Source organism: Arabidopsis lyrata (genome assembly GCF_000004255.2).
Source record: "Arabidopsis lyrata subsp. lyrata unplaced genomic scaffold ARALYscaffold_4, whole genome shotgun sequence".
NCBI classification, from domain to species: domain Eukaryota; kingdom Viridiplantae; phylum Streptophyta; class Magnoliopsida; order Brassicales; family Brassicaceae; genus Arabidopsis; species Arabidopsis lyrata.
This window is the reverse complement of record NW_003302552.1, coordinates 19,379,152-19,444,429: the sequence shown is the minus strand read 5'-3', so window position 1 is coordinate 19,444,429 and position 65,278 is coordinate 19,379,152. Positions and strand designations below refer to the sequence as shown.

At 35.1% G+C, this 65,278-nt stretch overlaps 15 protein-coding genes, 1 long non-coding RNA gene and 1 other non-coding gene across 23 annotated transcripts; 9 read left to right on the top strand and 8 right to left on the bottom strand.

Moving 5' to 3' along the window:
• The first annotated feature begins 5,845 nt into the window (after positions 1-5,845).
• On the top strand, positions 5,846-7,512 carry LOC9315902 (uncharacterized acetyltransferase At3g50280). The gene has a single exon (XM_002881642.2). It carries the CDS (start codon positions 5,930-5,932, stop codon positions 7,376-7,378), a length of 1,449 nt encoding a protein of 482 aa, XP_002881688.1. The 5' UTR covers positions 5,846-5,929; the 3' UTR covers positions 7,379-7,512.
• Positions 7,513-7,609: 97 nt separating this feature from the next.
• Positions 7,610-8,126, bottom strand: LOC9317754. The gene has a single exon (XM_002879788.2). It carries the CDS (start codon positions 8,084-8,086, stop codon positions 7,676-7,678), a length of 411 nt encoding a protein of 136 aa, XP_002879834.2. The 5' UTR covers positions 8,087-8,126; the 3' UTR covers positions 7,610-7,675.
• A 697-nt stretch (positions 8,127-8,823) lies between these two features.
• Positions 8,824-11,764, top strand: LOC9317753 (peroxisomal nicotinamide adenine dinucleotide carrier). 2 transcript variants are annotated; one of them, XM_021029415.1, is made up of 11 exons: positions 8,824-9,114; positions 9,191-9,276; positions 9,368-9,445; positions 9,588-9,662; positions 9,802-9,932; positions 10,346-10,400; positions 10,576-10,683; positions 10,813-10,881; positions 10,973-11,074; positions 11,158-11,281; positions 11,380-11,764. In XM_021029415.1, the coding sequence occupies exons 2-11, from the start codon at positions 9,196-9,198 to the stop codon at positions 11,550-11,552; spliced, it is 996 nt and encodes a 331-aa protein (XP_020885074.1). In that variant the 5' UTR covers positions 8,824-9,114; positions 9,191-9,195; the 3' UTR covers positions 11,553-11,764. The 2 variants fall into 2 exon arrangements, with proteins under 2 accessions (XP_020885074.1, XP_020885075.1); XM_021029416.1 differs by having other exon boundaries at positions 8,954-9,114; positions 9,187-9,276.
• Positions 11,765-11,903: 139 nt separating this feature from the next.
• Positions 11,904-14,099, top strand: LOC9317752 (probable signal peptidase complex subunit 2). The gene is made up of 5 exons (XM_002881640.2): positions 11,904-12,223; positions 12,308-12,459; positions 12,654-12,735; positions 13,579-13,721; positions 13,813-14,099. The coding sequence occupies exons 1-5, from the start codon at positions 12,122-12,124 to the stop codon at positions 13,910-13,912; spliced, it is 579 nt and encodes a 192-aa protein (XP_002881686.1). The 5' UTR covers positions 11,904-12,121; the 3' UTR covers positions 13,913-14,099.
• A 941-nt stretch (positions 14,100-15,040) lies between these two features.
• On the top strand, positions 15,041-19,082 carry LOC9317751. 3 transcript variants are annotated; one of them, XM_021028338.1, is made up of 5 exons: positions 15,790-15,883; positions 16,278-16,334; positions 16,492-16,540; positions 17,318-17,561; positions 17,648-19,082. In XM_021028338.1, the coding sequence occupies exons 4-5, from the start codon at positions 17,334-17,336 to the stop codon at positions 18,851-18,853; spliced, it is 1,434 nt and encodes a 477-aa protein (XP_020883997.1). In that variant the 5' UTR covers positions 15,790-15,883; positions 16,278-16,334; positions 16,492-16,540; positions 17,318-17,333; the 3' UTR covers positions 18,854-19,082. The 3 variants fall into 3 exon arrangements, with proteins under 3 accessions (XP_020883995.1, XP_020883997.1, XP_020883996.1); XM_021028336.1 differs by lacking the exons at positions 16,278-16,334; positions 16,492-16,540 and adding an exon at positions 15,041-15,692 and having other exon boundaries at positions 15,768-15,883; XM_021028337.1 differs by lacking the exon at positions 16,278-16,334 and having other exon boundaries at positions 15,798-15,883.
• A 1,404-nt stretch (positions 19,083-20,486) lies between these two features.
• LOC9315901 (coronatine-insensitive protein 1) lies at positions 20,487-23,815 on the top strand. Its single transcript, XM_021027482.1, has 3 exons — positions 20,487-21,314; positions 22,015-22,495; positions 22,772-23,815. The coding sequence occupies exons 1-3, from the start codon at positions 20,824-20,826 to the stop codon at positions 23,576-23,578; spliced, it is 1,779 nt and encodes a 592-aa protein (XP_020883141.1). The 5' UTR covers positions 20,487-20,823; the 3' UTR covers positions 23,579-23,815.
• A 131-nt stretch (positions 23,816-23,946) lies between these two features.
• LOC9317750 (isoamylase 1, chloroplastic) lies at positions 23,947-30,604 on the bottom strand. Its single transcript, XM_002879787.2, has 18 exons — positions 30,057-30,604; positions 29,791-29,973; positions 29,596-29,688; positions 29,366-29,518; positions 28,768-28,859; positions 28,263-28,404; positions 28,080-28,187; positions 27,569-27,654; positions 27,401-27,472; positions 27,192-27,318; positions 26,718-26,804; positions 26,267-26,359; positions 25,986-26,141; positions 25,404-25,487; positions 25,016-25,096; positions 24,847-24,929; positions 24,548-24,665; positions 23,947-24,447 (listed from the first exon to the last, which is right to left on the bottom strand). Exons 1-18 carry the CDS (start codon positions 30,384-30,386, stop codon positions 24,184-24,186), a joined length of 2,352 nt encoding a protein of 783 aa, XP_002879833.1. The 5' UTR covers positions 30,387-30,604; the 3' UTR covers positions 23,947-24,183.
• A 1,352-nt stretch (positions 30,605-31,956) lies between these two features.
• On the top strand, positions 31,957-33,646 carry LOC9315900 (uncharacterized protein At2g39920). Of its 2 annotated transcripts, XM_021028522.1 has the most exons (5): positions 31,957-32,263; positions 32,347-32,435; positions 32,540-32,954; positions 33,029-33,232; positions 33,322-33,646. In XM_021028522.1, exons 2-5 carry the CDS (start codon positions 32,372-32,374, stop codon positions 33,485-33,487), a joined length of 849 nt encoding a protein of 282 aa, XP_020884181.1. In that variant the 5' UTR covers positions 31,957-32,263; positions 32,347-32,371; the 3' UTR covers positions 33,488-33,646. The 2 variants fall into 2 exon arrangements, with proteins under 2 accessions (XP_020884181.1, XP_020884180.1); XM_021028521.1 differs by having other exon boundaries at positions 31,957-32,435.
• Positions 33,647-33,688: 42 nt separating this feature from the next.
• Positions 33,689-36,001, bottom strand: LOC9315899 (uncharacterized protein At2g39910). Its single transcript, XM_021028520.1, has 8 exons — positions 35,803-36,001; positions 35,203-35,698; positions 35,027-35,113; positions 34,686-34,876; positions 34,399-34,594; positions 34,224-34,288; positions 34,019-34,120; positions 33,689-33,929 (listed from the first exon to the last, which is right to left on the bottom strand). The coding sequence occupies exons 1-8, from the start codon at positions 35,841-35,843 to the stop codon at positions 33,833-33,835; spliced, it is 1,275 nt and encodes a 424-aa protein (XP_020884179.1). The 5' UTR covers positions 35,844-36,001; the 3' UTR covers positions 33,689-33,832.
• A 63-nt stretch (positions 36,002-36,064) lies between these two features.
• Positions 36,065-38,055, bottom strand: LOC9315898 (LIM domain-containing protein WLIM2a). The gene is made up of 6 exons (XM_021028523.1): positions 37,837-38,055; positions 37,401-37,587; positions 36,957-37,056; positions 36,830-36,867; positions 36,649-36,738; positions 36,065-36,496 (listed from the first exon to the last, which is right to left on the bottom strand). The coding sequence occupies exons 2-6, from the start codon at positions 37,533-37,535 to the stop codon at positions 36,257-36,259; spliced, it is 603 nt and encodes a 200-aa protein (XP_020884182.1). The 5' UTR covers positions 37,536-37,587; positions 37,837-38,055; the 3' UTR covers positions 36,065-36,256.
• Positions 38,056-40,072: 2,017 nt separating this feature from the next.
• On the bottom strand, positions 40,073-42,825 carry LOC9317749 (proline transporter 1). The gene is made up of 8 exons (XM_002879784.2): positions 42,712-42,825; positions 42,306-42,596; positions 41,584-41,808; positions 41,400-41,494; positions 41,131-41,320; positions 40,912-41,036; positions 40,590-40,805; positions 40,073-40,509 (listed from the first exon to the last, which is right to left on the bottom strand). Exons 2-8 carry the CDS (start codon positions 42,403-42,405, stop codon positions 40,132-40,134), a joined length of 1,329 nt encoding a protein of 442 aa, XP_002879830.1. The 5' UTR covers positions 42,406-42,596; positions 42,712-42,825; the 3' UTR covers positions 40,073-40,131.
• Positions 42,826-46,988: 4,163 nt separating this feature from the next.
• Positions 46,989-48,452, bottom strand: LOC110229351. The gene is made up of 2 exons (XR_002332748.1): positions 48,023-48,452; positions 46,989-47,126 (listed from the first exon to the last, which is right to left on the bottom strand). It is a non-coding gene; the product is annotated as an uncharacterized LOC110229351 (long non-coding RNA).
• A 2,733-nt stretch (positions 48,453-51,185) lies between these two features.
• Positions 51,186-52,994, top strand: LOC9315897 (transcription factor MYB25). Of its 2 annotated transcripts, XM_021030187.1 has the most exons (3): positions 51,186-51,606; positions 52,004-52,068; positions 52,099-52,994. In XM_021030187.1, the coding sequence occupies exons 1-3, from the start codon at positions 51,279-51,281 to the stop codon at positions 52,822-52,824; spliced, it is 1,119 nt and encodes a 372-aa protein (XP_020885846.1). In that variant the 5' UTR covers positions 51,186-51,278; the 3' UTR covers positions 52,825-52,994. The 2 variants fall into 2 exon arrangements, with proteins under 2 accessions (XP_020885846.1, XP_002881682.1); XM_002881636.2 differs by having other exon boundaries at positions 51,187-51,606; positions 52,004-52,994.
• A 2,892-nt stretch (positions 52,995-55,886) lies between these two features.
• LOC9315896 lies at positions 55,887-57,912 on the bottom strand. Its single transcript, XM_021029768.1, has 4 exons — positions 57,330-57,912; positions 56,721-57,246; positions 56,532-56,633; positions 55,887-56,440 (listed from the first exon to the last, which is right to left on the bottom strand). The coding sequence occupies exons 1-4, from the start codon at positions 57,612-57,614 to the stop codon at positions 56,325-56,327; spliced, it is 1,029 nt and encodes a 342-aa protein (XP_020885427.1). The 5' UTR covers positions 57,615-57,912; the 3' UTR covers positions 55,887-56,324.
• A 1,784-nt stretch (positions 57,913-59,696) lies between these two features.
• On the top strand, positions 59,697-60,195 carry LOC110229313. The gene is given in 1 exon segment (XM_021029097.1): positions 59,697-60,195. A coding segment is annotated over 1 exon segment (189 nt). The 3' UTR covers positions 59,886-60,195.
• Positions 60,196-61,789: 1,594 nt separating this feature from the next.
• On the top strand, positions 61,790-61,860 carry TRNAD-GUC. The gene has a single exon. It is a non-coding gene; the product is annotated as a tRNA-Asp (tRNA).
• Positions 61,861-62,152: 292 nt separating this feature from the next.
• On the bottom strand, positions 62,153-64,442 carry LOC9315895 (uncharacterized protein DDB_G0271670). 2 transcript variants are annotated; one of them, XM_021029553.1, is made up of 5 exons: positions 63,736-64,442; positions 63,572-63,641; positions 63,280-63,419; positions 62,795-63,017; positions 62,153-62,574 (listed from the first exon to the last, which is right to left on the bottom strand). In XM_021029553.1, exons 1-4 carry the CDS (start codon positions 63,874-63,876, stop codon positions 62,913-62,915), a joined length of 456 nt encoding a protein of 151 aa, XP_020885212.1. In that variant the 5' UTR covers positions 63,877-64,442; the 3' UTR covers positions 62,153-62,574; positions 62,795-62,912. The 2 variants fall into 2 exon arrangements, with proteins under 2 accessions (XP_020885212.1, XP_020885211.1); XM_021029552.1 differs by lacking the exon at positions 63,736-64,442 and having other exon boundaries at positions 62,371-62,574; positions 62,795-62,858; positions 62,957-63,017; positions 63,572-63,713.
• Between the last annotated feature and the right edge of the window lie 836 nt (positions 64,443-65,278).

Here is a 65,278-nt window from a genome sequence, read left to right as displayed (position 1 = left end):
TCTCCAAAAGATCGAATCCAGATCTAAACCTTAACTTAAACCAAACACACCAATTGATTATCCGGCGCCGCCGTCTCCAGAACACGCCTGAAGCCGGAGACATCACAAAAGAACTCATCACTAATCCGAGGTCAACAACATCGCTTTTCACCGATCAAGCGACAACCCATCACCAATAACCAACAATGGAAAGTGATCTTCTTCGATGCCGAGGCTCCGAAAGCCAGAGAAAAACCGAAGACGATGAACTCTCTTTTCTCTCTCTCCAATTCTGGTTTTTGTCGAAAATAATTGTTTTTGTTTTTTAATCGTAAATCACAGAGTTATATGAACAAGGCAAAATCGTCATTTTGATTAACTAGAAATGGCAAATTTGAAATGCCTCGTGAGAAATGGCTAGATGTACAAAGACCATCGAAAAAAGTCCATAGCTCGTAATTAACTCTTTATTATTTTGTACCAACAAAATTTGTCAAAACGATCATTTTTTCATCTCTTTCGATCATTTCAAAAACTATCTTCAAATTTTGTTGTAGAACTAAAAAATCCTCCTACGTTTCGCTTTTCATTATTTTCTTCTTTGCTTCCATCATATTCATGCTCTCACACACCACAATATTTTACACGTTTATCGATTAACCATTAATATATAAACTCCTAAATTATATATATATATATATATATATATATATTTTTGATAACTCATGGGAATCTCAGACCTATGGAGGGGTCCAGACTAATCCTCTGGGGGAGGTGCAGCCCACATATAGACTCTCTCTCCGGGTATGCAAATGGGCCGAAAGCAAGGGCTCATATCCATGTGACCAAGTGGAGATCTAGCAATTGCGCGCTTGCGGGGAATCGATCCCTGGCCTAGACCAACAGGGCAACTCCTCCACAAGTGGCAACTACTAGACCAAGAACACTTGGTTAACTCCTAAATTATATATGATCAAATATATTGTGATTGGTTATTTCTGTTCTTTTTGTGAGCTCGTCCAAAATCGTTTCTGGTCCAAGATCTGCAAGTTATTTGCCAAAAACAAAAAGTTTTGATCCTATCGGTTTGGTCCAATATGGTTTCTTATAGGTTAATAATTTCGGCTCATCAAATATCCCAAAATGTCACCAAATGTCCATTATTATTAAGCCTGAATTATCTTCTTTTTTTTTTTTTTTTTTTTTTCCCGCAAGCCTGAATTATCTAAACTTCGAGATATCCTAGACTTAAATGTTGATATAGACACCAGCTTGTAAAGTGATGCAAATATCTAAAGTTAAATTGGTTGCGATGCTGATTTGTAATTCCATGCATGGATTAATATGCTATCCCGTCCAATAAACTATAATGGCAAATTTTTTTTTTATCAGTTATTACTGTATATAAATTTAATTAAATCAGATTGTTACTAAAAGAGAACTGGATATTTCGTCCATAATATTCTTTTGTTCAGTAAATTAAAAAAGAATACTAGCATTTATATGATTAAACCCGTCAGAAAATTATGGACCGGAGCTTCTCATCTCTGGCTGGTTCTAAACTGTCAAAATGGGTCGCATGTATCCACTTGTTATTTATAATAAATCAGTTAGTGTATATAGTATCATCTATTGACAATTTATTTTACTTGAAGTCACTAACATTTTCGTAGAACATATCTTAATTTGATTATTGATTTTTTTAATACATAGTACATTCCACGTACTGCAAATACAAGCTTCGCTTGTCAACCTGTCACACACGTGGTAGATCTCAAAGCTTCGAAATAATATATAGCGTTAAAGAATTGACCTAACAAAGTACAAACTAATAGATCAACAACTAAATTATGTTATAGATTCATAATTCCAGAATAGTTAAGTGTTCCCGCCTTTTAAAAGGCGAGTGATGATAAAAAAAAGTTGCAAAGTAGACGCAAATATATATATAGTAATATAATTAATAAGTAACGCCTGATTGATTATGGTTTTTTCCTATAACTCTGATATTGATTATGGTTTGAATATAAATTTAGAATTTAATAATTTATGGTCTATATATATCATAAATGTGATGTACTGGTGTATTTATTTGAAGTAACAGTCTTTCGTTCACATCCACAGTTTTATTTGAGTTCAAATATGTATGTATTACAGACGACAAAGTGATATCGAAGAAAAACAAAATTTTCTTGTTTTAACACTATAGACGAAAGATCTTTTTAAGTAAAGATATTATTAATATTTACCAGGACAGAAGAAAAAGAAATTGAGGTATTTCTGGAAATAATTATCAAATATTATATATATCTAATATGGGTGTCGATAACTATCAAAATTAAATAAAATGTGGGAGTCAATAATCGTCAAGAACGATCCGAGTCAAAAACAGTTCATGTAGTATAGTAATGTTTATCATGTGTCAATCCCAACTCAACCAAACTCAAGTAACGTAAACTATCCGTCCGATGAACATGAATAAACGACTGGAGTGCCAATCCAACGGTCAGATCACTAATCACTTCAAGTGGCAGTTTGCAAATAATAAAAATCTCAAGACGCCGACAAAAACGAAAATGACGGTTAACGAGAATCTTCGTGTAATAATTGCAGAAACCGACACTTTATGTCAAAGTTAGCTCAAACATAAGCTATGATTAGGATTTTCTAATTTATACATTAGTTTAGTTAATAAAATAAACACACTTGAAATGTTGTGACAGTGGCCAAATCACTTGGTACTAGACTGTATCAGATGAATATGAGATTCCTCACGCCGACTTTTATCGGGATTTTAGGAATGACAACCCATTAACAGTGTGATTAATTAAAACACACTTGCTAATTATCTCAATTTTCTCTCGGTGAGTAATAGTTTATTATTTTGTTACTTGATCTGTCTTTTACTCTTTTAGTCTGTATTGTTGGTGTATAATATCATATAAGACAAATGCTACCAAAAGTGCATTACAAGTCTTCTTTGTTCACATACCCCATGCAAATCTCTCGGAATTCCAAGGACGTAGTTTTAGAAGTGTCTTTAATCTTGTACAGATAAAATCTTTTGGATTTGAGAATCTCAGCTCCCATTCGGTCAAAGATTCATGCAATTTCTATCTTACTCTTACCTCAAATACACCAAACCAGATTTTGTTAGATAGTGATATGAATATCAATTGTCGCTATAACTTATATGATATCTTATAATATCTGGTAACAATCATAAACTCAAAACCTTAAATGCAAATTAGTTTATATCAATAACATAAACACCATAAATAGTTTATCACGTTTGCATAAAATACACTCATATAGATCGAACCCGAATATCTTTTCAATGTAACTGAAGCCTCTTCCAAATCAAATTCGAAATCCATGCTTTTAACTTTTAAGATGCAACTTTCTCTGAAGGGCAACGATTACGTACACTCGATATAAAAACAAAACTTTCATTAAATTGCTGCTTTATTTAATTTTTCCTTTCGCATAAGGGTTTTAATTTCCACCACATACCGATTTTTAGTAACCGGCCACGAATGTAACCTTTTATAAATGTAGAACACGTTAATTTCCATTGTCTTTTACAAAAAAAATACAAAACATTAATCGTACGTCAATGACGCAGTTTAAGTCTATATACTATGATACTAGCTCGTCCGTTACATGTTGATCCGACCCGGCCCATACACTTTGGTTTGCTATTCCTCTCACACACTGACCTGTGCAATGTGCATGTATGCCATGTAAGAAATGAAACTATGCCTGTCCTTGCCACGTGGATTCACTGGTCTGGAGAGAGCCTGCAATAAACTTTGGGATTTCATGATATCAATTGTTTGTGGACTTCAATGCAAACCTCTTTCATTATAGAGATATTCTCTTTGATATGAAGCAAGCAACAGTAACCGAATAATAATAACAACTCGCTGTGACTAGTCTATAGTCTATAGTCTAGAATCTAGATTACCTTTCCAATATACGTTTCTCGTCACTAATACAAATCCTTTTGTTCATTGGATTATTGAGATTTATGGAGGTTTAAATGTTGGCAGCAAAGTCAGAGAGTGTTAAATGTTAACCCATTGCAGACAATATTTTATCTTCTAAATGTTTCATAACATATAAGAGCATCAGCAGTGGCACAAGCAGGTGGGTGTGAGTCTTGGGGTGTAGGTATTAAAAAAACCAAAAAATTGTCTCTCTCTTCACACCCGGGTGTAAGTTTACACTCGGGTGTAACACTTTTTCTCTCTATCTCTCTCTTTCTTTTTCTTTCTCTTTTCTCTTTTGCTTTAAATTATAATACTAAAAAAATACTTACACCCACACAAACACATTTGCCACTGCTGATGGTCTAAGGGCATATGCAAGGGTGCATCTTTGAAGTTTGATCTTAAGGGAGAGAAAATATTAAAATATTGTAAGAGGTTTAATTAAGATCTTTTGTAAAGTAAGTGATTATTGGTAGAACATGTTTAGATCATAGGAATTGATTTGAAATTGAAATAATGTAAGATCATTAGTTTACAATTTTAAAAACTTTAAGAAATAACTTTTAAATTGCAAACTTAAAAAACTTATACTAAAATAGATTTGAAAATAAAAAGAAACACAAAATATAATATCACATTTTTATGAAAGAAAAAAGAACATTAAAGATATAAATAAAAAAACAAACAAACAAACATATTATTTAATTAAACCCTAGCATAGATTTCGGATCGAAGGAGAAATGAAATGTTTTTTTCCTTTGCAAAAATTCGTAGCCAATAATGAAGCGCCACGTCACGCTAAAACTGGGCCAAGAACAGTTCTACAACAAGAACAGATCTACAACAGATCTAACACTATTCACAATATTTTCTATTTGTAAAAGACTAAGAAACCTAAGTGTTCTCCCTTTAAATATGGCCTAAGAGTGTAATTCCACCATTTTGCACACAAATTAAAAAAAAACATTTAATTTTTTTTTATCCTTTATTAATACACACTAAAATCGTTTCTCTCTCTAATTAATAAATTAAAAACAGAGATAAAACTAAAATTTGATTTTAAAATTACATTGAAATCACAAAACGACACTCTTTATGAAACAAAAATAAAACTTCAAAACGACACTTTTCGTGAAACAGAGAGAATATAGTTTAGATATACATTTTGTTTCGAGTTTCCACAAATTTATAATTTTGATTGTTTGATTGCTTTCAATATTTTCTATAGAAATTTCAGTTTCTGTTTCATAAAATATTGGTAAAGTTATTTTTCTGTTTAAAAAAGTAATATCATAAGAAAAATAACACCTAATATATTTTGAGTCATAGAAATAAATTTAAATTGATCATATCATTAGAGTTTAGTGGATTTTATAACATATTGATATATAAGAAATTCTTAATAAAATTTTTAAAGTGTCATGATAACAGTATTTTTTTGTGAAATGAAATAAATATTAATAGATTTGATCTGATTGAGTTGTCACTCAATTAGATTTAAAATTATTGCCTAAAAACTTGATCATTACAAATTGAAGAAAATTGAGTGAAACCTATAACCAATTTATTGAATGATGGTCCAGCATCTTATCTTCACCATTTTTTTTTTTCTCTTAAATGTTTATAAAGTGTGTATTCATTTTTTAGTTCACTTTCATGTGTAACAATACCCTTTGACACAAACAAAACAAAAGATCAAATTACAAAGACAATTTCACAAATAAGGAAACACTTTTCCAAAGTACAGGAGACAAGTTGATGATCAAAGCCTCTATTTTAATAGGAATAAGACAAGTAATGCCACATCATCATCTGATTCATGAACCTCTTCCTCCCTCTCTTCATCTTCCACTATATATACCTCATTCCTCTCTTCCTCTTCTCTCATCACACTCTCTCAATCACACACAAAACCCTGAGAGCTAAACAAAACAGAGAACCAACAAAAAGAAACAAAAATGCCTTCTTTAGAGAACTCTGTTACAATAAACTCAAGAAGCAGAGTCTTCCCAGACCAAAAGTCAACCCTCGTTGACCTCAAGCTCTCCGTCTCCGATCTTCCCATGCTCTCTTGCCACTACATCCAGAAAGGTTGTCTCTTCACGCGTCCACACCTTCCTCTCCACGCGCTTCTCTCTCATCTCAAACACTCACTCTCCATCACTCTCTCTCACTTCCCTCCTCTCGCCGGCCGTCTCTCAACCTCCTCCTCCGGCCACGTTTTCCTCACTTGCAATGACGCCGGCGCCGATTTCGTTTTCGCCGAAGCGAAATCCGTCCATGTGAGCGACGTGATCGCCGGAATCGACGTTCCCAATGTAGTCAAAGAGTTTTTCACCTACGACAGAGCTGTGAGCTACGAGGGACATAACAGACCAATCCTCGCCGTTCAAGTAACGGAACTAATCGACGGCGTTTTCATCGGATGCTCCGTTAACCACGCCGTGACTGACGGAACCTCGCTGTGGAATTTCATTAACACCTTCGCGGAGGTTTCTAGAGGTGTTAAGAATGTGACACGTCAGCCTGATTTTACGCGGGAGTCTGTGCTAATCTCACCGGCTGTGCTCAAAGTCCCTCAAGGTGGTCCTAAGGTGACGTTTGACGAAAAGGCGCCGTTACGTGAACGGATTTTCAGTTTTAGCAAAGAATCGATTCAAGAGCTTAAAGCTGCGGCGAACAAGAAGAAATGGTTGACGGTTGATAACGGCGAAGTAGACGGTGTTGAGTTGTTGGGAAAGCAAAGCAACGATAAACTTAACGGAAAAGAAAACGGTATATTAACGGAAATGTTGGAGAGTTTGTTTGGAAGAAACGACGCCGTTTCGAAACCCGTTGTGGTTGAGATCTCGTCGTTCCAGTCTCTATGTGCGTTGCTTTGGCGTGCGATCACTCGTGCGAGGAAGCTTCCGAGTTCAAAAACGACTACGTTTCGTATGGCTGTAAATTGTCGCCACCGGTTAAGTCCTAAGTTGAATCCGGAGTATTTCGGAAACGCGATTCAGAGCGTTCCGACGTTTGCGACTGCGGGGGAGGTTTTGTCTCGTGATCTTAAATGGTGCGCCGATCAGCTTAACCAGAGTGTTGCGGCTCATCAAGACGGGAGGATTCGTAGCGTTGTGGCGGATTGGGAAGCGAATCCTCGGTGTTTTCCTCTTGGAAATTCTGACGGAGCTTCGGTTACTATGGGAAGCTCGCCGAGGTTTCCGATGTATGATAATGATTTTGGGTGGGGAAGACCGGTGGCGGTTAGAAGCGGACGGTCGAATAAGTTTGACGGGAAGATTTCGGCGTTTCCGGGTAGGGAAGGAAACGGAACCGTAGATTTGGAAGTGGTTTTATCGCCGGAGACTATGGCTGGGATTGAATCTGACAGTGAGTTTATGCGATACGTGACTAAAAAGTAACGGAGTTTATGGATTAATAACGTTAACGGTTTGTCTCTGTTTTTTCTTTTTCTTAAGAACTTAACGATGTAATATTATTGTAATGTGACTTTGTAAGTTGACCCCTAAAAAAAATGTTATACATTTTGCTACTATGAGACTCTTGCGTTAAAAAGTTTTCAATTTGCTTTGTCAAAAATAACATAGAAACACAAAATGCTGCATTTCAACAAGTCTTGTTTCATCAAACATAACATTAAAATTACGAATAGAATCCAAAAGCAACATTAGTTTGGTCATCAAATTGTCTTAAGTTGCTTAACCAGTCTCGAGGCCAAGATAAACTTCAAGATAACCAACAGTTACGATATTTCCACTGGTGTCCAAGTTCTCAAGTTTGACCTTACGGTACACATTAGCATTTGTCTTCATGGGCAATGCTGTATTTGCCCTCCCACAAAAAAATGCGTCAGTGTCAGCTGAATTTACACTGAACAACTCCAAATTGAGAAACGATGCAGCCTTGTTTTGAGGAAGATGCAAAACCTCACGGAACTCAGGATCTGCGTTTGTTGTTACAATCTTTGTTTGCCGTCGATCATCTTCGTTTGTCCAAGCTACCACTTTGTAGTTGTATTTCTTATCACCACCGTCGCCAATTCCTGATGCTCCAACTACCATTACAAATAAGTCCATCTTGTTGTCTTGATTTTTCTCTACACAAGACATATATAAGGGTGTTTAGAATTTCAAATATAAAAAATTGAAACCTTTTATTATTATTGATGATGTGATTAGTTTGCTATTTTGAGTATTAATTAACCAACACTTTTCATAACATCTATTTATAGTAAGATATTTAATTTATTGAAAATCATGATTATATTTATTATTGTTAATTTCATATCTGTTTCAAATTAATGATATGAAAGCATGCACTTATAAACTTTTTTAAAATGAAATGATGTGTAAGCATGCTATTAGATTAAAAACTATAGAATGCTACACGCCCAACATCTATATTAAATATACATATATACTCATTTCAATTGTGAGATTAAATTTGGTATGTATTTTGATACTATTCCATCCATTCAAATGTAGTTACTTCTGAAGCTGTTTTTACTTTTATCAATTGGTATCTCAACTGTCAAGAAATGTTTATCTCTGTTGGATTCTGGCCTAAGAGTTAGAGATGGGCTTTGGGCCTGTACAGAGAGCTTTAGGCCTAACTTGAAAAGTAAGAAAGAAGCTCAATTAAAGTTAGTAAGCCCATGCGATGGTGAGAGATTGAGAGCTTTCAAATCCCAACACTCTACTACAAAATTATTTTAAGAAGATAATTCGAAGCAAATGAATATATTTTAAAAAAGTTAACCAACCACGGAAACAAAATATTTATGGAATGATATCATCTTTATATGCTAAGCTAAATCAAATAGACCAAACACGCAGTTCAAGAAAAAGAGGCTTATCCAGCCAAATTACGTCGAAGGTTAGGCTTTCCGTAATATCACACAAGTAATAAGGGTATATCAGTCAATGCTCATACACTCCTCAACGTCAACTTGCGTGTCTTTCCTTTCTTTCTTCGAATGAACATCTGAAGCCCGAAAGCAAAAAGATCATTATTTGGGGAATGGAGAAGAAGCTCCTCTCCTACAGACGCCATTAACAACATCCTCTTAAGCTTCTGCGATTCTCTCCGTTCGTCGGAAGCTTTCACGACGATTTTTCAATCCTTATCCGAACCGGAGGTAATTCTGGATCTCTTCCTCCTTGGGCATTAGAATTAGCGAATTTATACACATAATTTTTGTTTTGGGAAGGTAGAAATCATGTCGGACGCTTTGATCAATGGATTGGCTGGAGCTGGCGGTGGGATCATTGCTCAGCTTCTCACTTATCCTCTTCAAACTGTACGATTCTTTCCCCCACCTAATTCATCTGGATAATCTTCAATCGTCTTGTTTTGAAGCGATTGTGTCTGTTTTGTATTCGTTGAATTAGGTAAATACGCGCCAACAGACGGAGCGGGATCTGAAAAGGGAGAAGAGGAAACTTGGAACTATCGAACACATGTGTCAGGTTCTTTGTTTTTTACACTCTCAATCTCAGGATCATAGATTGAATTATGAGTTTTGCTACTTTAGAGCAAACGTATAGTGGAATCTTTTTTTGTGTTACATTTTTGTGGCATGTTCTTGAATTGCTTTGATTTGTATTGAAGGTTGTCAAACAAGAGGGATGGGAGAGATTATACGGTGGATTGGCACCGTCTCTCGCTGGAACGGCAGCATCACAGGTATATTCTCTCAATTGTGTATAAGTATCTTTGATAATCTGTATTTTTATCTCCATTTTGTGTATATGATTGAAAGTGGATGGTTTTTTGGTATGACCATCTTTATTCTCTAAGTATTTTTTATTTGTGTATGAGACAGGGTGTGTACTACTACTTCTACCAGGTGTTTCGGAATCAAGCTGAAGCCACAGCTCTTGCACGGAAGAAGAAAGGGTTGGGTGACGGATCAGTTGGGATGTTTGCTTCACTTTTAGTGGCTGCCTTTGCTGGGTACAATAGAAATTCTATTTGTGATTTTTTTCTGTTTGCTAGTTGTTGATCTGTTACAATGCGGATTAGGGATTACCATTAGTTAGGAATGGCATAAAGAATTTTAAAATAGCTCTTAGGTGCTTCAGTTCTTTCTCATAAACTTCACATTGGCTGTCTGGAGTGTAGGCTGTGAGTGAAGGCTCGCCACTGTCACATTGCTAATGCTATCATTTTATGCTCTTATACTGTTGCTTGTTTAATGGAGCTTCTCTAGGTGGATGGTCTAACTTTTCCTGTCAGGTCCTACTGTCATAGCTGCTTTCTTCTTTGATTGTAAAATTTTGTGGCATGTATAGTTCATTAATGTAATTTGTTTCTTTCTATTGCTTCTAATGGCTCATGTGAATTTTAATACCACTTTCTCTGTCCAGATCGGTTAATGTTCTTATGACGAATCCGATTTGGGTGATTGTTACGCGCATGCAGGTATAATTGGCTTCATATACATTACCGTTAAGTGGTTCTTTAGGCTATCTGTATTTTAAATACTTTTTCTTTGGTCCGTGGTAGTTTTAGTTTTGCATTTGAGCATGAATCTATGAGTTTTCTTCTCCTCACTCATATTCCTCCTGGTTTTTTTGAATACTTGTATACAATGCAGACCCACAGAAAAATGACAAAAGATCAAACTGCTGCCTCTGTGTCACCTTCTTCTGATGCAGAAGCTTTGGTTACAGTTGAGCCGCGTCCATATGGAACCTTCAATACGGTATGAGGCAGCTTCTCGTATTTACAAACCAGAAGAAGCTGATTGCAATATAAGACTGAAACTTCTTTGAAACTCTATAAACCTCTCAATTAAGACAGTTTCTGTGATATTTGTTGAACAATGTCTCAGATTCAAGAGGTTTACGATGAAGCTGGAGTGACTGGCTTCTGGAAAGGTGTAATTCCAACATTGATCATGGTATGTGAGCTTATGGTTTTGAAGCTTCTCTTATATTGTTTGTCTAGGTGCATTTTTTTTTAAGCTAGATGTGTTTTTTTCAAAACCACAGGTAAGTAATCCGGCAATGCAATTTATGTTGTATGAGACAATGTTAACCAAGCTGAAGAAAAAGCGTGCCTTGAAGGGTAGCAACAGCGTAACCGCTTTGGAGGTTTGGACTCTAGCAATTTGTATTTGTTTCTTTTGCATAAGATTTTTTTGCGCTCCAATGATTGTTCTTTCTATTTTCCATAGACATTTCTTCTTGGAGCTGTGGCTAAACTCGGAGCTACAGTCACAACTTATCCTCTCTTGGTTGTAAAGTCGCGACTTCAAGCCAAACAGGTCACAACAGGGGACAAAAGACACCAGTACAAAGGTTTTTCCTTCTCGTCAATAATAAGATCATGAAAATGGCAAAAAATACTCAATTCTCAGTTAAAGCTAAGAGTTGTTGTGTTGGTTTTGAATTTACAGGAACATTGGACGCGATTCTGAAAATGATTCAATATGAAGGGCTTTACGGGTTTTACAAAGGGATGAGCACAAAGATTGTGCAGAGCGTTTTAGCAGCTGCGGTTCTGTTCATGATCAAGGAAGAGCTTGTCAAGGGAGCTAAGCTGTTGCTCTCAAATGCAACCTCTAGCTAAGTCAAGTCCAAGCCTTCTTGAATGAACGCTAGTATTTTTTTAGAAGTAAGATTGAAATAAATAAAAATAGATTTATATTTCCATTAGTTTTCTTGATTAATTATCACACTATTGGGATTGTTGTTCATTTCCTGATGATTGCAATTGATTATTGTATTTTCTGCAAGATTCTTAGTATGAAAATCTCAATAAAGTTTGGCAGATTTCTTTTATGTTTTTCTTCAATAGAAAGAAATCTTCAGAGTTTGCCCCAAAAAAAAAAAAAGAAAAAGAAAGAAATCTTCAGCATTTAAGTTTAAAATAGTCATTTAAGGGTTTAATTATTTGACAAAAAAGGTTTAGATACTTTTGAAGCCCAGTAAGGCCCAATGTACCAAAACGACGTCGTAATAAACCAGTTTTGACTGAAACGTCTTCTAGCTCCATCCAATATATCGTCTTCTTCCTTCTCCTCGAACCAAAAACATCAGTCTCTCTTAGTCTCTGCGCTCGTGAAAATCTCACACTCTGCGTTCGAATTTTCGAAGAACATTAGAGATCTGGTATTATCTGGATCCGATCTGGTCACCATGGAAGAGAAGAAGATAGAATCAAGCAACAAGAATGTTAAGAAGGCCAATCTATTGGACCACCACTCGATCAAGCACATCCTCGACGAATCCGTCTCCGATGTAAGAATTTTCTAAGATTTTACTTTTAATTTCTCCATATTTCTCTGATCTGCGAATTTATGAATCTTCCTTTTTGATTCGTAGATCGTTACGAGCCGTGGCTATAAGGAGGATGTGAGGTTGAGCAACCTCAAATTGATTTTGGGAACGATAATCATCGTTGTTGCTCTTGTTGCTCAATTCTACAACAAGAAATTCCCTGAGAACAGGGATTTTTTAATTGGATGCATCGCATTATATCCTTTTTTCTCGAATTTGCTTGATTCTAATTTGGTTTTAGATAACTTGTAATGTGGCTCGAATTCTTTGTGCTTAGCATTAGATTTTGGAAAACATCATTGGTATCTAAAGTATGACTATAGAAGCTGCTCGATACATGTCTTGTATTTGGATAATTTTGAATAAGATGTTTGGTCCTTGACTATGGTACGTATGTAGTGTTGAATGCGGTGTTGCAGCTGATTCTGTACACTAAGGAGAAGAATGCGATTTTGTTCACCTATCCTCCTGAGGTTTGTTCTCTGACTGTTTAGAAAAGATGTTTCATTTATAAGTTTCGTGTGTTGGGTTGGGATACATTCTTGTTTTGTCTATGATGCAAAAATTGTAGTTCTGTGATGTAGGTTCATAATGTACATAATTCATTGTTCACTTACTTTTAAATGGAGCTATAATTTGAATTCTGGTATCAAACTTTTGCATTCCTTCTGTTTTGTGAATTAGAATTGTGTTTCTGCTAGCCTGACATGGTATGTAAAGTTTGCATATCTTAAGGCATCTTGTTTTTTTTGCATTTAAGCTCTTGGCAGAACCACATTTCCCTTTCAGTGTATTGTTCAATTAGTTTAAGTCTTGAAACTTAGATTTTGAAAAATAGTTGAACAAAAGTTTTTGATGTTTGCAATCGTTTCTGTCTAGTTTCTCGAAACATAATTGTTCAACTAAGTGGATGATTCTGGAAAGTAAATTAGGTGGTTTATTTCTCATTCTCACCAGCTTGAAGAAATTACTCCTCACATTTAATTAGCATCCTAGAGGATGAGCTATTTTTCCAACCATGTCATTCTGTACTCATTTGGTTAGGTCTGGAATATGCAACAAAAAGAGCTTCAACATGTTGTCTTAGTGAAACCATGTTAAATTGATACAATAACTTGGTTAGTGGGGTTGCCTCATTTGTTATGTCAAAACAGATAAGGATCCTAAAGCTCTCTGATTAATATGTATATATATATATATATATATATATATGCACACGTTCATGTGTTTTGCTACGGTTCAAACATTTTGTTGTTTAGCTCATCATTTACTTCTCCTCTTTTGAAAAAACTTAAAATCCAGTGGTTTATACGCAGGGATCATTCACCAGCACTGGGTTGGTGGTATCTTCAAAGTTGCCCAGATTCTCTGATCAATACACTCTCACCATCGACAGTGCTGATCCAAAATCAATCTCAGCTGGGAAGTCAGTTGAGTTGACCAAAAGCGTCACCCAATGGTCTCTCTCTCGGCAATTTTCTTACAGTTGCTCACCCTGTGTATCATAGACATGAGCCTCATCTCATTACATGGTTTTTTGTGTGTTTCAGGTTCACGAAAGATGGAGTTCTTGTTGAGGGTTTATTCTGGAAAGACGTGGAAGCACTAATCAAGAACTATGCAGAAGAAGAACCAAAGAAGAAAAAATGATCATCTTTCCGAGAAATATATGTTCTTAAAAAAACTCCAAATGTTGCGTTTTAGAAAACTAAATCGATGGTGACTTTGTTTAGAGATGAAACTAATATTGGGGTTTTTCCTCATAGCCAGATTTTCGAATTAATCTGAGATTTTATGATCACCATTTGGACAATAATAAAAAGCTTTATCTCAGTAAGTAAGCCAATGGCTCAAGCTCTAGTATATGCTTTTGTCGGTTAGTTATTTGTCCTAGATCATACATAAAATGCAAGTCAAATGCTACACGAATTGTGGATGATTTGATTTGTAATATTTGTATGATTGATGATAAAACACCAACATGAGATATGAGTGGCTTGGATGACTCTAGGCTCTTTTTAGGCAGCTTTTCTTTCTCGTATGGCTTGGGAAAGTTCATTTGTTGATTGTAATTGGTTGGAGTCACCTTTTCTAGTACTTTTTGATTAGAAAAAGTTCCATTTTCTAATATAAATCCCATAGCTGAACAAGAGATGGGTCTCTATGATTTTGCAAATATATCGAATAACTTTCTCGATGTAAGATATGACAATCCAAATTTGGATAATACAATTCTAAACATACAAAACTCAAATATCTGCCAAATAAAATAATGTAGAATGTTTTTAAAAAATTTGAAAAAGATAACATAAATTGTTTTCCTGCTTTTCAAAGTTATAAAATCTAATCATAATTAAAATTGTACAATAAAATAAATCTCTAAAAATATGGAAGCTATTAAACCAATTTTCATAAAAAAACAAAAACCTCTCCGATAATCCATACATTTTTTATCTATCCATTGGCCACAAAATACAACCTGTCCATCGTCGAAGATCAATTTCAACTAAAATTTTGTAAGAAAGAAAGAAAAATATAGGTTTTGTAATTAAAAAACACAGGCCCATCCTTAGCTAGGGCCTATTAAAGATGACGTGGCACCAGCTCGAAGTCAGGTTTTGCAAGGGACCCATCCCTAATTTTGTAGGACCCACTCATCACCCTCCTCAATCAAACGATCCCCGGATCTCAAATGTTTCGAATAAAACTAAATGAATAAAATCGTATCGAATCCGCCAGAACATCTAACATATATAAGCATAGACGCTGTGCTGTTTTGGTTTTCTTATCTTTCCGCGAAGTGGAATCTCCTCTCCAAAAAAAGGCACTTGTTTCAATTCTTTCGCTAAATTAAAAGATATTTATTCTCTCTCTCTAGAATCAACATAAAAAAAAAATCACCGTCTCTCTCTCTCTCTAAAAAAAAAAATTATAACAAACCCTACCTCTCTCAAATTGGATTTGATTCTTTGAAAGCATTTATCAATCTCTAGGTTTTTGATTTTGGAACTGGACGTTTTTTTTTTTTTTTTTTGTAAGCAATTTCTGGATCGAGTTTTGGTTTCTCTGACAAGTTACCGATCCGATATTTGATATGGCCGATTCTAGGAAACGAGATTCCGGAGACGATCACCGTGATGATCAGCCAAATGACGACGGCGAGGATGTGTCGACGATTGATGATTCTCGATTTAATGGATCCGAAGGAGAGAATGAATCGACGAGGATTGAGAGTAGAGTTTCAGATCCGTTGACTGATGCAACCGGAGGAGACTATTTGGTTGGAGAGGATAGGGTTTTGAGGTGGTTGCAAGCTTTGGATATGCAAGTTATGGGAGCTTGTCGAGGTGACGAGAGATTGAAGCCGTTGTTGAAGCTTAACGTTTCTAATGGAATGGCTGAAGATCGATTGCTTGCGCATCTTAGTCAGGTTTGAATGAGTTGATTAATTAATCTCCAGATTATATTTGGATGAGATAATCTGATATCTTGTTTATTGAACCAGCACTTCGAGCCGGCGGAAATTGGTATGCTGGCTAGATGTTTTTGCATACCTCTGGTTTCGGTTCGCGTCGGGAAGATTAAGAAGGAAGGAACTCTGATGCGCCCCACTCCCATAAGGTAATCAACGAGACACCTATGTTTCATGAGCCCTGTCTTTGTATGTTACAATCATGTTAATTCTTTGTTGTCTTAGAGATATGTGAACATGATGGTATGTTAATGATAGCTCTCTAGTTAGAGCTGTCGTTAATGGTATGTGTGCAATCTGTCATTGATTAGGCTACTTTATGAAAGAATGCTAACTTCCAGGCTGATTATCTGAATCAGTAGTGATTTTGTTTGAAATCATCTGATGATACAAAGTAAGTTTTTCGGGTGTACACACACAATTCGTGCTTTAGTGTTATTGATACTCTCTCGCTGAGTTTCTCTATGTTTGGTCTCATAATATCAAATACTATGCCTGTTTTCATATCAATTGTTGCATCTCTGTTTTACTGACCTTTTGCAGTTCTAATATGTGCTAACACTTTGGAGGCTGGTGTATTACATAGTCTTAGTCCATATGGTTAGTTATGTTTGTATCAATGTATATGTAGCTTTCAGTAATAAGGTCTATTCATGACTTGCTTTGGTTTAATTAAACTTTTAGAAATCATAAGAACTTAATCAGTTGTATAGTGATACTGTTCATGCTTCCAAATAAAATGTATCTTTTATTGTAGGTAATGTGGGCGTAATCTGTTATGATCTCTGGTAGATGATGAAGTAAAGGTAGTTTCATCTCCAAAGTTGTGTAGTATGTTCTTGATTTCTAGTCATATAGGGCTTATATCTCTCTGTTTGCTATAACATCACTGACTATATGTCCTTCTTAACCACTTTTATAGTATCTCGCTGTGGCTTTGATTGAATCGCTATATTTTTTCATCATTTAAGCTTTTTGTTTGATTTTGATTTTCTGTTTTTTCTTATCGTTACTACTTATCTGATTTAAAAGGTCTTTGGTGTGTACTGGTGTTACCATTCCGTTCAAACATATTACAATGGATCTATGTAAAGTCCTTTTCAGGAAGCTCTTAGATAATCATGTTCTCATCTTTTTTTGGTTCAAGTTCTTCTAAGTTACTTGCTGGAGTAAACAATTTTTTTTTGTGATTGAGGTCCCTATGTGGAGTTATGAATAATGTATTTTCAGTTAGGCTAAGCTACAGTCTTAAAAAGTTCAAGCACCAAATTATTGTACATAATGTTTATTCGGGCAGTACTCTATGTTTTGTGAATATTAATAACAGGCCAATAGCACAGCTGTTATGTAAACAGTTTTGCATGTTTATGCTGGTGGATTCTTTTCTTGTTGTTTGAATTAGGAGCAACTTGCAAGCATTTGCTATTAAATTAGGGGCAACTTGCAATTTTCAAAAAGCTCTTGGACTTGATCCAACTTAATTGTCTGGTTTTCAGCATCTAGCGTTTATCTGTTAGTGCATTTGATATTGATATAGAGATTTTTCTGACTGATTTCCTGACGTTTTATCTTCCATTGGTCAGGGGTAACTTGAGCCTTATGGTCTTGCCAACATCTGACTTGAGACTCTCATTTATCGGAGACAATGGTCATTCAGAACAACTCTTTACGTATACCAGCAAATCTCAGTGCTCTGCGGTGTCAATTGAGGAGATAACTGCGGACAGCTCTGGTAGATCTTTTGTTATAAGGATCGCAGATGGCAATGCTTTTTACTATTGGTGCTCAGAGAAGTCAAAACTTCTGGGAACTGAATTGCGTAGGAAGGTTTGTGAAATAGAGATGATGGTCTTGTATTAAAAACCTTGTCTGTGCATCTGAATTTTCTCATCATCTGTTGTTTTCCTGTGTAGATGAAAGACTTGATCAAGAAGAAGCCATCAATCTCGGAACTAACTGGAATTGAAGAATCACGACTTGGCTCTGTTGCTTCTCATCTCCGTTTGTATCTTATGGGATCAGTGGTACCTAACATCAAAGGTTGTCCGGTCTCATCTCCTGATTCATCATCATCTTCTGGCTCTTCTGAAACAGCTGATTCCTCCTCCTCGAGTGCATCATCGAAATCTCTTAGAGCACGCCACGGTGGGACTCAACAGACAAAGACTCAAGGAAGCCTCAGCCCTAGAGCAAGCTCCTTCAAAGAAAACACACTGAGAAACTCTTCTCTACGTATCTCCTCTAGAGATAAATCAAAGCGACGCAGTGAAGGCCATTTCTCAATCTTTGATAATTTATTATCCATTACCTCTATCCCCACCAATGTAGAGGGTTTTATCCAGTCAGAAGGAGAAGGTGAAGAAGCCACTGAGAATAATAATGGAATCAGTCAAATTATTGCTTTCGAAGAAGGGGAGTCAACACCAAGTACAATGACCGGACCTCCCCAATTTCCTTTGAAGATGGGTCCACCAGTCTTTTCTCCTTATTATTGCTGGTGCCCTCCAACCACCTCATCGCTTCACGCACCATCTGCTTCTTATCAGTTCCCTCCACTATCCATCGAGCTACCTTCCCTTCCGCCTCTTTCTTCCTTGTTACCAGCATCAGGATCGGATGGGTTCTTGATCCCGTCATCACCGCTCGATCTCTCTGACATCCCTCCATTACCATTAGTCCACCACATAACCATTCCAGGCTCATCATCATCATCATCCCAGCAACAGATGATGATTCCTATAATGTGCGACCCTATTGTTCACATTCCAGTTATCGATATCTACTCTTCGGGTCAAGGCTATCTGGTTAGCACTGGACCCACCGGGATGATATCCACGGGCATCCCTCCGCTCCCAGTGGAGAATGATTCGCTGGTCGAGAAAGGTGCAAGAGAAACACTACGATTGCTCATAAGCGGAGCCAATGCAACAACCTCTACACCTTTGAACCACCATGGAAGCAGAGGTCTATACAGTGGGAGCCGGGACGTGAGTGGTGTGAGCTTGTTTGGACCCATTGGGCTGCAACAACCGAGTTCAGTTGACGGAGGAGATGGTGGTGGTGAGAGTGTGAGCTCAGGCGAAGCAGTGCCTGCGCCTCCCAGAGAGACTTCTGGTTAGTTTTTTTGGTTCTTTGTAAGTGTGGTTCCGAAAAAAAGTGTATAGAAAGTGGGGGTCGTGAAACTCATCTCTCGGTTAGTTCTTGGTTTTGTTCATCAAGTCTTTTGGTTCAGGTGTAATTAGTCGGGTTTTTTGTAGCTTGCTTATTATTACCTTTTGTTATTTCCGAGTTTCAAAGGAAGCTAAGAAATACGATCATAATAAAAAGTTACTTATTTTGCAGTATTAATTTTCTTTAATGGTTCCCTAATTCATAATCATTGTTGTTCTTTCTAATATTTTTCCGGAGCTTTTTTCTATTGGAAAAACTAGGTCTGGGCAAAAAACCCGGATCCGAAAACCCAAACCAAAACCGACCCAAAAACCGGTTCGGGGCGGATACGTGTATTAACTATTTATCCTATTGGGTCTTGTATTGTTGTACCCGTGGGTATAGGGTAAAACCCGATCCGAACCCGATATCCGAACGGGTACCCGATTACCCGAAATTACATATAAAATTTTAAATATATCTAATATTTGAGTTAAATATATTTATATCCAAATATCCGAGAGTAATTACCAAAAAAGAAATACATTTATATTTAAATACTTAAGACTAAATATATTTATACATGAGATATTTGTAAGTTTTTCGGATGTTTGGATAAAATTTTGGTTATTCGAGTAAAATTTTGGGTAAAAATTCGGATATTAGGATAAAATTTTGGATAAAAATCGGATATTCGAGTAAAAATTTCGGGTATTTGGGCAAATTTTTGGGTATTAGGGTAAAATTTTGGGTATTTGGGTATCATCGGGTATAATTTACCCGAACCCGACAGGTACCCGATTTTTTCGGGTATTTAGCGGTTCTGAAATTTTAAACCCGAACCGACCCGAACCCGAACCGAAACCGAACCGATATTTTAGATTTACCCTATTGGATCCTAAACTTCTCTACCCGAAGGACCCGAACCCGATCGGGTTTTACCCGAACCCGACCCGCGTACCCGATTGCCCAGCCCTAGGAAAAACTTTTGTCATAGAAAGAAATTCAGTGTGATTGATTCTATTGAACATTATTGAAGTTGAAATCTTTTCGCATCTGTAATAAGCACTCGAAGTTAACAGTTTGCTGCTTTTAAGTCTTGTTGCTGGATGATTTTATTCCAAAGACATGAAAAAAAAAAGTCGCGTAAATAGTCTCGTTTCAAAAGTACCATTTTGAGCGCTTTCTTTCGACATTTGATGTTGAACTTCTACCAAATTAAAATCATACATCATTAACTTAGATTTTTGTTATAATTAAAATCATATGGTCCATATATATACAGTAGTTAACTATATTATGGACCATATGACTTCATGTCATCAACTACTTTTTTTTCTCATTAAAAGCTTCTAATACTGTAGAAAATTTTATTGTACAAAAGAGAGTAGAATTATTCTAGTACTTTATTATATATAACACATATAAAGCAACAAAGATAAGTAAGATATAGTGTATAGTTTTTTGCTTAGGATTCAGGTTATTATTACTCAATAAATAAACAGTTAATTAGTCCATCGAATAAATAAAATCACACACCTTGTTGGATAGGTTAATATTCTAATAATATTGTCGTGTAGCTAAAGATCTGACGACTGCAAAAATATTAAAAACATAAGTAGAGAGAAGATCGCATCTCCACCGTCGACTTCACTGGGTCTCTCTCATCGTCGTCCCACTTGGATTATATAAACCAAACGATTTTATTAAAAAAAAAAAAAAAAAAAAAAATTGATTCCATCTCCCACTTTCTTCTTCCTCCTCCCAATCCGCCTCTTCTTCCTACGCGTGTCTCCTTCTCCTTCACTCTCAATCTCTTTGCTTCCTTCCTTCTTCATCTCCTCACTGTGTTTATGTGTGGATCTGCGACCTCGATTTCAATTCGAAGTCGTCGGTTTCTTCACTAAATCGAATCTCTTTTTTTTTCTTCTTCGATCCGATGGAGGATCCTGATATCAAGAAGTGTAGATTGAGCTGCGTCGCGACGGTTGATGACGTCATCGAGCAAGTCATGACGTATATAACCGACCCGAAAGATCGCGATTCGGCGTCTTTGGTGTGTCGTAGATGGTTCAAGATTGATTCCGAGACGAGAGAACATGTGACTATGGCGCTTTGCTACACTGCGACGCCTGATCGTCTTAGCCGTCGATTTCCGAACTTGAGGTCGCTTAAGCTTAAAGGCAAGCCTAGAGCAGCTATGTTTAATCTCATCCCGGAGAACTGGGGAGGATATGTTACTCCTTGGGTTACTGAGATTTCTAAATCGCTTAAGCAGCTCAAATCGGTTCACTTCCGACGGATGATTGTCAGTGACTTAGATCTGGATCGTTTAGCTAAAGCCAGAGCAGATGATCTTGAAGCTTTGAAGCTCGATAAGTGCTCTGGTTTCACTACTGATGGACTTTTGAGCATCGTTACACACTGCAGGTACACTTTCTTATTCTCAGTATCTTGTAGCTATCAAGAATTGAGTTTGCTCCTTTGAATCGATGCTTTTGAGGTTTAGCACATACTTTTGCTACTCTCTTATCATTTCCTACTTTGACTACAACTGTAGAACAAGAATTCACTTGGCTTTTTTTTTCTTTAACTTATAAGTCTTCGTTGTACCAAAGAACCATATCTTGAAGTTTGTGTTTGTAAAGATGTGATCTTCTTTAGCTCAATTGAGCAAGTAGTAACTTTGGTGCATACTTCTTCTCTTTAATGGAATTGTTGAACCTTACTTTATTTGATTTCTTACTCTACTTAACACCAAGAGTTATATAAGCAGAAACATTCATTTCAGTTATCTAGGAGTTTCTGTTTATTCTATATCCTTAATTGCTCTGCAACTGTTATGATTGCTATTAAAGCAGTAATTGCAATTATCTTCAGTTATCTTTCAACATATTCTTTCCCTCTTTGGTGAACCTTATCTTTATTTGGTTTCGTACTACAGTTTGCACTTCTGTTATGCATATATAGCAAAAAGATTGATATCTGACATCTTTTGTCTTGTGTATTATGTGGTTTTTGAATCCTTGATTCTGCTGCGGCTGTTCTGCATATTCAATTTTAGCTGAGTATCCAAATATGTTGAGTTGGTTCTCACTTTATTCATGTTTCTGTCTGTTGTCTTCTCCAGGAAAATAAAAACGTTGTTAATGGAAGAGAGTTCTTTTATTGAAAAGGATGGTAAGTGGCTTCATGAGCTTGCTCAGCACAACACATCTCTTGAGGTTTTAAACTTCTACATGACGGAGTTTGCCAAAATCAGCCCCAAAGACTTGGAAACCATAGCTAGAAATTGCCGCTCCCTGGTTTCTGTGAAGGTCGGTGACTGTGAGATTTTGGAACTAGTTGGGTTCTTTAAGGCCGCAGCTAATCTTGAAGAATTTTGTGGTGGCTCCCTGAATGAGGATATTGGAATGCCTGAGAAGTACATGAATCTGGTCTTCCCCCGAAAACTATGTCGTCTAGGCCTCTCTTATATGGGACCTAATGAAATGCCAATACTATTTCCATTCGCGGCCCAGATCCGAAAGCTGGATTTGCTTTATGCATTGCTAGAAACTGAAGATCATTGTACGCTAATCCAAAAGTGTCCTAATTTGGAAGTTCTCGAGGTAAATGTTTAACTTTGCTGTCTTTTCTATTTAGCTACATATTTGGGACTGCGTTGTTAGTGTTAAATGGTGCTCCTATTTGTTCACGAAATATTTCTAAGCGATTAATATGATCTTTTTATCGAATCTACACTTTTCAACTATCATAAAATCTAGCGTTGTAATGATGGTCCTCCAGTGTAGAAAATGTGGGAGATAAGGGATAGGAATGCAATATTGGTTCTATTTAGTCTTTACATACATATGAGACTGACAATTCTTGTTGTTTTTCTTCAGACAAGGAATGTAATTGGAGATAGGGGTCTAGAGGTTCTTGCACAGTACTGTAAGCAGTTGAAGCGGCTGAGGATTGAACGGGGTGCAGATGAACAAGGAATGGAGGACGAAGAAGGCTTAGTCTCACAAAGAGGATTAATCGCTTTGGCTCAGGGCTGCCAGCAGCTAGAATACATGGCGGTGTATGTCTCAGACATTACTAACGAATCTCTTGAAAGCATAGGCACATATCTGAAAAACCTCTGTGACTTCCGCCTTGTCTTACTCGACCGGGAAGAAAGGATTACAGATTTACCATTGGACAACGGAGTGCGATCCCTCTTGATTGGATGCAAGAAACTCAGACGGTTTGCATTCTATCTCAGACAAGGCGGCTTAACCGACTTGGGCTTAAGGTACATCGGACAGTACAGTCCAAACGTGAGATGGATGCTGCTGGGTTACGTAGGTGAATCAGACGAGGGTCTAATGGAATTCTCAAGAGGTTGTCCAAATCTACAGAAGCTAGAGATGAGAGGTTGTTGCTTCAGCGAGCGAGCAATCGCTGCAGCGGTTACAAAATTGCCTTCGCTGAGATATTTGTGGGTACAAGGTTACAGAGCATCAATGACGGGACAAGATCTAATGCAGATGGCTAGACCGTACTGGAACATCGAGCTGATACCATCGAGAAAAGTACCGGAAGTGAATCAGCTAGGAGAGATAAGAGAGATGGAGCATCCGGCTCATATATTGGCTTACTACTCTCTGGCTGGTCAGAGAACAGATTGCCCAACAACTGTTATAGTCCTGAGGGAGCCAATATGATTGGACTAAGAAACAGGTTTGTATATAAAGATTTGGTTAATCTTTTCTAGTGTCGAGTTTTGGGGTTTCAACGAACAACTGTCTACTTTTGGTTCTTTATTTTTGATTCATGTTGTATCGTCAGATGTTTTTGGGAGATTACATAGAGTCTTGTTTGTATGGTCATCACTTCTTTATTTTTCCACAGGGGTCTGTTTACTCTTCTTTCTTTAATAAAACCCCAAAGATTTTGTGGTTGTTTTTTTTTTTTGGTAATTTGTGGTTGTGATTGTTTTGATAACATTAGTAAAATAGCAAATAATAAAGCAATACTCATTAATAACTTTATAGATGTAAACTTGGATATCTATGTTCTTACACGAATTTCGAAAACGCATGTAACAAAGTTTTGATTAAATTAACAGACAATAATTGAATCTATTAACAATGAAACCGACCAAAGGTACCCCATTCAGATTCTTCTAACCATAAAAGAACCTTTACAATAATATCATTATTCAGGTAACGAAATAATTGTCGTAATATGCATCTCATTTCACATTTGAGAAGATTCCCCCATATTTTGTGATTTCTCTAACGCACTTTTGGAGGGGGATCACGCAAACTCAGGTGTCTTCAATTGGTGAAAGAAGGAGAATGATGGAAGAGTAACTGAGCATCGGGTACATATTTGCATCTAAGAAGTGCCTATACTGCTTCATCGCCGTTTCTCTCTCTGGGAGATCCGGTGTTATGCAGTCGTATGGGCTCGGTTTGCTCGTGTCTACAAATGGCTCCCATCGGTATCCAGGCCTGTTAGGCAGACAAACAAGAGTGGCTAAATGACTAGTGTTGAAAGCCACATAGATTTCTCTCTTCACAGAATCGACCTGCAGGAAAAACAAAAGAGATTAATATTATCCACAAAGGAAGCTGTCTTAATACCACGACGTAAGTGACTAAGAGAGATAGGGTATGAGAAACTGGTACCAGTGAAAATGCAACAAATCGACTTGTTTCAGACCAATTTGGGATCTCAGGAGCAAGACCATGCCACTGCAGACGCTTTGCTGTTGGGAAATCATTCAGGCCAAGTGATTCACATTCACTACAATACAGTCATAATCGCCATCAATCAGAGGAAACCCGAGAAACAGGGGATTGCAAAAGAAATAACACGCATAGCAGAAGGTGAAAAGGAATAAGTATGTCAATTATTGGATTTGAAACTATGTGAAGTGATCAACTAAGAAATTAAAAGCGAAAGACTCATAAAAAAAATTACATACTCACGAAACTTGATAAGAAGACGGCAGAATCTGAAGAAGTCAGAATGTGCTTCTTCCTTTTTATCCCACCGAAAATAGTTCATCTGCAACAGAATTGTGTTAACATCAGAAAGCTAAGATCGAAAAAATAACTTAAAACCACCCTAGAAGGAAAGCATAAAGAGTTTACATAGTTGTCATGGCAATAGGTGTTGTTGTTTCCCCCTTTCGTATGGCCATATTCATCTCCCATGTATATCATTGGGACACCCTGGTGATAAATAGTTCAGAAAGACCGGAAAAAAAAAGGTTAAGCAATACACTACTTCAAAAAAATAAAAACGGAATCACAATCTGATAAAGGTTAATTCAAATTTCTCTGCTTAACATGTTGCAAATGCAAACAATCAGTGCACAGTCCTTAATTGACAGTGGATTTAGATTCTCTTGAGGCTTATTAATTAATGTTTTGAACTCATGACCTCTACTTCAGTATCATAGTTCCATGTGCATAACATCAGTGAAACGAGCTTTGAGCAGGAATCAAAATAAAAGAAGCAACATGTGGTTAGCTTTACTTGGGAAACCATGAGGGAAACAAAGAAATTTCGCATCTGTCGTTTCCTTAGTCTCTTCACTGAGATACTCGCAAAGTCTCCCTCCTGCAACCCAATACCAATCAAATGCAGCCTTTTTAGTTTAGGTAAAAGTGTATTGGCCATTTCATTTCAGCTTATAAACATTCTCAAAAGTCGTATGATATAATATGTAACTGAAATTACATAGAAGATAATCCAATCAGTTTTGATCTTCGATTTTGAACTTCCAACTACATTCTTAGCGTCAATATTATGAGCAATGAGAGAATGTTTATATTTACTATCAATTAATAAGAAACCTACGAAGAACTTGCTTTTATGCAGTTGTGAATCTTGCATTTCTTTCAAAGGATTCTCAATTTTCTGCATTGCTTACTTCGGTTAAAAGATAGTGCACCAAAACTACTAATTTCAATCCACTCTATGGATTTTTCAAAGAACCTGAAAGCTATTTCTACAGAAATTATCTTTAGTAAATTCTAACATATAATTTAGCCATCATAGTAATTAATTTGTCAAAGCAAAAAAGCTCTACACACTTGCACAAAATAAATATCTTACCTCTCCACAGTTCCAGCTGTAATTGTGATTCTCTCCATCATTATTCTCTTCTCCATTTGCCAAGTTATTCTTATTGTTGTAAGTTACTAGATCTGCCAACGTAAATCCATCATGCGCACATATAAAATTGATGCTGTTCCAAGGTTTCCTACCTCCCTAATTCACAGACACAATCAGATATCGATAAGATATACAACCACAATATGAAGCTTCACAGACAAAACAACCATAAAGATTATTTATGTATGCAGATACCCCAGTATAATAGAAGTTAGAATCACCTGGTACAAATTTGGGCTTCCACAGAGACATTCAGCAAAAACACCAGAAAAGCCATCCGTGCCTTTTATGAACTGTCTCACAACATCCCGGAACTGAAACGGACAAAAATATTACAATTCCATATTAAATTCACAACGACGATAGATATCATACAAACACTCTTGGATGTTCATTGCTAATACATGCTACTATACATTTATGTTAGCTAGTACAGGCAGATCACATAGGCTGTCCCGTTTTCAATTGATTAGAGCAGATTCTAAGGGTCAGGTGGTCAGCAGAAAGATGAATAATCACTAATAATGACATCATATTTGGCATGAAACCCTTATACACTGTGACACCTATTCTTCCATATCTCTTGCTACGACTGAAGGCACAGGTTTCATGCAACGAATGTCTCAAACAATTAAAATAAAAGCACTTTATCCTTGTAATACAATTACTGACCTTTCCATTCCACTCAGACCAAATACCCCAGTGTGGAAACATGCCAACTTGGTATAGCCCACCCGCATCCCATGCTTCAGCTATTAGCTGTTTGCAAAGAAGCAACATATTGAATAAATATGTAAAAGATCCTACATTGATGAAGGTATTTACATCAAGAAAATGATTACTTTATAACAATCATCTATACAACTGGAGATTATGAAATAAATTGAAAAAAAAAATCACAATGGAAGCTCAATGCTTAAGTACAACAAGAAGAAATAAAACAAGTTGTATGCTAATTAATCTTTTGGTGCAGATCACTAATTACATTGGAAGATTTTAAGTTTGGTATTGGATTGAGATAAAACAGTAGTCATGTAGTCAGCAAGGGGAAATATCAAAGGAACCGTCGGCATGCATCTCTCCACTCTAAACAAGGAAAACCGACACTATCTAATGGGGATATATCAAGGGAACTAGTTTGATCACCTTAACACCGCGGAGTATTGGATCATTACTTATCATGTCAATTACTGGAGGGCAGCTAATAGGAGTACCGGTTGTCAGCAAGTCACCTTCTACATCAACCCCATAAACATTGGCTGCATCCCAAAGGCTAACAAGAATAGAACAATAAATATTCCACAAACACATGGATCACACAAGCACTCATTTGACGTACTCTAGATCATTTGCACCTGCTGCTCCTTGACATGATTGAACCAAGATCAAAGCGGAAGCCGTCGACATGCATTTCTGTAACCCAATATCTGTTTAAAGAGAGAGAGAGAGAGAGAGGTATCCATATGCTTAGGAAGAGTTAACTGAGGATAATATCATGAAATACATATATTTATGGGAACTACCTCAGGCAATCCACTATGAATTGACGCACCACAGGATGATTGCAGTTGAATGTATTACCACAGCCTGAATAATTATAGAACTCGCCCTGTTAAATTAAAAAATATGCATAAACTTTAGATTGATTTATGGGTGTTGAATTCGATATCATCAGTATGAGACTACAAACTAGAAAACCAAAAGCATTATGGGTGTTGAATTCAATATCATCATTGGGTGGAATATGTACACTTTACTAGTCTTAGCGAAGTTATGTAAAGGTCATGCAGAAAACACAAAAGAAGGTTCCTGCAGGTTCCTGACACATTATAAGACTATAAGTTACTGGACCGACCAACTACCAGAATCAGCAAAGTGACTTAGTTTATTGAGTGTGTACTTTATGTCTTAATTGGCAGAATAAAAAAGAGTCCTCTATTTCAGATTCATATCCCACCGATCTTTTGATGCTCTCTTGTTCCCTAAGCAGCGAAACTCTTGAAAAGAAACACATGACTGCTTGATGATCATTACCTTTGGAGCAAGCATGTAATAGACACTGTTATCAACTCCTCTAAATGAGAAAATGGGTCCTTTTTCATTCCCTTCAGCTGTGTGGTTCAAGACGACATCCATGATGACCTGCTTAAAATCTATCATGAACTGCATCCGTAAACCTAACAATAAATATTTAGCTACTAGGAAACTAGTTGTCACCTCAATTCCTCGTTTATGTGCTTCTTTAACAAGAATTTTGAACTCATTTATGGCTCTTCCAGCAAAACTGTTAGAGCTTGCCGATGCGTATCTGATCATGGGCGAGAAGAACCCAATGGTAGAGTATCCCCAAAAATTTAACCTGAAAAAGCAAGACAGCCAGATTAGACATGCTATATGCAACATTTAATTCAGTTTGTAAAACTTATAAAATGGTATGGTTTCATGTGAGAGAGCTTGCTCAAACTATCTATTCCAGATATGTGATATTATCTGTAAGTTGTTTCACCCTCATTGCTCGGAAGATTTCTGAGGCAACAACAATCCTAGTTGAAAAATTTCTTGAGATTAATTGATACACGCTAGCACTTGCAGATGTTAACTACAAGTCGTTCTACTATGTAGTTTGCTCATCCCAGAAGTCACTCAATAAAAACTGACAAAGCAAAATCTATCAGCCGGAAGTTGAATAGTCATTTCAAAGGCATCTGGTCCAATGGCATACCTGTGATCTCCCAGAATCGTATTGTAGCTGTAATACTCCAGCTCATTAAACTCGTGACACGGCATTAATTCTATGCAATTTATCCCAAGTTCCTGTCAATATGTAAATAAATGTTACTTTCAATTAGATAAGGGCTCTAGCAAATCACACACTATTAATAGGAAAAAAAAACTATAAAATTTTCTGCTCATTTTTAACCAAAAAATGGATATATTTGCATGGCCTAGATCACCAAAACTCATCTGAATTAAACAAGACAAAGCTTTTCAAAATGAGGACAACTTATAGCCACTCCACACAGAGATAATCATATGAAGCATTCATCCGATTTTGATTATTTTTTGTCTTTTTAAAATCGTGATGACTTTGTGTTAACATTATGTACGGTATACCACAATGGAAGTTGACATACTGGGATATTATTTTACCACAATGATCAGAAAGGAAGAATTCAGTGTTGAACTAATGAATATGCTAACAAAATTTCTACTGATATAGTCAGCAACATCTCAAAATTTCACCTAGAGACTATTTAGTAATCTTGTTCCAAAATAACAGTTCAAAGTTTTCTCAACTGTATATATTTGAGAGCCAGTACCTTCAAATGGTCAAGCTTCTCTGCAACACCCTGATATGTGCCAGGGAATTCTATTTTGCTAGATTCATGCCTTGTGAAACCTCGTACATGCATTTCATATATAACAAGATCCTTCTGTGGAAGCTTCAGATGCATATCCCCTTCCCAATCAAACTGAAGAGTAACAAAGGTCAACAAAATCACTCGTTAAAGAATGTCAATCATAACAGCCTTATAAATATCATTGGTACCTCTTCATCACGAGTGGGAACCATAGACGCCATTTGAGGCCAACAATTTTCATCAGGCCCCAAAACTCCAAACTCATCTCTGCTTATAATTGCCTACCAAACCAAAGGGACAAAGTTATAGCCAAGCCAAGAGATTATCTATGAGACTGTATATACTCAAAAAAAAAACCAAAAAACTTCAAATTTTGCAACTACCTTTGCATAAGGATCCAATAAAATGTTGGAGGAATCATAATAATGACCTTCTTCAGGAGAAAACTTTCCATCAAATCTGTAACCATACAACATATCTTTGAAATCCCCTTTCAAGAACACATGCCAAACATGGCCAGTTCTATTCCTTGATGGATCTAGCTGAATCTCCTCCGTCACTTTGTTCTGCAACGTGACCCAAATTTTGAAAAAGGGGTTTCTAAAAAATGTGAGATAAACCCAAAAACACTCGCTTTTGAAGGTTAAACCTGACGGAGATCGGAGAGAGAAATCAAGCAGATGGTAGCGGAAACGGAGTTTGTAGAGTAAACAGAGAAATTGACGCCGTCGTCTCTGACAGTGGCTCCGAATGGAGAAGGAAGTCCATTAGAGACGTTAAATCTCTCTGATTTAAGAGGTTTCTCTACTACGGCGATACTTTCAGCTTCGCTGCTTCGTCTAGCCTTGGCGGAAATCGAAATTGGTCGGAAGAGACGCTTGAAATTGGGTGCGGATATTTTAGGAAAGGCGTGGTTAGAGAAGAGAATGTTGAGCTTGGTGCGATGAAGAAAACTGGAACTGCATTTGATGGAATCCATGGAAGCTCGAAAAGAGAGCTTCCAAAAGGAGTGAAAGAGAGACGAAGAAGTGTGTTGTCACTCGAAGAGTGATCACTTTGATCCTTTTTTTTTTTACTATTGATGAGTGAAAAAATAATAAGTTACTGCACGTGGCTTAAAATTGGGCTTAGGGCTGGGCCTCCATTTATATACCCAATAACAAATGTTTCATTGAAATAATCATGAAAATATTAATATGTGAAAATTGTTTGTATACAAATAATAAATTTTAATGTCACACGTTTCCTAATCATAAGATGTTAAATTGAAGCTAAATATCTGTTCCCTTGACTCCAAGAGAACATTGGGGACCATATATATATAAATCGACAATAATAATGAAATCACAGACAGTGTAAAGATAAATAATTTAAGAATCTCTGATTTTAAGTAGTGACCATACAATGTGTCTCTTGGAGTAAATTTCTAATGTGTCTCTTCCTGAAAAGCTTAGGTTCGAGAACTCTGCCTGCAATTGTGTGGTTTCGAATCCTTCTTTTCATCGACGACTTTGGATTTTGGATAGCGAGATTTTTTTCTCGTCCTTTTTGCGACCTCCCTTTTCAGGGAATGGGTGTTAATTCACTTCAGGCGCACTATTGGAAGTATAAAACTGCTTGGAATCTTTTGTATTCCTTGTGGCAATGGTTATCTTGGAGCTTGGCATTCTGGAAAAGGATAGCCCTCCGCATCTACGAGAATCCTTCCTTCGTGGTGGAACTCTTTATCACTAGTATTCCTATTTCTTTTCTTGTAACTCTTCAATCGAGTTATTTGTCTTGTTGTTTAAAGATCTGGATGTTGTATTGCTCTCGAAGCAATATAGTATGTATCCTCCTGTGTAAGTTGATTGGTCTTTGTTCGGCTTCCTCTAGAAGGGAGTTTGTAAGCCTTTAACTTAATATATTGGAGTTTTTGAAGTCAAAAATCAAAAAAAAAAAAAGGAGTGACCATACATGCATGGTGACGCCGGGACCCTTCCTTTCAGACTCTTCTAAAACTACAAACAAAAATCTAAGTGAATAATAATTATAATTTGGTAACGTACATTTGAATTCTTGTCGTCTACGTCACATATAGATGATTGAGAGATACATATCTTACAATAATTTAGAAAAGACATATATAATTGATCAAATTACCAAATTGCTCCATCCATTTTCCATGTCTCCGCGAGACGATCGAGCTCTTCGGTCTAAGGAGTGGCCGGACATACTGATGACGCGGGGAACCGTTTACAAATTCTTCAAGTTCACAAAATTAAAAACCCCTAAGGATAATTACTTGTTAACATTGGGTTTTAAAAATTGGTGTCGAAAATCGTATATGCACAAAAGAGTCAAATACGCACATACGGTTCATGTTCAACATATTCTGACAAAAATATATATACTATACGACAATTTTTTATCTTATCGAATCAAAGCTGCCTATATATGTTTTTCATTTATTGGATAGACCTAAAAACATATGAAAAATATATATTTAATATGATTATATAATCGAGAAAAGAATGATCTGTCAGCGGAAATGTGCTTTTAGTCAAGTGGTTAAGTCCATTTGATTCCGCCAATCTGTCAGCTGATAATTCATTTTTCAGTTAATCCTTTTCAATTAAGCCCATAAAAAAAAAGTTATTAGCCGCGCTGGATACATTTTGAAATTTTTTTATATTTTTTATCGTGGATTCATTTTGAATATAGAGAAAAGTTTGATCTGATTCCTTTTTTTTTATGTCTCCACTAAATTTGGAAAAGATAAAAAGAAGAGAAGAGAAGGTTATGTGATCGAGTAAAGACGATAAGCTGAGCATATCATCAAGTTTTGGATCTGATGACACAAAGAAAGTCACGTGTGTATGTTCTCTGTTTTCTTGTGACCAAGGGCTAGATTTTTTTTCAGATCTTGGATTGAATAAAGATTCGTTTTGGCTTTCAAGCTTCTATCTACAAAGGTAAACAAAAATGTCGGCTTATGCGCATCAGATGGAGAGGGAATTCTCAGGTCTCTCTAGCCGAGGCAATTCCGGTATATATATTTATATTTCATAATCTTTCTAACATCTGAGTTTAGTATGGTTCTTGAGTTAAATCAGAGTTATTGCAATCTTCTTGTCTATTTTTTTTTGGCAGATTTGGGGAGTCGATATTCGATGGAATCTGGATGTTACATGACATCTTTAGCAGCTTCCATCTTCATAGCGTCTCTAGTAACATTTGGAGTTTTGATGATAACACTTTTTATAGCTTTATCAACCATGTTACAAACCTGTGAGAACCGGAATATTGGAATAGTCGAGGCTCAAAGACTTGATGAAAGTTTCGGTTACTGTAAAATCTTGTCTATACACTCGCAGCTCAATAGCTTGGGAGACGAAAGTGAGTTACCATTGTTATGTAGAGAAGTTGCTTTACGCAGAATCAAACAAGGAATTTACGTGAGAGAGTTAAACTTCACTATTCAATTGGCTCTCACTTATTTCCAAACAATCAAACCGATGAATGATAACCGCGATGTTGTTGTGATCGATATTGATGACACCAATCTGTAAGTGTTTTGTTTTTCATTTGCATTTTGTAAGTTTTTCAACTGTTAACGTTCTTGTTCTTCTCTTTATGTAGATTAGAACAAGATAGTTATTACATGAAGTATATTGAAGAAGCAAAGCATCAGAAAAGCATACTAACACTTGAACTATATTCTAAGCTAAGATCACAAGGCTATTCAATGGTTCTATTATCAAGAAGACCCGAAACAGAGCGGAACGCCACAACCGAGCAGTTAAAGTCTAGAGGATACAGCGATTGGTCACATTTGATCATGAGGTTTGCAACAAACTTAAACCACTAATCTCATTCACATCAAAGTAGCAAAAAGCCAGAGATTATTAAGAAGTTATATTCTCTTATTGCAGGGAAGATACAAGACAAAAGGAAGAGTTAGAAAGAGGTCACCGTGTAATTGGATTCATTGGTAATCATATGGATGTGTTAAGAGGCCAGTGGAATTGGCAAAGCAAGCGTCTGTTCAAACTTCCAAGCCTTACCTATGATGATGTTTTGGATTACAGTGAAAGATGAAATCATGAAGTTTCATGTGTATAGGTTTTCAAGAGTTTTCTGTAATATAGTTTTATATGTTCCAAAGATAAAGTAGAGACATATTGTAATTCTTCAATGTCTCATGTATACTTCTCTAGTTTCTTCTTCAATTTCCTGAATTTAGTCCGTCTTTTGTCACTATCACATCACAAAGTGGGTGGTCATGTATCCAAGAGTATATGTATCAAATCAGATTAGCTTAAGAAGAGTCAAGAGCCAAATTCTTACAAAAATTCGAGGATTAGCCAGTGATTACTTGCATCAAGATATCGCGAATTTGAAGAAAAAAAAATGGCTGTTTTAGTCAAACATATGCTCTTGAGATCAACTTGAACTAGTCCATATATGTTGACTAACAGTACTCAGATTTGGATCCTCCTGGTATTGACTCCACGCTGACTCAAACTGTAAACCTTTGCACCTGTGGAGAGAAAGAGGGGGGAGCTTAAATAAAACAGAGAAAATGTGAACAATCTTTGGTAGTGCATTTGATAAGCCATATAAACATACTGGCGGAGTAGCATCAAGATACGGAGGATAAGAGGTCTAATATCATCGCGATCCTTACGCATTGATGACTCTTTGTACAAGGAAACAAGCTCATCCACCAATCTGAAGGTCCAAAATCATGAGATGATTAATGTTGGATAAGAGAGAAAGAGTTTGAGTTGAAGCATCTAAAAGTTACTACTCTCAAGTGTTTAGAGGCTTAAACCTTGGGAACACAGGTGAGTTTCTAATCCACGTCAACCTCAGAACCGTCTCCAGTCTCTCAAGAACCTATATGGTTTTAGCAGGTAATGAAACTTTCATGTTTATCTTAAAGAATACCAGAATGAGTTGGGAAATCTAACATCTTATAAACTGTGAGGTGTGAAACAAGACCATACCAACAAAACGGTTTCGGCATCGTCTGAATGCATCCACTGAAAGAATAGAGGGAAGATACGTCGAAAATGAGCAAGTAAGAAAAGCCCTAGAGAGTTCAAGAGTGGCTCAACGAATCTTAGCCAAGTGATACGTCGCTCCTTATTTCTTGGTTGGCGTTCCAAATGCCCAAGCATCTCGTTCATGATCTTCTCATACCTAAGGCAAAAAAAAAGAAACTCAAAATGAGCAAAATAGAGCTGAGAAAGATGGAACGATCAAACCAATCTGTCAAATGACATGATCTTACCACGGGCTTCGGGGATTATTTGGGTGGATTTTAGTAACAAGAAGCACAGATAACTCTACCACATGTATCCAAATCTCATCATCGGAAGCTATATTCTGGCAACACGCATCAAGAACCACATCTCCATACAAACCAAGATCACCCGAACTCACATTTTTAGCAAGATGAACAAAGGTTATCATACCCTGCCCCTGTCATCAAGCAAATATAGAACATCAATCTCACTATACCTTAAGATACGAGTAGATAAAAGCTTAAAATTTTGCAACATGTTATCGATGTTACAAGTCACACAACTAACAGGAGAGAACCCATCAAAATCTACATCTCCAAAGACTTACTTTGACTTCAGGAGACCAATGATCAAGTGCTGTCAAAGCACAAGGAACCACCAAGTTACAAAATTTCACCAAATTCGGTTTCTCAACCTACAAAAAGACATGAACACCTCCAAATTTATAAAGTTGGATATGTTCACAACAGAAGAGAACAATTTCTCAAATTTTAGAATTCAGACCTGAGTAACAAACCACCTGAGCTGGTGAGCAGCAAGTATCGCATAACCAACAGGAGTTCTCGCCATTGCAGCTGAAACATCCTCTGCATCACTGCCTTTACCAAGTGAACTCTTTTCGATTCCATCTTTTAACTCCGGCAAAACAATCGGTAACATTTCCATCTTCTCACTATCCTCCACCAATTCCACGAGCTTCTCAGCAGTACTGTTGCTGGAAAAATCACTGAAACAATCCCTTGAAATCTCCCAAAATGTAGATTCCCCCATAACAGATAGGTTATCTGGAATCCATGAGAGAAGTTCGTGAGTGGAGGAACGTGAAGAAGCGAGAAGGGCACAAGCAAGCGCGAGACTTTTGATCGATTCTTCATTGGTAAGGCGAGAAGACGAAGTGTTTGGTAACAAGGAAAAGAGTATATCTTTAGTGGATACTTTGCTGCTTTCTTGCGGTGTGTACTGTGTGCGTCTAAGAATCTCTGCTATTGGTTCTGATAATCTGAATCCTCAAAAAACAAATCAAAATTAGGGTTCTTCAAGATAGCAAGTAAAGGGCAAAAAGCAGAAGCCAGAGAGAGAGAGAGAAATAACTAATTCACTCACCGAAGAAGTTGACCATGGAGGTCAGAGTTTGTGCTCAACATTTTTCGAAATTGACAATTTTCTTTTGTTAAGTTCGAATCTTTACACAAATCAATTGTGTTTTTGATTGATTTCAGTTTCACTCTGTTTTACTGGATTTTTTAAAAAGCTGCTTTTGAATTTAATGAAGAACCGGACCGGACATCACCAAAGATAGTGATTTGTCCGGTCTAGCACGCCGGTTCGGTCCAGCTTGAAAGACCAAGATTCAGTCAGAGCCAAAAGTCCTCACTCCTCAGTTATTATTATAGAAGTAGAATATGATTCACAACAAGAAACTCAAAGAAAACTCGGAGAATTTTATGCCTATGGAAGAAGACAAAGAACATGAAGAAGCGAATACAGGTAAACAACACATCACAGACACAGAGACAAACAGATTTTCAACTTAAAAATTGGGCAGAGAATTTTAAAATCAAGATTCGGGAACGGCTGCTACAGCTGCAGCGGCTGCGGTAGCAGCAGCAGTAGCGCGTTTGATGGAAGCAGATTTGATGAGGTGATTGTAACTTCCTTTTTCCTTGAAAAGTTGAGCGAAATGGTGCTTGCAGTACAAAATTCCCTCAAGAGCTGCATAGTTTGATGGAGATATCGGACAGCCTCCATGAGAACACTTGAAGCAAGATTTATGGTAACACTGGCTTTCCACAGTTACCTACGGTTTTTAGAAAACAGAACAATAAGATAACAATTTGAAAGAGATCTAAAAGCTCCTATTCTTGTATAATCCGCTATGATTTTCCCGACTAAGATCAGGTGAAGTGGAAAGCAACAGTAATGGTATATACATAAGAAATGTATATTAACCTTTTCAATAGGATACACGGTTTTACTGCAAGTAGCGCATTTGTCTTGCGTTCCAGAGAACATACCAGCAAGTCGACTAGGTGTCCTTGTCTGAGAACAACCAAGCAGAGAAATAGAGTCATGTATCTCTCAATTCGTGTAACTAAATAAAAACATGGACGCGTAGTTAAGAAGCGTTTACCAGCTCAGGGGTTGGCTTATCAGTCAATGGTTTTGCAGCTGTGAAAGGAAAGAGAGTTTGATGATTAAAAGTAAAGAGAGATCACAAGTAAAAGCTGGATCAGAAGGTGAAGAAAAGAGTGACATACGTGACTGAAAGTTCTTGCTGAAACTACCAGACTCCTTGAAGAGCTGCTCAAAATGAGGCCTACAATACACCACTCCTTCCATTGATGAATAATTGCTCAGCTGTTCAAAAACCATCAACACGTTTTAACTTGATCACTTAAAAGAAGACCAATTCAGATCCAAGTATCTCTCTAGATAAAACTCTTAATGAAAACCTCAAAACTTTCACAATACTAATAACTACATTCATGGTTTCCTTCAAGTTTCACACAGATAGTAATTATAGCCATTCAAGCAATCTCTACAGGTAAAGTTTATGGAAACTCTGGCCATTCAAGCAAGCTCTACAGGTAAAGTTTGAATCTTGAATTTCAGTAAAATGAGAACATCGATATAGATAACAAGGAATTGATCAAACTTTCATCCATAGAGTGAAGAAGGGAAAGCAAAAGAGGAAAACTGACTTGAAGTCTGCTTTTGCAGTGAGAGCATTTGAAGCAAGACTTGTGATAAGAGATTCCATCAGCTGAGAGAAGCTCCACAGGGTACACTGTCTTCTCGCACGCCCTGCATTTCTGCTGAGTTCCTGTAAACGACATCGTTTTGGAGATCTTCTACCTCCAAAGATCTCTCAGCTCAAAACCTCTTTCTCTATAATAACATTTCAAAACCACAACACAAAGAGGTTTAACATAAATCCCATTAACACATTCTTAGACTTTTCACATAAGCTATTTCCATCAATTTCAAGATATCCACGGATCGATAAATACAAATTTCGATTCAATCAGAACATAAAAATCGTATCTTTTTTCTACAGGAATTACAAAAAGAAAAGAGAAAAACTGATTTTTTAACAGAATAAATGCGTAAAGAACTAACAAAAGGCAAAATGGTTACCTCTTCGTCGATCTGATCAACAAAAGCGAAAAATGAGAAATCAAAAAGGAAAACCAAAATTGAGAAGAGAGAAATGCAGGTTGAAATTGGAGCTGAAATGAAAAGAGAATCAAGAAGTCGCTGCGTGAAGATGAAGAAGAAGATGAAAAGTAATGATTATGGAGCACGACGATGGACAAAATAATAATGAGATGAGATAAATCTAAAGCTGAGCTTTGGTGGAGACAGTGGGGTTCCACTTTGGCCTGTCTAAAATACTCTTTCTGTTTCATAAAGAGTGTCATTTTAAAGTTTTGCACACAGATTAAAAAAACATTAAATTTTTTGTTTTTTCTAAACAATCTGTAGAATACTAATAGTCATAAAACATAAATCATTAAATTTTGCATTGAAAACCTAAAACGACACTCTTTGTGAAACAAAAATAAAACTTTAAAACGACACTCTTTATGAAACAGAGGGAGTATTGTTTTAATTAGAAATTAAACAGCTAATCATTCAAAGATTAGGTTTTTATTAAAAATCCATTAACTAAACCAAACAAAATTCTGTTTCTTATCTTCTCTATCTCACTAAATAAAGGTTTTTTAAGTTAGGTGTTTTCCTCTAATATGATTTACGTTTCTAGTAGAGATGATTAACTAAATGACAATTTGTGTTGTGGACTATTACAACTGATTTTCAATAATTCAACATTATTCCATTACTTAAATTTATGTAAATACAATAATATTAGTTTTTTTGCCACTATTACAACTGATTTTCAAAAAATGGCATAGAAAACATCAGCACAACCACCACTCAAGATTGAATAAAGTAAAAAAAAAAAAAATTATAGATTGAGATATTTAATTAAATTTCATTTTTGGGAGCCCATCTTTAAGAAATTCCTTCAAGCTAAGGTGGTGTTATTCACTGATGGATTTTAATAGAATTGAAATCCAACACTAATCCAGTGTTATTCAACTAATGATTATAAATCTAACGTTAAAATTTGGTGTTATTAGATCTTATACTTCATTAGATTTTAAAAGTTTGGTGTTATTCAATGGTGGAGTTAAAATCAATTTTTTAAGGTTTGTAAAATCCAGTGTTATTCAAAACTAAAAAACTTGTAAAATCTTTGTATATTAAGTCATTTCAAATGAAACCTCTTTGGAGTTTCATGAGTAAATTATTAGAATCAAAATCCAAGATATACTGCAGAGATTTTGAAATCCACACAAACAGATTCTTAAAACCAATATCAGAAAACAAATCTAAACCTTAAAGAATTGACTTTAACTCCACCATTGAATAACACCCCCTAAATATATTCAAAAATCACCAATTTAATCATGCAATTTAGTATAATTGACTAAAAAAATTTTGATGGTAAATTTTCAAAACGATATGATGAAATGAAACTGGTCTTTTGATAGGGGTATCAAAATGGGTTAATACCCATGGGTTACCCGAACCCGCCCATGATTTTAGTGGGTCTGGGTAGAATTTTTTTACCCATATATATAAATGGGTTTTAGTGGGTTACCCTATTAGGGTTATGGGTTAATGGGTAAAACCCATTAGGGTCATGGGTTACCCATGGGTTTCATAACCAAAACTAAAAAGTAAAATTTATATATATCTATATTAATATATTATGTAAAATATATATAAATATATGTAAAATATCTTCTTTTCTTTACAACTATATATGTAAAATATCTAAAATAACTATTAAAGTTTACATTTTACCTAAAAATAAAAGTAAAAAGTAAAATATATGTATAATATTCAAATGTTCTTTAAATTAAGACTATTTTTTCTTTTTTTATTTGGTTTTATGGTTCTTTGGATTTGTGGTTTTAAGATTTTAGGATGCTTATCTATTTTAATATCTAGATTTTTTTAATTTATTATTTAAAAACTTTTGTTGGTTTACAATTTTATGTTATTTTTTGGATTTTAATTATTTATATATTTTATTATACATATATATGGGTACCCATATAACCTATTAAGCCAATGAGTTTTTACAATAATGGGTTTGGGTATGTAAATTCAACCCATATAAATATATGGGTCGGATCAAACCCGTCCATTAAACACTCGAACCAATATGGGTTTGGGTCGGGTCGGGTTACCCATTTTGACACCCCTAGTCTTTTGTATGCTTTTTAAATTTTAGAACTTTATTTATTTATTTAGGCTCTAATGGTAAGACGGAGAGAGAGAGAGAGAGAATACAAGCTTATGGTAGGAGATATAAACCTGCCTAAGAATAAAAATACAATTGACTATATATATAATGAATTACAAATCTGCAAAAACATGGAAGTTTTTCGAATCAACGGCGATGAGTCTGACAGCTGCAATGGCTGCAGCAACAGACATCAAACTGAAGAAGACCACGTTAAGCCAATGCCATAGCTTTTGCATAGCATTGAGCTTATTGTTCTTTGCCTTATAGTACATGTGGTTGGCTAGAATGAATGTGAGAGGGAATGTGCTCACTGCACCAGTTAGGCTCATGAAGTCACCAAGGAACGGCAAGAGCGCTGAAATAAGCGTGCTAACCGCTATGTACCCTCCTCTCGCCATGATCCTAAACAACAAGTTCTTTATCGCAAATGGGTTTCCTTTGATCCCAAACTTTGTGTCCATGTACTCATATGTTGGACTCGCAAATATCTACAACAAAGAATTGAGTCAGACAAATAGTTAGAGACTGTCTTCGTTAAAAAGCGTAGACTTGGCGCTAAGAAACTTACGTGTAAAGAGATAACGGATTGAAGGATAGCGGAGATGTTAGCAAGGGCTTTGACCCAGAGTGGGCCATTAACACTGTTTAGTAGATAAGTCGAGGTTGAGGATCCGTAAGCCCAATATCCGATGAATGTAACTGCGTACATCGGTAGAACACCCGCTGTGAATTGAAAGTATAGAGCCTTCATCATGTTTTTTACCACTGGTTGCCTCACTGTTGCCTAACATTGTGGAAATTAATAGTGTCAATATAATTAACAAAATGTACACTAAACATAAAAGCAAACCGAAGCAAACAATTTAACTTTGAGGCCTAAGAAAAATCACCTGAATTTCTGGAAGCATCCCCGTGTTGAATGCGAAAACCAGATTTGCGGCTGCTCCTGTGATGGTAAAAAGTTTACTTAATGATGATCCTTGTATCTCGTAATCTCTTGAAGGTGTTTTTACTCCTACAAACAAACAAAACAGAGCAAAGAATCAGATTTTGCAGTAGTTAAACCCATAAGTAGTGTTGAATCTTGATCATCATTTGATTAGCTATACCATCTCTAACAGATAGCACAATTGCCACAACGATATAGATAAGACTGAGGAAGGTCGAAACTGCAAGCCAGACCCCAAGAGCCGATAAATGAGGAATCCCAATCGCGAAAATCGCACAAATTAAACCAGCAATGGCTATAAAATGAGGTAGTTTCATGGTATGATCATCCCTGAAAAGCACATAAACAGCCTGCAGAAACAGAACACACCCCCAAATTAACTAACTCGTCTCACGAAATCAAGAATCAAGAGAAGAAAATGTTTACTACCTTCAAGGCAGAACCAGCTAGGATGATGAATCCACAATTAATCATGAAAAGATTGACATACTGCAATCCCCATGTAAGATGATAAGCCTTTCTACCTGATAAAAGGAGAGATCATTTCAATGAAGATAACAACAGAGAAGAGAAACATAAAGCAGATTAAGAGAGCTTGTTTGGTCTTTTATACCGTAAATGAATCCAGCAAGGTCTCTATAGCGAATGTGTCTTCTGCCACCAAACTCATGAAGCTTAGCTATGAGAGTGTTTGCATAAAGAGAGATTGCAGTGGCAAGAATAAGACCAACCACACCACCAATCCAACCTAAAGGAACCATGATTGTTCCTGAATATCCCAACACATACGCGCTGTTTATACCGGTGGTCAAAACGAACGCCACCTGAAACCATGAATCTGTACATTTCCACAAAACATACTATAAGCTTCCCAAAATGTTCTCTCGGTTTATAGAAAGCAGAGATTGAACAAAATTTCCCAATCTTATGGTTGTAAAACTTTTTGAGAGTCAGAGGGAGAAGAACCCATCAAGAAACTTGAACTCCATATCGAATTATCAAATTCCAGGATCAATAAAGACAACAAGGGTCATCGTCAAAATCATCAAAGTCAACATTTTTAAGTAGTCAGAGTCATCATTGGCGAAAAAACACTACTTATTTCAAAACTACATTAGAAGCTAACGGGATTCTAATTTCTTCTTCATGGTTTAATATTTACATATTTAAATCAAAAAAGTATTAAAGAAATTGAAATTGGGCGACAGACAATCCCACAGATAAGAAACCGTAATATTAAAAAACAAAACTTTTTTCACACATCTAAAGCAAACACATTCTCATCGAAACCAGATTGAAAAAAAACAAACAACAATTGGAAAAGAGAAAACGAACCGCTGCTAATTTGATGAGCAGTGTCAGGGATTTCGATATCAACAACATCATCTCCATCTCCGACATTGATTTTGCGATTCTTAGCTTCGGTGGCGGTCATGGTTGCTAAGAGACTTTCTCTTTCTTCTTCTTCTTCGACCACATGAAGAAATTTTGAGAAAGCCAGCTTTTATAATTTTTTTACAAAAAAATTCTCTTTTTTTAGCGAATTTTTCTCCTTCACTAATAACGAAAAAAGCTTCGCTTTTGATTGAAAGAAAAAGGAGCCCAAGAATCCAGCTCGATTCGCAACTGATATAAAACAAAAATCTCTAATCAGTCAAAAAAGAAAAGAGAGACAGATTACAAATCGAATCGAAGAACAAAAGATTGATCCTTTTTTTATTTATTAGTGTTTCTTTCTTACTTGCGACAGAAATTATATAAAAAAATTGGTATTGGTGGGTCTCAGCCGTTGAGGTTTCTTGTCTGAATTTGTTATTTTGCATGAGAGATCCTATAACAATGGCGATATCTTTATTTTTAAATTGGAAATATATATTTATAATTAAAAAAACATTTATCTGTCTTTCCATTTTTTTAGTTTTTTTTTTTAATTTTATTTTCATCTGTTAGCTGATATTTTTGTCTAGTTGGGTTATTTTGAGTTTTGAGTATTTATTTTCTTTGCCAAGTTTTGGTTTTTTTATATTTATTTTATTTTATACTAATGTAATGAATTCATCTTTTCGAGAAGATACTTTTCTGCTGACGAATAATAAATGAAAATGTTCGCGTAGTAGGGAAATATGGATTTTAAACAAGTGAGAACAACACAAAGCTATTCTAAAAAACTAAAAATACGTACATTAGATTTGTGTTGTTGTCCTAGTTACCCAAGTTGAATGTTACTAGCTAAGTTTAGTTATATATAATTCTCAAGCTACTAATTTTGGATACAGATTTGTTTTCTATACTATTACCAAAAATATATAGTTTGAGCTCAAATACCCGATTTATATACGTTTGTACTAGGCTTTTATGGGTTTTCTTAAATTATTTGTGCAAGTTTGATATGGAGAAGGAAACACGTTAAGTAAACTATTGATAGTGATTGTTTTATGTTAAGAAAACAAAATGTTGATAGTGATTTGTTTTATAGTTTAAACAAAAGGTTAGGCTGATATGCGTGGAAAACTTCTATATCAGTTAAAAAAAGTTTATAAGTTAACATCTTAGAGAATCTGCATCTTTAGTCGCTAGTCAAATGATAGTCTCTTTGAGTCTTTGACTCTCGATCATTTTGAAATCTCAATACATTCCCTTTTACTTTGAGTCTTTGACTCTCGATCATTTTGAAATCTCAATACATTCCCTTTTACAAAAATAAGTTTAAAATTGATACTATATGAAAAAAAAAATACAGTTGGGTTTTCATCGAATTTATAGGTATATAGTTAGTTATATATACACATATTCTAGAGAGCAAGTTGATTGGAGGCGGAGCCATGCAAGTTACAGTCTATTGGCTGAGGTTAATGGCAGAAGCCAGAAGGGCACAACTTCCTAAAAATCTTAAACCATTTGGAGGTACCAACTCAGATTTTATGCATTCTCCAACTGTTCAAATTGATTAACGGACTCACTCATGTTTTGAATCAATCTGTACATGATTGCATAAGTTAGATAGTTTTAGTAATCAATAAATCCGAGCGACTTGGTTTACTGAAATCACATGCCACTCACTGACCATGACACAAAACAAATTTCTTTGCTGCAGCGAATATAATACATTTTGATTACCCAATAAAAAAATTAAAATAATTATTTAGATGGTGGATATTGGCAACTTTTTATTAGTGAAGTTTCCTTTTCTTTAACAGGAGTTTTTGTTCCAAGTGGGGTTTTAGATGAATATTGTTTTTGACGAAAAAAAGAACATATTCATGACAATTTTAATGAAAATAAGTTCAAAAGAAAATAAGTTTTCAAGGTTACAAAAGCCTGCAGTATTCCTAAATTTTTAATGAAAATACTGTGATTCGGCTAATATTATTGACATTGTATGATCTTATGTATACACTTGTGCAGTTGAGTTACCGCTTTAGATGTTGGTAGTTTTAAGTTGACATGCATAAAACAAACGTTCCTCTATATATATATATATATATGTATACATGAATGTATATGATAGTTGAGAAATTAATTAGGAATAAGTATATCTCGTTTATATCCTAGATGCTTTGAAATGCCTTACTAATGGACCATAAAGGAGTCTTAGTCTTGTGGACGCAATTACTTTCAAGGTCACTTCATAACAAAGTCTAGATTTTTTTTTATTCCTATAAGCAAACTTTGAATTACTTTTAACACCAAAAAGAAAGAGAAAGGAGAAAACATCTTTTGGACCATCTTTATTTTGGTAGAATATAATTTGGTAAAAAGTTTGACTAACAAAAGTTTTCTGAGTACAATTATTGATTGATAAGATATGAAGGTGCCAATCATTTTCATCTCATAACATTGTAATATCATAATGTAATTAAAAATTGCACACAAGAAAGTTTTGTATTAAGACGTGCATGGGGATGAACGAGTAATAGATCACTTTGGGATCTGAAAATATTAGGGTACGTTCAAAAAATTTGGGTGGTGCAAGAAAGTACGACTAAGTCCTTGAAACTCTACTTAAAACATTCCTTTACCGCTTCTCAACCACTGCCAAATAGAGTTTGAACCTCCCTTGCAACCATGTGTTCAAGCTCAAGACATATAACTGATGTAGAGGCCACTAGAGCACTTTTAAGTGCAGTTGGTAGTAAATGAGGAGCACTTCGAGCTCATCTTAAATTTGGCGATGTACATTGCTTGACTGCTTTAGCATGAACATAATAAAGTTTCACCAAGGGGTCTTCAAGAGAATCATTTCTCCCGTCAAAACTCAAGATAGGTTTAATGATCCCAAACTTGAACAAAAAATTCATCCTTAATTATTGCATTTGCTTGTATTAGCAGATTCAGATCGAAGATAAACATGAACTAATTGAAAAAAAACATTTTCAACTACTTCCTTAACGAATCTTGTCAAGACAAATACATGTATGTAGATTTCGGTTAGTTCATATTTAGGGGCCACCCATCTCCATAGTTTTTAGGGACCCATATTCCTATTCCATAGTTCATACTGGAATTTTAAGCTAAACCCATGGAAACTGAAATATACAATTCATAATGGATCTTCACATACATACAAATCCAGCAACATCATAACAGTTTAGATTTGCAAAATCGTAGGCTCTCTCAATATACTAAAATTGAGAGCATTTTGTGTCAGTGAAGTTGCAATGACCGCTAGATGTAATCACCATGAGAAAACTTTGGTTTTACACGAACTAAGTAAGAGCATGTGCTATATAATTTTATAAAAAGTTTTATTTATAGTAAAACATATATATTTGATTGGCTTATAAAATTATTTACTATATTCAAAGAATATATAATGGTTGTTTTCGATTTTATAGTATGTTTTTAAACATAATACAAAAATCAAAGTATTTTCCAGATCATCGGATCTCTGAATCGAATTAGTACTACAGTAAAACCTCTATAAATTAATAATGTTGGGACCATGATATTTTATTAATTTATAGTGATATTAATTTATCTATAAATTAATAATTATTAATTTATAGCGTAAATTAATATTTATTAATTTATAGAAAATTTTGTTTCAATTGTAAAAACTTTTTTTAAAAAAATACGAGCTAAAGCAATGTGATCTAACTAAGATTAATGTTTTGGATGTTATAAATTTTATAGTTTTAGTCTTAAACACTTAATATTTCGAAAAAAATAATTTATTTTGACAATGAATAACAACGATTATAGAATTCACATATACAAACGATATACATAAATTACAATTCACAAAGACATCCACTGTTGTATTTTAAAAACATATACGACTATTAAAAAAAATTATGCATATTCAAATTTTGAAAACTTACAAAAAATTTTGGCTATTTTTATGAAAAACACTAAAACTATTATATATATATATATATGAAAATTACATGATTATTAATTTATGATATTATTGGGACTATATTTTTACATAGAGATTTCAAAAAAATTATTATCTTATTATCTTATCGAATTTGGTTAATTTTTACATTGGCTCGACTCGGGACCGGCCAAATTTATTAATTTATCGTGTTTATTAATTTATCGAGTATTAATTTATAGAGGTTCTACTGTATATAGAAGGTCAATGTTTTAATGACTTGTTAGTTAAAAACCGTGGACTTGACTCGTAAGCATGCAATAATAATTTTTTCTTTAATAGGAGTAGAAGATTAGAATTCGAGGAAAAGTTAAATTGTTGTTTGGCTCATAATTAATGATTCTCCGGATCGGTTTTAGTTATTTTTTATGAAGTGGTCGTATACTGTTTTTAAAAACATGAACAAACCAAAACTACCTACCACCTTGTACTGTGTTTTCAAATATAATATCACAGTCAAGAAATTACAAAACTTTTGATTTATTCTAAGCTTGATAAACGCCTTTTTTAATAAGTTCTAAGAATGATCGTACCATAGGAAAATGTTCTAACCCTTTCTTATAAGAAAAGTAATATTTTCAAAAAAGTAAAATTTTGGTAGTATCTTGAAATGGTAGAAAATTACCTACGGAAAACAAAGATTCAATGAAGAAAATGTAAGTCTCGTAAAATTGACCAGGAATGTAGTGTAGAAGGAGACAATGGAATTTCAAATGTTGCATAAAATAAATTACATCGCCCTTCTTCCATATTTGTCCGTCCACCAAAATCTTTTGCACCTAAACAACATCAAATTCAAAGTCATAACTCTGTTTCTTTTCTTCAAAATCAAATTTGTTCATTTAGGTGTTTTTGTGCTATTTTCTTCTTTTACCCAAACTGATTGATTAGCTTTTTCAATTAATGTTACTTCATAATTGGGAGAAAAATGATTGTACGAACGAATAGTACGTAGAGATATGCATTTCGTATCCAACTATCCATGCTTGCAAATAAATTTAGTCAACCATGGAACTAATGATGTTGTCCTCAAATTAATCGTGAGTTGCTATTTTCAATAGTTGAACATTACTAATTTGGAGTTTAATTAGATCGTTACAAAATATCGATTTTTTTTATTAATTAGAAAGAAAAAAAAAATATAGGTGCTATAGAGACCTCCAAACACCGATTAGAACAATAAAGTAATTAACCATTGTATATAACAAAGTAATTAACCATTGTATATAACAAACTGAGTATTTGATTAGGGTAAGAGGTTAAATTGTTCTAAGTCCTACATTAACCAATATATATATATGTCCTTGTTTGGTCAAAGCTCTTTCTATTTTACGAGACCCAACGACTTTGGGATTTGGGATATCAAACTACCATGTAAGCTGCTTACCGTAAGCATGACGTACAAAGTATAGTCTCGAATGAATGTAATTAAACTTATACTACAATATATCTGGGGAAATAATTGATATGACAGATATATATTGAAAGGAAAGTTTTTGGAAATAGCCATGGATGTATTCTCGGAGAAATAACCTTTTAAAACTAACTTTAAGCTAATTTTAACTGGAAATTCGATCCCAAAATCCAATGAAGAAGAAAGAAAAAAAAAAACAGGTAGGTGACTTCTTATTTTTTTTGGTTTTGCATGCTTAGGTCAAAATACTTTGAAACTTACCTTTAAAAAAATTGAACTGTAAGAAGAGAGTTCGTTATATACTGTTGTAGGCTTGAGATCAAAGGTTGGGGAATCTTAAAGCTAGCAAGGTTCCCGGTGAAGCATCAGGCTGGTTGATTTAAAACCATACGATCGAAGAGGAAGCTACCGAAGGATGAATCCAAAGAGATAGCATGATCCAAAACCAAGCAAATTTTTTTGATTTGTTTGCTAATTATTAAGAAAAGATTGGGGTAATTCACCTTTATTAGGATCAATGCGATCCCTTTGGATCCTTCCTCTAGTTGCTATGAAGAATTTGTTCTCTCTAGATCTATCTCTCTCTCTCACTAAAAGTTGAGAGCAATGTGGTTTTTGTCAATGGATCGTGTTCCTCTTGATTTTAAATAACACTCATTTATCTTTTAGTTTCCACTTTCTGACCCTTCAAATTTATTATTTATATTTATATTATTTTCCAACTTCTTATTTTCCATTTTTATATTGATTTATTGAGTAAACCAGACGTCTACGTTTCTGTACAAAATTTTATGGGCCCTAAATAAGTATACGGTTTAGCTGTTGTAATTTTACTTTATTTTGTTAGTGGAATGAGTTTGCTACACTCTAGTAAAATTATATGGTGAATTTGCGGTTGACACATGCATCGATGAGCACAAAACTGTAATTTTTTTAATGGACTCATCTTTAAAATTGCAACCCAGTGTTCATAATGGGTAATAGGTCAAAATGACTAAATGTTTTCTCTCTTGTTATAAAGCAAGAGATTTACTTGAGAAATCAACTACCCAAACAAAACACGCTATGTATATGTATATCATAGCAATTTAGATATTCCCCACAATTTGGGTGACACTGTTATTTATTTTCGTCTTTATTAAATTTTGTTGGCTTATTTTAATAATACAAGGAGAAGTGTGGTCCACCAATGTTCCCCTTCTCTTTTGGCATCAAACCCTTCGTATAGACGCTTCAAATATTATTTCAGTTCAATGCCACAATGTTCACAAAGAACGTCAAGTGATAATTTGTTTCTGTTGCTGTTGTATGATAGTTTGAAACCTAAATTGTGTATAATACTTGCAATCATTTGATACACAAAGAATGTCAAATGAATGATGATTTTTTGTAGCTTTTATATGATACTTTTGAAACCTAATTTTTCTCTCAACATATATTTAGGTCAGACATATATATGATTGACCCCTAAATTTTCTTAATATATACATGGATCCATTTGATCAAAAAAAAAAAAAAATACATGGATCCAATATATATCTGTCGTCTAGACATGCATATCAGTATAATATAGTCATCATTTACATATAATACATAGGGAATTGTAATAATACGCACAAATTTGCATTGTACATGTCAAATAATGCACTGGCTTATAGGCATCACATGATTGTCATTTTCTCCCTTCAAATTTTTCACATGCAAGCAAAACAATTTACAATCTTAGCTTTCTTGAATAATTTTGAAACATCAGTAACCGAAAAGTCAAGATTATGCATCATCATTAATACCTTAAATTAGGAATTTGTAAGATATTTCTAGAAAATTTTACAATTAAATATATTCATATCATATTTTAATTTTCGATGTCTTTCACTCCATAATGTGATATGCCAATTAATGTTTGCATCCTTCGTTTTTGCGTTTATATGTATGTGCGTGTGAGGAAATGTAGTGGACTACAATCACTTAGTCGTTATGAATCATCAATGTTTAGGAAACGAAAGTAGAAGACTATGGAAGATTAAGTCTTCATGCTCCATGAAATAAAATAAAGTATAAATCTTTTAATTCAGAGATTTCTTTAAAGTTTAGTCAGAAGTGCTCGTTCGTGAAGAATGTGTGCGTTTTCACTTGCTCAAACCTTTACACATGCATATATGTATATGTATATGTTGAGTAGGTGATCAATAGGTGCTTGTAGACGCAGACATGCATATTGCATGCAAATGGTGGGGTAAAATGGGCATGCGTGGTTTGTCGATATATGTTTGAAAGTGAAAGAGGCGTTGATTAGAATCAAAAACAAAAGTGAGTCATTTGGAAATAAGTGAGTGTAGAGAACATATATGAAAATGTCGGCTCTGCATAGGAAAAAAAAACTCCAGTTCCACTGTAGTACTCTTGTCGCTCACTACTTATATATCTTTCATGCTCTAGAGTCTAGAAGGGTTATAACATCATTACTCATTAGATATGCAACATCATAACTATATTATATACGATCAGTACACTTAACAAGTCGTTTAACCCGGTGTCGGTAACTTTAGGGAGGGAGCATGACCAAGTCATGGGTCGAGTCTTACCGACAGCGAAAAGGGGGTTAATTTATTTGTTCTGATCGTTGCCCCAAGCAAAAAATGGTTGTTTTTGATCTGAATTAATTATTGAATATGCTGGTTTTTTCTGTGCTAAATTACGAAGTTCTAAATCTTTGATCTAATATTTGGTACATGTATAAGGATTTAATGGTGGAAATCATATCGTTTTTTTTCAACCATATGATTGTATTTGAATCTTGATCTTCTAGTACATGCCTTTACCTGTGCTTCCAAAAACTATTTGACCCACTCTCTTCCTTTGATCAGTTCTCTGTTCCAAAATGTTTGAAAAAGCTGTCAAGTGAACATGTCCTAGAAGATCAAGATTCAAATACAAGAGTTGATGCCTTTTTTAATTTATGTAAATGAAGAAGAATCACAGAACACACAATTACTATATTAATTCTAATTCAAAGAAGTTTCAATTCTAATTGGAAATTTCAAAGAAATAACAACATCGATTCCAGCCTTGAAGGTATGGTTTGGTTATCACATAGTCGTATCGGAATGATTTTGTTGACATGTTTTATGACCGTCAATCCGTCATTAATAATTTGTTTACGACGTATGTGTTATGTATGACAGATGACTACTTTTAAAATTGCTTAAAAATCTTAATCATTAATAATTCCACCAAACTTCATTAAATTCTCAGTATTAATCAATTTCGAAGTTGATAAATTAAATTTGGAAGATGAAAAGGTCAACTCTGAGTCATATAACGAACGGTTTTGAAAAAAAAGGTGAGTCAGCAAATAGGGTAAACTGGTAATTTCGCGGCACCAGAACAGCCCCCACTCTCAACTTTGCAGTTAGGCTTAGCAGGTACAAGAAAGAGGACCCCGGTTGGTTACATTTTTTTTGAATTTCAATTGTTTTTTTTTAATTCTCCAAGAAGAAAATTAGTTTAGCTTCCGATGAACTCAGAAATCTCTCAGCCGCCGGAGCTAATGCCGTCGCTGAATCCGTTTAGTGGTGTTGATATCTCGGAAGATACAATAAACGCTGCAGTCGAGGCAGAGCTCGCCGAGTTAGCGAAAAGTGACTCGAACGGCGGAGGAAAGAGTAAAGTGAAAGGATCTTGGTCTCCGGAGCAAGATGAGGCTCTCACGAGGCTTGTGAAAAAGTGTGGGCCGAGAAATTGGACTCTGATGTCTCGTGGAATCCCAGGTCGTTCTGGTAAATCTTGCCGATTGCGTTGGTGTAATCAGCTCGATCCTAACCTCAAACGAAAACCTTTCTCTGGTAAAACACAAATCTCGATCTTCTTTGTGATTCTCGTTGATTCCAGATTCATGCTTTGGTGTTTTTGATTTCTCTTTATCTACGTCTAGTGTTAGCTTGAGTGATGTTGCTATTCTTGATTCAGGATCTTTGTTGTCGTACTTGATTCTACTTATTTGAAGAAATGGTGAGAGATTTGTAGATTGGTCTGTGTTTGCTGCTGATTTATTGGATATGAACATTTCTTCAGAATCAGATTCTTATGTATATGGAGATGGTTTAATAGGCTTTAGCATTCTCTTGGATTCAAGTTGTTTATGTTATCATTCTCTAGAGATGTGTTTTTGATGGTTACTGTCTGAGTTATGTGTTTCACATTTTGTTTAATGTTGTATCATGAAATTGATTTGAAATGCAGATGAGGAGGATCATATGATAATGTCTGCACACGCGGTTCTTGGGAACAAATGGGCTGTGATTGCTAAACTCTTACCAGGGAGAACAGATAATGCCATTAAGAATCATTGGAACTCAAGTCTTCGACGTAAACCAGCAGATCTGTGGAAGGTTCCTCTATTGATGTCTTATACAGAAGAAATATATCAAATGCATCCATCAAAGGTCAGAAAGATATCAAATGCATCCACTAAAGAGGAGCATCTACCTCGAGAAGAAACCGATTTGGTTACGCCTCCCGTATTAAATGATGAAGCAAACGAGCCTCCTCGGGAACAAAAGAGTAAACCTGATATTTATCGCCCAGTGGCTCGAATTGGTGCTTTCAGTGTCTGTAAACCAGGATACATGAACGACCATATGGCTCCATGTGAGGGATCTTTGGTTCAAGCATCAAGATCTGACTCATTGGCTGGTAAATTTCTTCAGTCTCTTTGTTATGATCCTATCATCCCTTCAAAATGCGGTCACGGTTGCTGCAACCATCAAGACAACAAAACGATGTCATCATCGTGTAACTCGGTGCTGGGACCAGAGTTTGTGGATTATGAGGAACGTTCTTCTGCAGAGTTAGACCAAGAATTGATCTCTATATCAACCGACCTGAACAATATTGCTTGGACTAGGAGTGGGATTAACAACAACTATTTTAAGGAAGCTGAACCGAGTTTGAAGGCTGATGATCAGTTTGGTCGTGAATATGCTCAGGCGAAATTTACTGGAATGGTAAACAATGGTGTATCAAGTCAGATGCTGAGACAAGATTTAAGGGCTTTGAGCTAATTTTAGAGACAAAACATTCATCCAATATCTCCTTGTTAATTCTATTTTTACCAGATCATTGAAGATTGAAACTTTACAAGTATTAAGCTAGCGTTTCCTGGTAAATCATTGAAGACAAAAAAAAAAAAAATTAAATGCATTTAACTACTGATTCCTCTGTCTTCTTATAATTATATTGATGATAAAGTGAATGATTTCTATGTTTTTGGACATTTGACTCAAATTTTGCTACAATTGGGCATCTAGGACACTCTGCCAGAACATGGGGCAGGTTTGGGCTTTTATGAAGGCCCACAAAAAGAAGGCCTCAGGGGTAACATAATTTAAATATTTAGACTTAAGTTTGTGTATTAATAAAAGCTGTATAATTTTACATATCTTTATGTATTAATCGTTCTTGCAACTCTTTGCCGAAAAGAGAATTACAGGGAATCAAACGGATGTTTAGCCGCTGCAATTTCTCTTTATGTTCCCAATTAATGACAATGTTTCACCAAAGTTTAATATTATAATTTCATATAAAAAAGTTATAATTTCCAATTAGGTAGATTTTTTTTTTTTTTGCTATTTAGGTAGATGCATTCAGAATATAGAAAACTAGAAAAAAAAATATATACGTTATCCAATAGCTTAGAAAATAATCCAAATTCGCTGATAAATCAGATAACGAAGATTGAATATGGCTTTTGCTTTACTCACACTGCTACCATATTTATTTATGGACGCCTTGTCGTCCTTTGAGAGACATAATAGTTGAAATAATAATTATATTTTAGAAAATTATCAACAAGACAACAATGATGACCTACCAAAACATAATAATAAGCTTCCACCGTCATAGACTCTTAGGAGTGGCTATTTTCACTACGATACTATGGTTCTATTTTCAAGTTTATTTTGGTTCGAACCATTAATTGTTTACCCGAAACGAAATTAATCCGAATCAAATACCTTAATATTGGTTTGGTTTGTTTAGTTTCAGAGTTATAGACATGTGTGGTTTTTATTAAATTTTTCAACTTGTTAAAACTCAATATACAAATATGCGTCTAAATTAAGTTTGATATAACTCACTCAACAACATTAATCTATTTTCTTAAAAGAAATCATCTTAATTCAGTGTTTAGCACAGCTTAGCTCAATCTAATCAGTTTCTAAAGTAATTTTGAATGATTTTGATTAGCACAATTTGGTTAGTTTCAAATGTGCACTCCTAATCATACATCCCCAATTTTGGTGAATATCTATATATTACATGCGTGCTTACAATTGGTTTGAGAATGATTTTGCCTGAAAAGTTAACTATGATATATTTTGTGATCAAGAAAATAAAATATTAATTGACAAAAAACAAAATTAGTATCCAATCGAATTTACAATAAGGTTAGTGCAAGCATGTAAACATCATTCTTTGGAGAGTAACAATATCTGATTCATGTATTTAACAATATAAAAATCAAACATACTTGTATTGTATTACATTAAATTCGAAGTTTGACCGAGTCAAATCAGAAAGCTGCATGGATTCACATCTCCCAAACCAAAACACATGTTTTATACCCTTTTGTCTTTAGATTTTTGTGGCTTCACTTCTTTTGTTTTTTCTTCCCAACTCCATCTTTAAGAGGTTTGAAATTGGAAGTCATAATATGGGATGTAGCAAGTAACGCATTATGGTTCAATGTTGAATAAGAAGTGTGATTGTTGTTGGCTCTATCCGGATTGTGTGCAACAATCAACGCTATCAAATTATATCATTATTATAAAAGCTACTACAAGTATTTAACTTTTGGCCGGTGCCATCCTTGAATGCTATGAAGTGAACTCTCTAAAATTTGGCATCATTTATATATGCGACATGTGTACATACGAATGCGAGAATTTGTGAAAGACATTGGTTGTTGTTTTAAACGTTTTAAAGTGATTTTATTCAGTAGAAAATATTATTGATAGCTGTTTTCAAACGCATGCAACTGTAATAGTCCACGAAGCAAAAATTTGCAAACTATTAAGAAAAACTAATCATTCCCTTAGATTACTTTCCACATAGTACTACTAAATACTAACCTCTGACCTTACTGTTTTTTTTTTTTTTTCGTCTGGGAATTATATATTAGAATGATAAAGAGTTTTTCAATACCACATAATACAAACTTGATAAAAAGCTAATGCCGGAAGAAAAAGAAGAAATCTCCGGAAGCTAAAACCCAAAAAAAGGAAACCTAAGCTGGCAGGTAGTGAACCTCCAGATACAAGGATTAAACAACATGATAAAGAAAAGATAAAAACCACCTCTGACCTTACTGTTTATATCCTGAGATTTCAAAGGGAATTTAAAAAAAAAAAAATGGGACCTACACAACCTCAATAGGCAACCACCAAGTGACCAAAACACTGAAAATTTTCGAAATTTGAAAGTCAAAAATTACTAAAACTATGTACTTACTTCAAGTTAACACCAATCGAATCAAGTTCTGATTTAAGGCAATAAGAAGCAAGTATACACATACACATTCAAATAACTCTTGACTGGAAGGAGTCAATAACATTTTTACTATTAAAAAGAATGAAATTTGTACTATAAGAGTGGTAGGACCAACTATATATAAAGTTTAAAACATATCAGTAAAAAAGCAGAACTCATGTAGTAAATTAGAGGACATACACAATCTACATATCCCACCAAATACAGTACACGATAATAATAGATCGATGAAGGAAAAAAAAAAGGTGTTCCGTATTTCAAAGTCTGTGCATTGCCCACTGCTTCACGCCTACGCAACCCTTTGGCTTCTTTTTTTCTTTCTAGATCTTCTTTTCCTCTTTCTTTTTTTGCTTTTTCCATGTTTCCAAGTCATTATGCATCTTTGTTTTTCAAAAAATATTACGTATCTACGCATTTGATTTGATCCCAATAATCGAAGTACAACACTGTTAGTTCATTGAAACTGTAACCACTGTTCTTTTTTTCAAATTTTCAACGAGTACACGTCACAAGCCGTAACTTTGCTCAATCACAACTCATAGGTACGAATATCGAAGAAGTACTTTAGTTAACAATGAGAACTAAGGATAATTGTTATTATTAATAAACAAACAAAATAATTCCGATGTTTTTATTACAACCCCATTAGATATTATCAAAAATGGCAGAAAACACTATTTAAGTAACACAAATAACAAATCCCACCCAACACATTTTCAATTTCCCTGTCGACTTAAAATGGAAAAAAATACCCAACCCCACTCCACTCCCTTAAACCCTCCAAGGTCAACAAAAAAATTACAGAGAGCTTTGTCTTAGTGACTAAAAAAATACATACTATAATGTCACACTTAAAATTAATACATATTCCCCTACTTTTATTCTGATTAATATCATATCCTTATTACTAATCATAACATTATAACCTAAACCCAAAACCACTTCTAACACTAAAACGCGCTCCTCCTGATTTTCAAACTTCTTGAGACAAAACCAACAGTTGAAACCTCCATCATCAATACATCCAATCCTGTGGAAGACGTCTTTCTTGATTCAGACAACCACCACCACCACTAACTGATCTGAAATTTCCCTGACGAGCTAGTAGTGAACTTCTTGCGAGCATGCACTCTGTTCAAATCATTAAAAACGAATTAGTTAACCATTTAACTTAATGTTCTGCTTTTTTAACAATGGTGGGTTTAGTAATAAAGATAATTACCGTAATCGAACTGACTACGCCTTGGACCAACAACATTGGTGAACTCATCAAAGTTGAGATTTTGTTGATTCACTTTAGATTGCAACATAGCTGGAGTGTTGACTGTTACAGCGATGCAAAAAAGAAAAGTTAGAATCCTTCTGACACATGAAGACTCAACTAACATACACAAACTTGAAGTAACCGTACCTGATTTTTTCAGAGAATCGGAAGGAGGGGTTGTTGGGTATCGCCGGGGAAGGAAAACTCCGGTACCGGCAGAAGGACGTTTTAGGGGAGCTACGGCTTGTTGCGTCGACAACCATGTAGGATTGTTGTGTCTCACGTATCTCGGATTCTCAAACACAACTTCGTCGTTCATAACTCTCCTCGGGTGATGATTCTCCGAAAGCTTTATTCTTGACTGAGAAGAACAGAGCCACATCTGTTCGATGAGACGCTGCTGCTGGAGTTCAGCATGAAACGCCGCGTTTTGACGGCGTAGAAGAGACTCAGGGGTCTGAAGTGGAAGATGATGAGGCTCGTGGCTTCCGAGTTTGAGTCTAGCTACTTCTCCAGCAGCTGCAGATATCACATCCCAAGCATTGTCTCTACGGAAAGAAGTCATAGGAGCCGGTGGGGATGGTAAGATAGGGCTTCTACTTCCTGAGTTTGAAAAGCTTCCGAGTCCACTCAGTGTTGACTGTGGTGAAGTAGCTGCGACTTGACGTTTCTCCTACAGATCATTAAACAGTCGGTTAAGAGAGTGTGAAGAGTTTCGAGAGAGGGAAAGACTAGAGCTTTTGTGGCGTTTCTTACCTTAGTCTTGTAGAGAGGAGGAGGAGGAGGGAGACGCTGAGTCGAGGGAGCGAGTCGGCGAGTTAACCCAGCGAGGAAGTCTTCCTCGTCGTCACTGCTTTCGTCTTCCGTCTCGGTGGAGTCACCGGGAGAAGTGAAACCAGGGGAGAAGGAAGGAGAGTCGAACTCGTAAGGAAACTCGTTAGGGAAACCGAGTCGAGTTGGGGTTAACTCGGAAGAAGGAGTTTTCTCCATGATAGGAAGGTTGACGGAGAGATAAGGAGGAGGAGGAAGGAGGCGAGACATAGAAGAAGATGAAGCAGAGGAGAGGGAGAGAGAGTGGTTTTGAAGTGTGAACTAAGGATTAAGTGAGGAGGAAGATGGAGAATGTTGCTTTTATTAAGGTTTCATGGTTTCTACTTTCTATGAGACAGCTCAAAAGCACTTTAATATCACTTCTGCTTTTTTTTTTTCTTAATATAATTATCCGTAATTAATGCGTGATGGACGAAAATCAAAACTATTTTCCTTTGGTCTTTTCTTAACTATTTTGCATTGGAAACCAAAAGAAAAAAAAAACAGTGTACTAGTATTAACATTTTCTAAAAACTATCTCAGGTTGACAAAACAAGTTTGGTGTGTTATCATTTGGATTCAACTCTTAACATGCTTCTTAAGATATGGATGTAACTCACTAAAGAAAAGGTTAAATATCACTACTAAATGTATTTTTTTTTGTTTCGCTTAATATCCTCAGAATGTTTTTATTTTGAATGGGTACATAAAACTCATATTGCAAATATGTATCTCATTCTTTTCTTTGGCACCCTTTTCTCTTTTTTATAAGATAAGATAGATATAAGATATTAATGTGGAAATGTGTAAGGGCATGAGAGATACAGGTGGAACCCACTAAATCCCAGACAAGTTGTCATTTAGAGCAATATTATTGGGAGAAATTTAGTTTTGGTTCTTAGCCCAATTTGTGGTGCTTAGCTAAGAGTCTTTCTTTAGCAAAATTTGCACCTTTAATTGAGTTAAGAACCAACTTAAGAACCAAGTTAAACACCTCCCAATAAAAATGGTTTTATAGCTCCAAACCTCCAATGTCTTATAATGTTTTAATTAAAACCCTAGATAAAAATCTCAGTCTTTACTCTTTAGTAGAATCATACTACACTAAAATATTAGTATTAATCTGTGGGCTAATAATCAAAAGCATCGAACACTTGATTATTACGCCTTCCCTCTCTTTTCCTCATGCAAATCCTTCTCATCATTTTTTGCTGCCCTCTCATATTTTTCTCCCTTTCCCACCACAATCAATACATTTACTGCTAAATAATTACACTTCATTTAGTATTCATGAGAGGAATTATAAGTAAGAATCACGTTAATTAATGCCACTAATTACAACTGATTTTATAATAATAATATACGCAAAGGTTAAGAAAGTTAAAAGGTCACCACAAAAAAAAAAAAAAAAAAAAAAAAAAAAAAAAAGTTAAAAGGTCACACTGTGGGTTCAAAGATTAAACCAACGATTCGGCGACTGTTCGGTTTTTTCTGGTAACCCCATACAAGACCCCTATTTTGTAGGGTTTTTAAAAATTTAATTAAAAAAAAAAGAGTTCATAGAAATCTCGTGACCACTCAGGGAATTTGAATAAAGCTGACGTGGCAATTTAGCAGGATTCGGCAGATTTAATCAGTCATCCGTCCCTCTCCCTCCTCTCCGTCTGACGTAACGGATTTCAACAGTTCCGTCTCCTTCTCCGTCAGATTTAACGAATTGTCATTGGTCAGAAGAACCAGCCGTGATAACAGCTGTTAACGACGGAACCGAAACCGGTTTATAAACTGAATTGGATAATAGATAATTTTCCCGCCTTTTGATATTTTAGGGCCAAAGATAAAAATGAAGGTGGGGTCGAGGTTTAACCTGCTGAAAAAGACAGCACCGTTAAGTCAAAAGAGCGGGAACAGATCTTCTTCTCTTCTTCTTTTTTTCCTTTTTGGAGTAATATTTTTATCGAAGAAGCAAAGAAAACATAACCAAAACCATATTCGTTTAAAAACTCAAAAGTTTAATGTTTTAAATAATGTAATGTCTAGTTACGCCAAAAATTGTGCCCCTAGTTGGCTTCTCTTGTCTCCCGGAGTCTACTCTATATTGTCGATAAACCTATACTATTGTATACCAGATATTAAGAGTATATTATTAACTTCGTTAATGCTTTATAATCTGTTAAAAGCCCAATGAGAAAGCTGGTTTTGTAAAATGCTTTATTGTGTGAGGTGGAATCCAATTTTTTCCCGTAATTTACGACGAGATTTATCATACTTGGCCTATAGTAAAAAACAAGCAATTATGGGCAATGAGAGTTTATGGATATTAGACTTAAGAAAATTAAAGAAATATTATGGGCAAAGAGAATTTAGGGAAGTGATAGACACGCGCGATGAAGAGAGAGTGGTGAGGGGAGGCAAGTGAAGGTGGGTTTAGGGTTGTGTCTGCCAGCAAATGCTTTTACAGAAGCTGTCTTTCTCTCTGCCTTCATTCCACAAAACATTTGAAACCAAAAAAAATATTCATTTTCTTCGTCAAATTAATGAATTAATAATGAATGGTTGGTTGGGGCAATTTACCCTATCCGAATTTTAAACTGAGTGATATGTTGTAGGATGCGATAAAAACCCAAAAAGGAAGAAGATATAAGTGGAGTGGACTAACACGAAAAGAAAAAGAAAGAAAAAAACAAGAAAATCTGCAAATGTCATTTCGAATTTCCCGCCGAAAGCTCATAAGTAAGGATGGATAAATAGTGACAGGGAGATATCAACCGTCTATTTCAAATGTGAAGTCTACTTCCTGCTTATTTGTAGGCTAATAAGGGACCCTATATATGTAACATAAGTAAGTCTACTTCCTTATTAGCTATTACGTGTTGTTTTTACATATAAGAAAGTATTCAATTCGTAACAAACCAAAAAAAGCTACAAGAAGAAAATAATGATTTTTGTTGTTATTTTGTTATTGTTGTGTACTTTACAAGAGAAAGTGATATCTATTTGTAGAATATAGTGTATGAAACTAGTAATTCATATGAATTTATCACATTTAGTGATATTTTTGGCGAAGTGATTTTTTTTTCCGTTAGATAGGTTACTTGTCATATAGATTTTGAATATATAGTTAGATTATAAGCCAGCAGATTCAAAATAAATAGTAAGATTATAAACCATCAAAATAATAATTTGAATAAGTTTTGGAGGGAGACAAATTAATTGTATTGTAATAGGTAGTTGCATAGGATGAGAATCTTAACTGACCAAATTTAATCATAAGCTTCGTCCTCTTTTACGTGGATTTAGCTGTTCCAACGTTCATCAGCATTTGGATCTCGTGAACCTCAAGTTACCAACTTCTTTTCACATTGCTTTTTTTAAATATTTCTTTTTAATTGTTTTTTTCCTACGAAAATGAGACATTCGTTCTATGCAGATATGATACATTTGTGTATACTTAGACTGAAAGATATTAAAAGATTAATCACTAATGATATCAATATATACATTTGTTTTTTATCAAAAATATATATATACATTTGTGTCTACTTCTTTTAAAAAGTAAGAAAAGCTACATGAAATATATGATATCAGCAATCGCCTTTGGCATAATCTTAAATTGTGAATTGAATATGAATCTACGATCCAGTTTCCACTAGATCTAATGACGACGACCGACGAACTAAAAGCAACTTTAATCTTTTCAAATAATACAACAAACTAAAAAGAAAGCTAAATGATCACTATAATATAGAGATGAGAGATTATAACAAAACTATTCAAATATATTTTTAAACGACTCGATGTTTATTACCTAACAAGTGCAGTCCCAATTTTTTTTTCCACAGAACGACTGGATACATTTATATGAAAATTATAACCATTTAGTCATGTTAAACAGTATTCATTGAGGAATAAAATAAGAAAAATGATAAACATAGATTCTTTGAGTTTAGAAACTCTCAAAGCAAAGAGGATGGCCCAAAAATATCTCCCGCCACATGCAAAAGGAATGATTCTTTCTCGTTCACTCGGTTTTGAAATGCTATAGCACGTGCGACGCCAACTGTTTATCACATATCATGTGTGTGTGTGGTGTAACACACGAGTGCGGCACATGCGACATAGACATTTTGTGCTTAGCAGCAATACCACTATAGTTGAACCGTCAATGGTCAAAGCCTTGGAAACATGAATCTTCGGAATAGTCTCTTTGTTTTCATTTAGCTCCTCTTCTTGTGTTTTCATGTTTGGCATTTTCACGGTTCAAATCCGTCTCACTAAGTTTGCCACAAAACGACTTAAATGCCACAAATCATTTACTCTCGCTTCCCTTTAGTTTGCTTGAAAGTTTAATCCCCGATAGTCCTTAAACCAGATATAAATCATTCTAATTGGAGGTAAACAACATAGTCGTTGTAGTATAGTGGTAAGTATTCCCGCCTGTCACGCGGGTGACCCGGGTTCGATCCCGGCAACGGCGTTTTTTTTCCTTCTGCCTCTATTTTTAATCCAAGGCCCAAAATATGGAATTGGGCCGTCTCTTAGTTTATCCTTATCAAAACTAGAAACGTTTTGCCGCTATAGTCTCCTTCGCATCAGTCATCACTCATCACTTTGTTTTCTCTTTAATGTCTATCCTCAAACTAAAATTACTGTATGTTCCTTCGTTCCCTTTTAGTTATTATAAATCAAACAGTTCTACTCACTCATCTATTAATGTTGTCAATTGATTACGAATTTAACAAATTCAAGTTTTTTCGTTTTGGTAATGCATGAAGAAAAATGTAAACAAAAACAAAAAAAAAAACACTTTGTTGCTGATACTAACAAACGAAATGTTTGATTAGCTAGTGATTACTATGATATAATATAATTACATACGATATGATATTGGATTACATATGAAAGTTTAAATACAAAGACTATTGGACATAGACGTAGATTTCATTATAAAGAGACTTGTCTAACTTGTTGCCTTTGTCGAAACATAAAGAACCAACACGTCAAGCCCTTTTATATAGACGTTGATTTCATCTTATGTAGTAAGATATACTACTATACACCCTCTTTTTTTGTTACTTTTCTTTCTTAAGTCGTTTTTAAGACATGTGTATATACTTTCACACTTTTTTTTGGTTTAAATTTGTAGGTATATTTCTATATGCCAACTTCCATATTCACTTTATTAAGGTTCCTGCAAAATGATCACAAAAACTGTATCAAAGATTTACTACTAATTGAAAAACTTGTGAGGCAAGGTATTCAGTTTCCATTTTTAGTTATTATTCTGGTACTATAAATAAAATATAACCGTAACTAAGAAAATCTGCAAATTATACGACTATGTAATAGGTTTACAAAAAAAAATCACTTCCAGTTTCATGAATATATGGGGTATATATGCATGCATGTACCTTAGCAGTTTAGCAGTTATTGTGCATCATCGGCTAGGGGTTTTTAATTAGTAGTTAAACGATCCTGCATATGTTGATTATGTATAAGTGATTTCCTCATAGAAAAGATCTATAAATGCTAAAAAAAAATGTAAAATATAAAAGAAATGTTTGTAGTTTTACCTTCCCACCAGTTTCCTCTTGAAGCACTTTCGGAATCGCCTTCCTCTCCATCTTTCTTATACTGGACAACTCAAAATTAGCTAGTTTATTAGAGTTAATCAAAAGTACTTATATGTATATATCCAAATAAATCTAGATAGAAGGACAACACATATCTAGAATATCACTTTGCCTATTTGCGTTTATGCGCTCACACTTCCACTTCCATCTCGAAAACACTATTTTAGTGTATTATGCAAATTATCTGCTTGATAATTACTTGGAAACCTAATCCTAGTTCTAGTTTTCTTGTCGATATGCAACCAAAATATCTAGGGACTCACAGCATCTGGATTGGTGGTTGAAGAGGAATAGTTATCTTGGCCTCCATAGTATATGGATGAGCTCAAGTTGCATGGTGGTTGTGTTTCTTCACTTTGGTAACTCTTTCTCTCCTTATTTTTGCTCCTTTCTCCTCTTTCATCTGTACCCCATTATTCACATTTTCTCACTTTTAATAACTAAGCCGCGAGGTGTAGTAGTATTTCATTGGTACTTTGAAGTATAGTACATAAAAAAACATTTTTAAGGACTAACACGTCCAAAACTCTTAACTAGATTAAGCAGTAAACTCACTTGGAATCCCAAAATTTGTAGTTTGATATTTGGCAGCTTCATTTCGACTTGCCGAGTTCGCTTGCATCACCTTAAGTTGATGAGAACAAATAAAAATTATGTGAAACCGATGTATATCTTTTTAGAATGATGATATGATCATGATAATATTGGTTCATATATACCGTTGAAGGTAGTGGGAAAATGGATTGGAACAATCCTGTTGTTGATGAAGAAGACGAGGAAGAGACTCTTGGACCAAAAATATGATCCAACGACGAAGAGGAAGATGAAGAAGAACCAGATACCGACTTTTTGTTGTCCATCACCGCTCTTTTCAACTTTTTGTTGTCTACTTGTTTTTGTGTGTGTACTAATGTATTTATATGTTAAAGGGTTAGTTCTTTGTAGCTAAGGGATATGTTCAAATGATAAAGTAGAAAATGGAAAGAAATGAGAGAAGTTACTTTGAGAAATATTTTTAGTTGTTTGTGTTGGGAGGTATGAGACTTGCTCACTCTCCTATAAGCTTATTTATAGACACTGTTAACCACTTATCAGCTTTGAGCCTTTGACTATATTTGAAACCATATTAAAAATTACATTATTCTGATTTCCTCTTGGTTATTCCGTGTTATAAAAGATTTCCCATTTTAGGAATCATTTTATGACTGAAAATTAATTGGTTGATTATCCGACTAATCAACCGATTAATCGCCAATCAAGTCAGTAGATAACAGAATTAACGTGCCCCCTTAATACTAGATTATTCCAAATTTTACAAAATTTCTTGTTATGAATCTTCCGCATGACATTATGGGACATAAATAATTCTAACTTAACTTACACCAAAACTCGGTTGAACTCTCATGTACTATCTATCTATTACATATTTCATGTGTGATAATCAAATTCTTTTGATCGACTATGATACTTCCTATGGGTTTTTTTTTTTTTTTTTGTATTTGCATTTGACATTATGAAATGATTTTTTAATAACTTTATAAAACACAATTTTGAGTTTTTTTATCAGAGATCTTTTGGAAATTACAAATACACATAGAAATTGCAACTTTTGGCTACATTTCGTAATCACCGTTTAGTTTTCCAAAATGATGATATTTATATTAATATACAAATAAACGAGCCGTGCGTAAGGTTGTGGAAGCCTATAATGAAACAAAAAAATGAGTTCATGTACAAAACATAAAGCCCAAGTCATAGCATTTCCCTAGGACAAAAAAAACAATAATTAGGCCATACAAAGTATAAACGTTTATGTGAATCTGTTGAATAGAACTCAATCGATAGAACATAATGTCAATACGTGTGATGGGTATTTGTCCTAATGTTCTTTCTATCGGTTATTTGTTTGACTATGCCTTTTAAAACAGCCTCTGCAGAGATAACATCACATGCATGATCCGTTGTATCTGTATCTAACAAACACTTAGAATTATCTTTACGATGCAAATTAAATTCAAAGTAAAAACCAACGGTATAGGCTACTCTCACGCAAGGAATAATTCGACTGCAAAAAAGGAAAGACTGAATGGGATGATATACCTGTCCTTAATGGGACTTGAGGAACTCATGACATGTTCACCATAATCATCATATATCATCCATTTGTAACTTTCTCAAGTAATGGACACCATTGACATCAAGAATGTCAAAAAAGACATAGAGATAGATATTAAAGATGATAGAGAGGCAGCCTTTTGTAAA

Excerpts from the sequence above, each read along its gene's own strand:
- LOC9317750 (XM_002879787.2), bottom strand. The coding sequence starts at position 30,386 with ATGGATTCCATCAAATGCAGTTCCAGTTTTCTTCATCGCACCAAGCTC. Across the intron at positions 29,689-29,790 it reads TATTGGATCCTTATGCAAAG|GCAATTATAAGCAGAGATGA; the intron begins GTAGTTGCAAAA and ends TTGGTTTGGTAG. Across the intron at positions 26,142-26,266 it reads GAAGCCCAAATTTGTACCAG|GGAGGTAGGAAACCTTGGAA; the intron begins GTGATTCTAACT and ends TCTGTGAATTAG.
- LOC9315899 (XM_021028520.1), bottom strand. The coding sequence starts at position 35,843 with ATGTTGAGCACAAACTCTGACCTCCATGGTCAACTTCTTCG. Across the intron at positions 35,699-35,802 it reads CTCCATGGTCAACTTCTTCG|ATTATCAGAACCAATAGCAG; the intron begins GTGAGTGAATTA and ends TTGAGGATTCAG. Across the intron at positions 35,114-35,202 it reads TCAGGTGGTTTGTTACTCAG|GTTGAGAAACCGAATTTGGT; the intron begins GTCTGAATTCTA and ends GTCTTTTTGTAG.
- LOC9317751 (XM_021028336.1), top strand. The coding sequence starts at position 15,357 with ATGGCCGATTCTAGGAAACGAGATTCCGGAGACGATCACCGTGATGAT. Across the intron at positions 15,884-17,317 it reads ATGCGCCCCACTCCCATAAG|GGGTAACTTGAGCCTTATGG; the intron begins GTAATCAACGAG and ends TCCATTGGTCAG. Across the intron at positions 17,562-17,647 it reads GAACTGAATTGCGTAGGAAG|ATGAAAGACTTGATCAAGAA; the intron begins GTTTGTGAAATA and ends TTTCCTGTGTAG.
- LOC9315898 (XM_021028523.1), bottom strand. The coding sequence starts at position 37,535 with ATGTCGTTTACAGGAACTCAGCAGAAATGCAGGGCGTGCGAGAAGACA. Across the intron at positions 36,868-36,956 it reads CAGCAAGAACTTTCAGTCAC|CTGCAAAACCATTGACTGAT; the intron begins GTATGTCACTCT and ends TTCCTTTCACAG. Across the intron at positions 36,739-36,829 it reads ATAAGCCAACCCCTGAGCTG|ACAAGGACACCTAGTCGACT; the intron begins GTAAACGCTTCT and ends GGTTGTTCTCAG.
- LOC9315900 (XM_021028522.1), top strand. The coding sequence starts at position 32,372 with ATGTCGGCTTATGCGCATCAGATGGAGAGGGAATTCTCAGGTCTCTCT. Across the intron at positions 32,436-32,539 it reads CTCTAGCCGAGGCAATTCCG|ATTTGGGGAGTCGATATTCG; the intron begins GTATATATATTT and ends TTTTTTTGGCAG. Across the intron at positions 33,233-33,321 it reads TGGTCACATTTGATCATGAG|GGAAGATACAAGACAAAAGG; the intron begins GTTTGCAACAAA and ends CTCTTATTGCAG.
- LOC9317752 (XM_002881640.2), top strand. The coding sequence starts at position 12,122 with ATGGAAGAGAAGAAGATAGAATCAAGCAACAAGAATGTTAAGAAGGCC. Across the intron at positions 12,224-12,307 it reads TCGACGAATCCGTCTCCGAT|ATCGTTACGAGCCGTGGCTA; the intron begins GTAAGAATTTTC and ends TTTGATTCGTAG. Across the intron at positions 12,460-12,653 it reads TTAATTGGATGCATCGCATT|GTATGTAGTGTTGAATGCGG; the intron begins ATATCCTTTTTT and ends TGACTATGGTAC.
- LOC9315895 (XM_021029553.1), bottom strand. The coding sequence starts at position 63,876 with ATGGACAACAAAAAGTCGGTATCTGGTTCTTCTTCATCTTCCTCTTCG. Across the intron at positions 63,642-63,735 it reads TTTTCCCACTACCTTCAACG|GTGATGCAAGCGAACTCGGC; the intron begins GTATATATGAAC and ends CATCAACTTAAG. Across the intron at positions 63,420-63,571 it reads TACAAATTTTGGGATTCCAA|ATGAAAGAGGAGAAAGGAGC; the intron begins GTGAGTTTACTG and ends AATGGGGTACAG.
- LOC9317753 (XM_021029415.1), top strand. The coding sequence starts at position 9,196 with ATGTCGGACGCTTTGATCAATGGATTGGCTGGAGCTGGCGGTGGGATC. Across the intron at positions 10,684-10,812 it reads CATATGGAACCTTCAATACG|ATTCAAGAGGTTTACGATGA; the intron begins GTATGAGGCAGC and ends ACAATGTCTCAG. Across the intron at positions 11,075-11,157 it reads ACAGCGTAACCGCTTTGGAG|ACATTTCTTCTTGGAGCTGT; the intron begins GTTTGGACTCTA and ends TATTTTCCATAG.
- LOC9315896 (XM_021029768.1), bottom strand. The coding sequence starts at position 57,614 with ATGTCTCGCCTCCTTCCTCCTCCTCCTTATCTCTCCGTCAACCTTCCT. Across the intron at positions 57,247-57,329 it reads CTCCTCTCTACAAGACTAAG|GAGAAACGTCAAGTCGCAGC; the intron begins GTAAGAAACGCC and ends AATGATCTGTAG. Across the intron at positions 56,441-56,531 it reads GCGTAGTCAGTTCGATTACG|AGTGCATGCTCGCAAGAAGT; the intron begins GTAATTATCTTT and ends TGATTTGAACAG.
- LOC9317754 (XM_002879788.2), bottom strand. The coding sequence starts at position 8,086 with ATGTCTTGTGTAGAGAAAAATCAAGACAACAAGATGGACTTATTTGTA.
- LOC9317749 (XM_002879784.2), bottom strand. The coding sequence starts at position 42,405 with ATGACCGCCACCGAAGCTAAGAATCGCAAAATCAATGTCGGAGATGGA. Across the intron at positions 41,809-42,305 it reads TGCTCATCAAATTAGCAGCG|ATTCATGGTTTCAGGTGGCG; the intron begins GTTCGTTTTCTC and ends GGAAATGTACAG. Across the intron at positions 41,321-41,399 it reads TAGCTGGTTCTGCCTTGAAG|GCTGTTTATGTGCTTTTCAG; the intron begins GTAGTAAACATT and ends CTGTTTCTGCAG.
- LOC9315897 (XM_002881636.2), top strand. The coding sequence starts at position 51,279 with ATGAACTCAGAAATCTCTCAGCCGCCGGAGCTAATGCCGTCGCTGAAT. Across the intron at positions 51,607-52,003 it reads CAAACGAAAACCTTTCTCTG|ATGAGGAGGATCATATGATA; the intron begins GTAAAACACAAA and ends TTTGAAATGCAG.
- LOC9315901 (XM_021027482.1), top strand. The coding sequence starts at position 20,824 with ATGGAGGATCCTGATATCAAGAAGTGTAGATTGAGCTGCGTCGCGACG. Across the intron at positions 21,315-22,014 it reads AGCATCGTTACACACTGCAG|GAAAATAAAAACGTTGTTAA; the intron begins GTACACTTTCTT and ends TGTCTTCTCCAG. Across the intron at positions 22,496-22,771 it reads CTAATTTGGAAGTTCTCGAG|ACAAGGAATGTAATTGGAGA; the intron begins GTAAATGTTTAA and ends GTTTTTCTTCAG.
- LOC9315902 (XM_002881642.2), top strand. The coding sequence starts at position 5,930 with ATGCCTTCTTTAGAGAACTCTGTTACAATAAACTCAAGAAGCAGAGTC.